General features: G+C 34.8%; 1 protein-coding gene and 1 pseudogene across 1 annotated transcript; both read left to right on the forward strand.

The window, feature by feature from the left end:
• Positions 1-14,569: 14,569 nt before the first annotated feature.
• Positions 14,570-53,887, forward strand: LOC137235767 (uncharacterized; annotated as a pseudogene).
• An 11,610-nt stretch (positions 53,888-65,497) lies between these two features.
• Positions 65,498-71,973, forward strand: LOC137235770 (circadian clock-controlled protein daywake-like). The gene is made up of 4 exons (XM_067758616.1): positions 65,498-65,701; positions 68,653-68,887; positions 71,399-71,647; positions 71,724-71,973. The coding sequence occupies exons 1-4, from the start codon at positions 65,599-65,601 to the stop codon at positions 71,923-71,925; spliced, it is 789 nt and encodes a 262-aa protein (XP_067614717.1). The 5' UTR covers positions 65,498-65,598; the 3' UTR covers positions 71,926-71,973.
• Positions 71,974-72,089: the final 116 nt, after the last annotated feature.

The following is a 72,089-nucleotide window of genomic DNA, read 5'->3' on the forward strand; positions in this document are numbered from 1 at the left end:
CTGAAATGCATTTCAGTATATATAAGCACAAGTATTCTATATTGTAAAATTGTTGCGTAAATATTTATATATTTTTTTAATATCCTCTTCAATGTTCATACATCCGCTGGGTTAGCCTTTAAAGTTCTATAAAAACAATTAAACTCCTTTCTCTGCTCTCAAGGCCCATAACATTCCAATTCACTTGATTTCAATTCAATGTATCCCCCCTGCATTCCATTGCTTTAGTTAAATATGTCTAAGTATATGTGTTTCACTATGCGCCGTCTTGCTTTTCCTATTGAGTCATTCATTCATTCACTCATTCTTTAAAGTATTCAATTGCTCACTATTTATTAAATTGTAAGGACTTCCAATTGAAAGAGTTCAAGTACCAACAGCTAAACTCCACACAAGTCACTGTAAGACGTTGAACTCAATTTATAAAGCTTCAATAAGGCTTTTAAATTGCTGTTGTGGGTATTTCATGCCAACATAAAGGTACCGCTTCAAATTGTTGTTGGTAGGAAGAGCTGGATTAATTCCAAGAGGAGCTTAAAAGGCATGACAGTATTACGCCTATGGATAGACATAAACTAAGTAGAAAAGATGTGAGCTACGTTCAGCGTGGTTGTGACAGCTAACTAGCTAAGAACGAAAACTGACACTGAAGATGGCATAAAGCCGAAACTTGTTTGTCTCCAAACCAAGTTTGGCAAGGAATAATGGGAAGTCGTTCTAGTATGCAACAGCTAATCGGCTTCATCAGTTCTATGATTCATATAAGGAGTATTGATCACTAAGATCAACAAGGAGCTAACTCAAAAATCCGAAATCAGATACTGAAGATGACATAAAGACGAAACCTGTTTGTGCCCAAACCAAGTTTGGCAAGGAATGACGGAAAATCGTTCTGGAATGCAACAGCTAATCTCCCTGTTGATCAGTTCTATGATTCATAGATCACTTTGATGAAGAAGGAGCTAAGTTATGAGTATCACCGGTTTCTTAATGCAATAGCTACCGAACTGTATACTCAGACACTGAAGATGACATAAAGCCGAAACCTGTTTGTCTCCAAACCAAGTTGGACGAGAATACACCAGCTAATTTCCCTGTTGATCAGTTCTGTGATTCATAGATCACTTTGATCAAGAAGGAGGTAACTCAAAAATCTAAAATTTTGAAGTTATGAGTATCACGCGGTTTCGTAATTCAATAGCTACCGAAATGTTCACTAAACAGCGAGAAAAGGCTTTGTAAAAAAGTAAAGATTATATTAACGAATATGCATTCGCGTTTTCTGAACATTGCAATTTTTTGATTTGATCGCTGTTTTGATATGGTGTGGTTACATGAGTTTTTTTGTATCAGACATGAAGAGGTGCGGCGCCTTGCCTACCGGGGTAAAAACAGCAGCAGCAACTAACACTGTTCACAGAAGAAAATGTTGGGGATGGACGGAAAGCACAGAGTACTCAGTCAAATCAGTTCCATTGAGCTTAAGAGAGCCAAGCTTTGGCAAACGTGCTCCACTGCTTTCAAATAATTCTTCCACAAAAAGGTAAATTTTTTTTTTAACAAACACAAAACAAAATTAAGAAAAGTTATCTATCTAGCTTTCTAGCATCGCCCAAACATTGTTTCGCGGAATATTTGAAGGCCGTGATTTTGCGCTTCAGAAGTGGGTGAGTTATTTGGGTGAGATAATTTAAGCTTTTGCAATGATATATAAGGGCAACGATACGTCATCCATCTGATGTTTTTGGGGATTATTGCCTATATATGAGTCGGTTTCCAGCGAAGAATTAAAGCACACCTGTTTTTCTGGATTGGTCTCCCTATGCATATGAATAAAAACGTGATTCAAGGTGTTGAAAAGCGCAATATAAAGCTTTATAGTTTCTCAGATTGCGCAACCTGATTGTCAACCTAATTTACACATAGGAATCCCTTTACAAATATGAATGTATCATATACTTTTTGAGCAGGCAAGGCTCCTGCGACATCTAGTTCATTATGAAGCTAAGGGATGAGAGAGTGAAATGGCCTGAAAGGTTCATTGAGGCCATATTAAATCGCTCCAAGGATGGGCAGGCTAGTACTTTAATGGTGCTTGATACCGGAGCCTAACGCATCTAAACCGCCAAAATGCAGTTTTAGTGCTTGGAGGTGACACAAATGCCTATCAAACGCCATGGCACAGCTTTGACGCAAATGATCGTTGTAAGTCACTCAATAACTACTTATTAGAGAAGAATCTGAGTATATGCAACAAGGAAAATTACCCCGTCTTTATTACAAGCAACCGAAAGAAGGTTACTTTGGTAACTGAAACGTATAGCAACTTTATTCTTTCTTGGAGAGTTTTAAATGAATAATGCTTCTCAGACCGCAAGCATATCAGCTTATCCATATTTGAGTCAACTCCAGAAATATACAAAATATTAAACGAACAAAATTGTGATACTATAGGAAGCTCATTGACAAGAGTTTAATGGGTAAGGTGCTGCACTAACCTAGATATGAAGCAAAGCTGAATGAGCTCTTTTTATCGTGAAGTGCGACTGTTAAGAAAAGCTAACCGTGACGGCCATGAAGAATCGTAGGCACTGTACACATTATCTGAGGGGCGCATCTTGGACAAACCTTTGCAGTGGTATTGAATCTGCATCTGCTGCTTCTCGGTTGGTGATGTTTTCTTGACCGAAAATGACTCTTTTTTGTGTCTAGGACATGGGTTTCAAAAAGTGATTGTCCTTCGCATATGCAATTGGAGCACAATTTTTCTATGGAATGCATGCTGATGAATAGTTCATGGACCATTTCCAGCACGGATATTATGAACCTGCTTCTAGATACACATTTTCCAGCATGCTAGAATGTGCCTGCTACTGGCATTATCGGACTGGCGCCCCCAGCACAGTAAATAAAAGAAATCACAACTAAGAGGATGCTATACTGGCCCTAACAAATTTGGGGGCCTATAAGTCAGCGGGGCCGGATGGTATATTCCCGGTCTAACTGCAACACACTGATGGCGGGGAAAGCCGCTCACTCAAAGTTATATAGGCTTTTAAGCCTATATTTTTTCTGCGTATACCTTTAGAAAGACTTCTGGAAGATTTTATCAGTTAATCGATCCCATGGCTTTTTTCAATAGCTCAACACGCATGACGTAATATCGACACAATTTTGAAATTATTTTCAGAACTTTTTCCCGGTAAAGAAAGGCTATTTTCAAGTTATTTATATTTCTTGGGAGCATTATTTGGTTTTTTTAAATTGTTTTTACTACAATTCTGAGTTATTTCGATACACCATAAATTTTGGATTTATTCTTATAATTTTGGAACTAGTTTAGGGATATTTATAGCAAATTCGCCTTATAAGATTATTCATGATTTTTAAGTGATTGTTTCAGTAGTATTTCGAGAGTATTTCGAAATTTTTTGAAGTATTTTGTGATTATTTCAATAACATTTGAGGATTTTGAAATAGTGGACCAGTTTTAAATTGTTCATCCATTTCAATCTAATTTATCACTAACTCGAGATTATTTCGGCCAAGTTTTTGGAATTCTGAGCCTATTTTTCATAATTTTGATATTGTTTCGAAATAATTTTGAAAAAATTTGAGGTACATACTGTTACGATTATTTGTTATTTCAACCCACCTGCCGCAATTTAATAAATGTTGCACAACACAAACAACAATGTAAACAGATCAGACAGCAAACAGCTACGCATTAGGGTTACCCGATTTTTATTTCGGATTCCCGGGAGAAACCTCAAATTTCAACCAAATTTCCGGGATTTTTAAAAATTTCCCCGGACATTTGAAAAATAAGAAACACCTATATATTTACATGGGTTGCTCATTCGACGAAATAATTTTTAGATAGAATTAAACATTTTAAACTCATTTATCTATAAGAAATATTTTTATGAAACAGGCTAACAATTAATACGTTTACTGTGTTTAAAGCGAATTCTATATTCTATGGAAACATTTTCCAAACGTTATTTTAAAACAAAACACTTGCCCATGCAAAATTAATATTTAGGTGTGGGAAATGTCAAACATTGACAATATTCAGAACCACAGTAGGAATGCATTTTTCTTCTTTACAGAGTTGCATGCAATATGCTAACGAGCTGAATACAATCGAAGCCGCAAATATGGCTATGTTTCGTAGCAGATTATAATTTATTAATTTTGATATTGTGAAAATGCCGGGTTAAAGCATTTCCCGGCGGGACACTTTAAAATTTGTGAAAAATACGGGATGTCCCGGCCAATACGGAAAATTTGGCAACGCTACTACGCATACATACACACAGTTACAAAAAGCGAATACGACATTACGCACACACATTCACAGCAGCAAAGAGCGTGTATGACAATACATAAACTATAGACTGAGATGCATATAGCTGAAACCTGGCTCATATCCTGTGAGAGGGGTGCTGACAAAACCAACTGAGTGCTATAGATGCAGCGCAGTTTGGAAAATGATCAACTAGTTTGATTCCAATACGACGTAAGTGAAGTACGCGAAAAATTTAAGATTTGTGAAGTTCTACTATAATAGTAGTGTTGTGCTGTAAATAAAAAACATTTTGTATTTGGAACATTTGTGTTAATTTATTTGACAGTTCAGTGACTCGAGCGTTAACAAAAGGCAAACAATGATCGAGAATGCTTTGAGTTCGCTATATATTTCTTACTTGGCTCTCACATTATATTTCTGTATTGTAATTGATTTTATTAAAAATCAATTAATATATATTACAAGATATTTGCTATGTTATTGTAATTTTACTTTTAAAGGCCAATAAATGTTAACAGATGTGTGAAAATTATTTGGTTTAATAAAACAAGCTTCTTAAAATGTTGTTAAATTCTTAGTGTCGACATCAATCACAATCACAGTTGTTAACAACAAAAACGGAAACAAGCAAAATACATATACTTGAATACAATAACATATTTACTACAACAATGACGGCAAGAAAATTGATATTTCCTGTTAAGGACTTCATTAGAAATGAGAAAGTGTTGAGATGCATTTATGTAAGCATGTGCATTAGGATGGGTCAAATTTGTTGTTAAAAAGGCACAACCAGTTTCTGAATCTATGGGTCATACTGAGTAATATTTACCATGGGATCATAGGTCTGAAATGAATTTCGAGCCTCCCTAATTTTGTTAGAAAATATTTTTTTTTTTAGAAATTTTTATTATTATTTTTGTTAGAAAATATTTTGAGCTATTTAAAAATTGAATTTTCAATATGGAAAAGTAAAAATTGAGAAAACACGGCTAATATTAATATTACTCAGTATGACCTATAGATTCAGAAACTGGATGTGCACCTGAAGTTTTTTTCCCCATACAATTTGAACCGCCCTAATGTACATATATAGCAGAGCAGGCCTTCATAAAGCACATCATGTTGTGGTTGGTATAGCAATTATGAGTTTCAAAAATAAATATAAACAACTTTAAAACAAAATTTGAAAGGCACTAGAACGGAAAAAGACTTCAGGAAAATTTTACAGACGCTTTTCAAGTAATTGTAGCATACTTAACAATGAAAAAACAGCATTTAGAAGTTATCGAGAAAATTTTACTGTAGCTTGGTCATTACTTTCATGAAACTTGAACCTAATTGTTAAGTGGGAACAGTTTTTTATTTAATGAATTACATTCAATGAAGTTATTTTAACTCGCTAGGTGGTATGAAAGAAAGAAAGAAAGCTGAAATATTGTTTGCTTGGAACAGTCTTTGTTACTGGGAACCGATTTTTATTAAATTAAGAACTTTTAGATTACAAATACGAATACAAATATGAATATGAATGCCAATATGGGTATCAATATGAATTTCATGTTGTTGTTAGTATAGTATATAGACATCAGGAAAATTTTACAGACATTTTTCAAGTAATTGTAGCGTACTTAACAATGAAAAAACGTTCTTTTGCAGTTATCAAGAATAATTTTCTGTTGCTTGGGCACTGTTTTCATGAAACATGAACCTAATTGTTAAGTGGGAACAGTTTTTGTATTGAATTTGATACAACGAAAGAACACTGAAATATTGTTTGCCTGAGAACAGTTTTTGTTACTGGGAACAGATCCTTATTACGTAAAAAGCTTTTGGGTTATGAATATGAATACAAATAGGAAAATGAATATGAATGTCAATAGGTATATAATTATGAATTTCAATACAGATATGAATGCGAATTTGAATATGAATATGAAAGCGAATATGAATATGAATACGCATATGAATATGAATATGGATATGAGTATGAATACGAAAATAAACCAAGGACTTTTCTTTTAATTATTTTAATTTTGTAACCTAAGAATTATCTATTCAAGCAAAAAAGCAACTGTTCTTTATTTTATTTTTTGATATGAAACCGAGTAACTGTAGTGGGTACAGTTTTATTTTAATTTGTTACGTTTTTGCTACACACCATCTCATGCGAAAGAAAAAAGTGTAAAATATCTGATATATAAAAAAGGTCTTTCATAAAACCTTTTTGTCTATAATTAAAAATAGAGCTGACCGAACTTGGAACAGTTGTCAAGAAAAATTTCCATGAATATTAGATTAAAATTAGCCAAAAAAAAGAAATGCAATACAACGATTGTTAAATTGAGCGGTTTCTAGAAGCTTGAGACAGTTTTTTCAATAATTTTTTATATAAACACGAATTTATTGAGGTGGGAACACATTTGTTGAAATAATCAAATAGCTGTGCACACATCGAAGGCCGATTCAAATAAGACCAGCGCTTTTCCTACAGCCCTCATTGCCCTACAACAATAATTACTTACACATGAAAGGCTTTATGTTAACACAATATCATTTAACTAAAAATATACTTGCAACTTACGCATGACCTGAGTTGTTGTAACCGTAATTTGTTTTGAGTGACATATAAGGATGTAACGTAAGGATATATGGATGTGATAAAGGTGATAAATGTCATATGCCAGCTTAAGCTGCTACCATCCAACTACAAAAACAAATTACGAAAGTGGATACAGTTCTACGTGTTAATGGATTTCTATATACACTTATGCTTGTGTTAGTGTAGAGAAACATATATAAGTACATGTGTGTAGATGTGTATACCAGAAGGAAGAATGTAGACATGTGAAGTTGAAATTATGTAGGTGTGAAAGTTATGGAAGTTTCAATTACAAGTTGTTTAATTTATTAACACGAGTTGAAAATTATATTTTATACAATAAGATGAACACGAGTTTATTTTTAATGTAGGGTACATATTCATAACGTAAGCTCAATTCACAAAATAACTACCAAACAAATTCTAAATTATGCAAAGGAGGAGCAAACAACTATTTTCTTCATATTCAATGCATGTAATTGTTTAAAAAAAAATATTACTCCGTTTATATTACACTGTTAAACTTGGCTATAACAATATCAAATTTTAATTAATAAAATAAAATAAATACATGGCATGATTTAAATTCGTGAAGATTAAGACCGAGCAGCAACAAAGCAAATAAATTTTCACCAACAAAGCTTATCAAGGCAGAAATACGTTCGGGGTGTTTTCGCAACCGCTGCCGAGGGCAGAAGTCCCGGATATAATACTCGGCAAAAGCCTGGTTTCAACATGGACGATCTCATCAGAACCCTTCCTTCCTGATCACCCGATCATAAGGTTTGATCTGGGTGCGATATCAAGGCAAGCCACACTTAAAAGGTGTCCCAGGAAAACAGACTGGACAGACACTCTTATAATGTTATAGAGGCAAACGTAGGAAGACTCAAGACAAATTGAAGAAGTACCAATTGCAGTGAGTAAGAAAGTATAAAGAAAGAGCCAACAAAATAATTTAAATGCCTTCAACTTCAGTTGCCGGATCTCTACAGCAAAGGGTAAGAAGGCAACTTCCTGGTGGTCGCATTATTTTAAGCATAGTGAGGAGGACTGGTAGCTGGGGAGGAATAACACAAAATCCAATAGAGTACAATAAAGAGATAAAAAAGTGAAAAGGAAAAGTTTAAGGATTTTCTGTGAGGGAATTTCCAGCACACCTGCAGAGATAGAGAGGCTTAACAAGGCCCTAGCTAAAGAGCACATTAATTTATCAGTTTAGCATCCAGACGGTAGCTATACCGGAACAGAGGAAGAGCAAGCAATAGCCCTTCTGGAAAGGTACCATCCCGATGTCTCTGCGCAATTACCGGAAACAAGAGAGGCAAGCGCTGACAAAACTGCCCCACAATAGCGATAGAGGCCATCTTCGATAGAGCAGTCAGCCAAACGAACCCTCCTGGATATCGCAAATGAGCGTTCAAAGCTATATCATCACGGAACTTGGAGGAAAAGAGAGAGGATCCCAATATCTCAAATCACGAGAGATGATATCCTCTGGCAGTTAGTATTTGAGAAAAGTTACAAAGTGGAATTGGAAGACAAGATTGCATAGAATGAAACGAAACTAAAGAGCATCCAACGTCTACACAAGATCGTATGTTACAAAGATGGCCCGAAGACGACAGAGAGAACTGGAGCTGGAGTTTTAAGATCACGAGCCAAAATAGCAATAGTGTGGGAGTGTACTCAAGCATATTTCAAGCGGAAGTATTCGTCATTAGTCAGTTCGCTGAGCTGAACCTTCTACGCGGATACTCCAATGAAACAATCACCATAGCCAGTGAGAGCCAGTACGTACTCAAGGCAATTTCGGCGTTCGAGATTAAGTCAGCACTGGTCCTTAAGTGCGTGGAAAAGCTAAATCAATTAGAAGCTCACAATGTCGTACTGTTGGCCCGCCTGGATTTCAGGCTACATGGGGAGTGAATGACAATGAGCAGGCGTACAGCCTGGCTTAGGGGGCAGCGTCTGCACGACCCATCGGTCCTGGGCTGTCTATGCCAGTCGACTACAAGAATTAAGGGGGACATTTATTGTTAGAAGAGAGGGAAAAGAGAGCAGAGCGGTGGCGCAAAGCGCCAGCTTTGATACAATCCAAGTTATTGTTAGGAGGTTATAGCATAATTCGGTACAGGGCAATAATAGGCCTCTCGAAAAATAACCTAAGAATTCTAGCAGCTATTATTACAGGACACTGTACACTTAACAGCCACATGCAGAAACTCGGCACATAATCGAATAACACATGGCGATTGTGTGATCGATCAGCGAAGACGGCTGAATATAATGCGGCACAATCTTAAGATGTAGCGTTAAGTTTTTGGAGTCACCCTGGGCAGAGCATATCCACTTTAAATCCCTCAAGTCAAGAGATCTATTAGGCTTCATCAAAGAAGCCCGCTTGGATGAGCTGCTGTGAATGTGATGGGGGTGCAATAGTCCAATGATCGTGGTTCAATCCTTTTAAACTATCCATCCATCTATATTCATATTCATAGTCATATTCGTATTCATCTTCATCTTTATCTTCGTCTGAATCTTTATCATATACTCTATCTTCAAATACAGCTTCATTTAATTTTTCATCTGGATCTTCATATTTATCTGCAGGTTGAGTGTTCTTATTCTAATCCTACTCTATTTTATTCTTCAACTATTGGAATTAGTAATATTGCTCCGATTGGTATTCGTGGCTGTTTTGCCAACTGCTTGCTGCCTTGTATCAATATAAAATTTCTTTTAAGTCAATAGTTGAATAAGTCAAACATTTATAAGCATAATTAAACAACAACTCTGAGATAAATGTTCAAAGCATACCCGCACACACACTGATGTGTATGGTGGGGTAAAGTTTATTAACATACGTAATTCTCTCAAAAGCCATGTAGGAAATTAAAAAAGAAGAAAAATAAGAATATAAATAATCGAGATACAATAAAGTAGACAAATTTAAGCCTAATCTGGGTCGATATTTTCAAACCCAAGTAACGGGTTTGTTGTTAATTATACCCGATATGAAGTAGTACAAAAAAAGTAGAGTTCTAATACATACTAAAAATCCTACCCCATATTAAACTTGCTTTAAGTTACAAAAAAAAAAAAAAAAACAATTAAGGAAGTCTAAGTTCGGGTGAAACTGAACATAACATTACATACCCAGCTGTACACTTGAAATGCTGTTGTTGTTTGCTTTGTCTGTATAATAGTGTTACAAGGCTGCGCAATAATTCTGAACTAATTTTTCTTCAAGTTATGGCTTCCGAAACAGAAAATTTCTTAGTCATAAAAGAGGCGGAGCCACGTTTATTTTTTTTAATTTGAAATTTTTCCTATTTATTGTTACAAGTCCACTTGGGAAATGAAATACCATTGACATAAAGCTCTTTTTGCAAAGATATAGATTATTTTATTCGTCCACGACCCTTTTAAAAATCTTTTATATAAAAGTGGGGGTGGTCCTTAACCGATTTCGTAAATTTTTCTTCAAAGCATTCCTTATAGTAAAGGCAACCTCTCTGCTGAATTTTGTTACGATAGGTTTAACGATTGTTGATTTATGATTAATATTATTTGTAAAATTGATTTTATCAAAAGCCAAATTTCAACATTCTAGGTTTATTATTTTACTAAATAATCAGGTTTTTTGTGTTTTCCAAAATGTTATATATAAAAAGTGGGCGTGGTTATCATCCGATTTCACTCATTTTCAATATCAACCTATTCTGGGTCCAGATAAGCTCGTGCACCAAAGTTGGTGAAGATATCCCAATATTTACTCAAGTTATCGTACTAACCGGCAAACGGACGGACGAACGGACATGACTCAATCAATTTTTTTTTTTCGATACTGATGATTTTGATATATATGGAAGTCTATATCTATCTCGATTCCTTTATACCTCTGCAACCAACCAACAAGCAAACAATCGCGGTTTTCAAGCAGAACATTTACATTTTGGCACGTATATTTCCCACTGGGTATACTTTTTGCGCATAGCTGCTCATTGCATCATTCGCAGTCAGTCCGCACAGATTTCGTATAAACAGTTGCATGCCATAAAATGTTGCAATTGAAATATATCCGTAAAGCACAACATGGAATTTTGATGAGGAAAGAGCACAGAGTAAAAAGTCAAAAATGGAGAGTCGGGAGATAATCTAAGAAAAAATTGATAAAATTGGATTCACAAAAGTTTATATGTGTAGACATGTGAAATATTTAAATAAACGTGATGTTGGTAGCTGAAGCAGATAGATAAACTCACTAAGTTGAGTAAAACGGAGCGATAATTGATAGAACAAAAGTCGGCTAAGTATGGGTTAGGACCTAGACCTAAAACAAACTGAAAGAGCCAATCCAAAATGAACTTAACAATAAAGACTGATATGATTAGAATCAAATCTGTAAGATCTATAAATTTATAATAAAAATTCAGCTCTCTACAAGGCACCAATCCAAGCCTCGGAATGCCAAGATTATGCTCAAGGTGTTATTATCGACATTGCCGTGGCTTTTAACAATGTCTCGAAATGAGCAATTATCGATCAACTATCGCGGAATCAGCCGCCTTAATATAGCATACAAGGTCCTGTCAAATGTATTGTGCGAAAGATTGGAGCACACCGTGAATCGGCTGATTGGACCTTATCAGCGCGGCTTCAGACCTGGTAAATATACAATCGACCAGATTTTCACAATGCGCCAAATCTTTGAAAAAACCCGCGAAAAAGGAATCGACACACATCATTTCTTCGTCGATTTTAAATCCGCTTCGACAGCACGAAAAAGAGCTGCCTATATGCCACTGTGTCTGAATTTGATTTCCCCTCAATTACATCTGGCCTTAACAAATTAAATTGGCTTAATGTAAAAATGCAGAACTATTCGTCGCAATGGGGTGTATGCAAATCCACAAAATCAGTGAACAGAGTCTGAACGCCAATGGGTGGGATACCTCCACGAAAGCTGTAGACGCTGGTCACCAGTCAACTGCCTTGGCTTTTCGACAGATTATTACTCGAACTCACGGCGTAAGCAGATGATGTTTCAGTAATCATAGACGGTAGAAGTCTACCAACCATCAGCTCTATAATGGATCAGATGCTTCGGTTCCCTAGTTGCACTAAGCCTTAGCTTAGAGGGAAGACCCCACAAGAAAAATGCGGCGACAAATAATTAGAAGTTGGCTCCGCCTACCACACCGAAGATCCTGTGTTCACGGCCCGGGTAAAGTAACATTTTAGAAACAGGGTTTTTCGAATTAGAAGACAATTTTTCTAAGTGGGATCGCCCCTCGGTAGTGTTTGGCAAGCACTCCGAGTGTATTTCTGCCATGAAAACCTCTCAGTGAAAACTCATCTTGCCTTGCGGATGTCGCTTGGAGTCGGCATAAAAACAAATGGGACCTACTGGTTGTCCTACTGTGGTCCCGCTAATTTGTTTGGTCTAAAATCTCTTCGGAGGTTATCGCGCCTTACATTTTTTTATACTAGATAGTAAGTTATCGTGGGATTACCATGTGGAAGAGAGACGAAAAAAGGCTAGGTGCATTAATGTAAGAGGATGCTAAGATACAAGTAGTGCTTAACGCCGAAAGTCTTTTATTATATAATTACAGCCCCTATCAAGCCCAAACTTTACAAGGGATCCTTGTTTTGTGGACACTTACAACAAAGGTACGTATACCAAAAAACTAGAGAAGGTATGCAGATTATCAATCATGAGCATAACGGGAGCCCTAAAAACTACCCCTAGCAGCAGTATTGCATGCTATTCTGCACATTCACCTGTGTACCTGGTGGCGCGGACCATAGCCTCAGCAAAAGCAACGAGACTCAATGCCTCGCGGCAGCTTGAGAGAAGACCATACGGCCATAGTAGTGTAGCGTCATCAAATATAGAATGAACAGACTACCTAATTCCCCACCTGTTGCGTCTCATAGAGCCACAATAGATGTGGAAAGTTGGTACAAGGGCGCTCAATTGAGGCAATAATCTCGCATAGCACAACATCTTAAAGTGTGTTTAAGTGTTAGCAATCCCTGGAAAAAAATCGGGATAGGAAGAAATTTTCATCTATATTAGGTCTCTGCGACTGTGTGAATACATGGAAAAGAAAAAGCGTGTGAGCTAGCTAAACGGGGTGCATCCCTCAAAGCTTGTACGGCCGACGTCCTAATCTGATTGGGCGAGATTAAAAGAAGTCGAGAGTAGCACATCATCTACCAAGCAGGAAAGGCGTGAAACTAAGCGCAGAGATGCTAAGTGTCAAAGACGAAAGGGTTTTCAGTTTGGTTGTTGAACAAATTTCTGGTAAGACAATGAGTTCATTCAGTCTATGTGAGAGCTTCACGGACCGGCAAGTTCAACTACACCTCACAGCTGGGTATATTATATTAAATCTTTGCTCTCATCTACATCTCTTTAACATTTTATGATCCTTATGTTTTGCACTTAAAATAAGCAAAACTGCTTTGAAATATTGGACAAGGAAACACTCAAAACGCCTACTAGACTTACGCTTCGCTAGAAATTAGCAACACGCTTTAGAAATTTGTTTGTATATGTGACCCGGCCTATGAAAAGGTGGCTTATGACTAAAAAAAGAAATTGCGAGAAACAGCTCTTAAAGATAAACAATGCATTTCTTCAGTTTCTTAGTAGTTTTTCTTTTGCATTATGAACAGTCATGCCCAAAAGGCAATCAATAAGGGCAAAAGAGCATAAATGAGATAAGTTCGTGTGTGCATATAAAGAGCGATGTTGTTTTCAATGCAAAGCACAAACCAGTTTCTGACCGAAAAAAAATCGTGTGAGTGCTCAGATTTAAAAGCAATGCTGAACGAGTAGGACGTGTGACGCCTGTGAATAATGTCTGTCGAAGAAGAATTTAGCGAGGTATTTCAAACATATTTCTGTGAAAACGAAGAGAATGATGATGATTCGATGATGCTGCTTTACAGTGCACTTGTGTATTACATATAACGAAGAAAAGGAATTGGTAAATAAATTTATTTCGCAAGATTGCTGTAAAAATGAATGCCAAAAAATTATACCGATAAAGATGATATAAACTGCAAGAAATAACTATATAGAATTATCAAAACATGAACTTTATTTGGTTATACTGAGCTGTATCGAATCAGCAATGATGTGCACGGACAAACTTAGAGATGCATACACAGAAATGATGAAATGGAGGAAACATGGAAGGCAAAAAGGCAAAGAGGGTGAAAGGCATAAATTGATGTTCAGTTTTTATCACTTACCTGTTTGCCGTTCATTTTTCCTTTTTGTGCATGCGTGTGGAAGAAAACGTTTTGAAAATTTACTTCGACATTTTCATACACATGTTGCCATAACACGGGTACATGGGTTAGCAAATAAACCATCTACACATGCGAGAGCGTTTCAACCATCTGACATCCAAAAAGCTGTTAAATTTATTGAGTATACAGACGATCTATTGGCTTTTCCACTGCCAGCACGTTTACCCAAATTCAAAGATTATCGCGTCATGAAGCTGCCATCTAAAGAGACAAAGGCTTCAGTATATCGTAAATACATTTCTTCACTCGGTAATGATTAACTTAAAATAAGTATTCGTTACTTCCGACGCATATGGGCTAAATACGTACCATATGTGACAGTTATGAAACCAGCAGATGATCTCTGTGATTACTGTCGTAGTAAGTACGCCATTGTTTACTTTTTTCAAAGTTCTATTTATTGTAATTAAAATTGTCGTTTTCTTCAACAGTGAAATCAATATCAATAACGCAAGCCAAAAACGTTCTTGAACTCGAACGTGAAGAAAAACTTCATCTTTTTCTTGATCACTTACAAAAAGCTCGAAATCAACGTGCATACTACCGAGAATGGTGTGACAATACTGATGATACTGCAAATGTCTTATCATTCGATTTTGCGCAAACGGTCCATTATCCAGTGTCTCCTCAACAACCAGGTACAGTCTACTTCAAAGCAACGAAAAAGTGCGCAGTCTTTGGAATTACAGACGAAAAAGGAAAAAATTCAGGTTAGGATTTCATCATACAAATTCAAATCACTTGTTTTGAAAGTATTTTGATTTTTTTTTTTTTCGACAGTATAATTACATGATAGATGAGGAACATGATATTGGAAAAGGTCCAAACACCGTTGTGAGCATCCTACATTATCATTTGGAAACGTGTTGTCAAAATGTCCAAAAAATTGTACTTTTCTGCGATAATTGTGTTGGACAAAATAAGAATAATGTTATGATATCATATCTGCAAAGGCGGCTGGTTCGAGGACTCAACACTACCATTTTATTAAATTTCCTATTAAAGGGACATACTAAGTTTGCTCGGTATTTTCAAGGCCAGTATGTCTTACAATCGTCACCAGGTGTCCATAATACAGCTGTTTCGTCAAAAAAAGTCGTTTGGTATGAACGGGATAGTTATTTTTAACCATTCTATAATTAAAACTATATAATTTTATAATTAAAACTAGCAGACCCGGCAGACGTTGTTCTGCTCTAAATTTGGTCTATCTGCATATATTTTAATAAGCTTTTTCCGTCTAACTCTGCCCTCACCCCTCTACACTTTTTCCTAATCCGGGTATCCGGGTCCATGTTAAGCCTATATCTCGAGACCCTAGTCACGCAGAGGTGTAAAACTTACTCTGTACTAAAGCACACATCAACAGCTTCAATTTGACACCCATAATGTAAAATCCCATTCTAGGTGTATCCGGGTCCACGTTTTGGCCTATATCTCGAGACCCTGTGCGCCGATCCTGAATTTTTGCTATAAGCCTCACGGAGCCCGAGACCTTTCCATCGAATGCAAAACCGTGGAAATCGGTTCTTGCGTTCTGAAGTTATAGCGTCAGGAAGGAAAACCCGACTTACTTTTATGATATAGATTAAAGAACGTAAACTTTGAGAAAAAGGTGTGAGTACTCGTGAAGCTAGATGCGTAAATATAAAGGTGTACGTTTAGAAAAAATAATGCTTTTAAGTTTACTAAAGATTATCCAGGGGTTGGGGTAAACGCCCAACAGAAGTAACTTTACCGAAAAACAAATAGTTTCGGGCTGTCTAAGCCGCCTTCATAAATATTTAGACGTCGTCAAAATATGCGTATGCGCAGCCGTGCGCGACGAAGTGAAAGACACCAAGGAGCGACCGCTGCCATCGACGTCAACGATATTTGGAAAAGGCAGTCTTGTACTACAAACGGGCAACCGCGGACGCGCTCCTTTGTATTTAATTTGAATGCTTGTAAATATATCTAATTTGGAGCACTTTAGTTGTGAATATTGAAAGTCAAAGTGGGCAGAAGTTTTGAAATTAATTTATAATTATTAAATAATTAGCACGATTAAAGTGAAACATTTATAACGTTTTTAGGAAAAATCATAACTCTTTCATTTTCGGATTTGAGTGTAGCGAAGAGAGACAAAGTGAGTATTCAAACTTTGTTCACGAGCGTTTTGATAAGAGCTTCGTGAGCTTCTTATCAGGAGCAACCGATACCTTGTACATGAAATCGATTTCATATTGACGTTTTGAAGGTATGTCTTTAAAAACAAACCGATGAGTCGACGTTAACAAATCGATAACATACGTATGACAAATTGTTAACAAGAAATCAGTAACAACTCAATACATTTTTAATAAAGAAATCGGTAATTTTCGATAACACGCCAATAACGAACTGTTTAAAATCAGATATGAAATCCATCAGTTTCCGAAAACATACTGATATCCTTTCAAAAGCAGACGAATAGCTAGTCGATTTAAAATCGATTAGCGTAATTCAATTTTAATTTCATTTAATTTATTTTTATTTCATTTATTTTATTCTTTTGTATTATTTTTTACTATTCAATTTTATTTCATTTTAATTTAAATAAAAAAAAAATAATAAATGTAAGGCGCGATAACCTCCGAAGAGATCTAAGGCCGAGCTTCTCTTCCAATTTGCGTCGTGCTGCTCTTGACTTTCCCCACAAATTGGCCGGACGGGACCTACATGTTTTATGCCACCTCCGCACGCCATATGCAAGGCAGATGAGTTTTCACTGAGAGCTTTTCATGGCAGAAATACACTCGGAGCGCTTGCCTGACACTGCCGAGGGGCCACCCGCTTAGAAAGATTTTCTTCTAATTGGAAAACTTTATTTCTAAAATTTTGATGTAATTTGCCCGGGGTGTAAACCCAGGGCATACGGTGTGGTAGGCGGAGCACGCTACCATCACACCACGGTCATTTTAATTTATCTTATTTTATTTTATTGTATTTTATTTTATTTAATTTCTTTTCATTTTATTTTATTTTACTTTGTTTTATTTTATTTTATTTTATTTTATTTTTTTATATTATTTTATTTTATTTAAATCTACTTTTTTCACTTAAATTTATTTTACTTTAATTTATTAAATTTTATTTAATTCTATTTAATTCAATTTTATTTTATTTTTTTTTTTAATTATTTTATTTTATTTTGTTTTGTTTCACTTTAATTTATTTTATTTTAAGTTTTTTCACTTTAGTTTTTTAAATCGTTTTTTTTTTATTTTAATTATTTTCCAATTTTTTTCTGTATATTTTTATTTAATTTTATTTTGTTTGTTTCACTTAATTTTTTTATTTTAATACATTTTTTTTATTACGTTTTATTTAATTTCATTTTATTTTTTCACTTTAATATATTTTATTTATTTTATTTTAATTAAATTTTTTTCACTTTAATTTATTTTACTAGCATGCATTAAGCGCGGGTTGCCTTTTTGATTTTGAATGTATGAAAACATTTGTTTGAAGCAATTTTTTATATATAATTTACTTTAATTTGTTAAATTTTATTTAATTCTGTTTAATAAAATTTTTTAATTTTTTTAGTTATTACTTTATTTTATTTTCTTTTGTTTTGATTCACAATTTATTTATGTTTATTTATAATTTTGCTTTTTCTATTTTAAATCGTTTTTTTTTTTTAAATTTTTTCTCTATAGTTTTAATATAATTTTGTTTTGTTTCACTTAAATTTTTTTATTTTAATTTATTTTATTTTATTTCGTTCCATGTTGTTTTATTTAATTGCATTTCACTTCATTTTCAATTTAATATATTTGTTTTAATAAATTTAATTTAATTTATTTTTTTTCCTGAGCAATTGTAATTTCCTATAAATCAAACAAAAGAATTTACAAATTTCTTACAACCAAGAATTCCGTATTTCCTGTTTACCTAACCGCGTGCTTTGTTTTTGTAAAGACTTAAATGATGAATTGTTCCTGGAATAAATTGTTCGTGGGATGAATTGTACGTTAAATTGTCGGTAGGACGAACTGTCCATGGGATGATTTGTCCGTGAGATGAGCATTTTATTTTAAAAACATTATTTTTCTAGTCGTGCACCTGTATGTTTGCATATCAAGCTTCCCGAGTACTAGGTACTCACGCTTTTTTTTTAATTTCCTCTATTATTAATTTTTAAGAAAATAATTTGTTCAGATTTGGGTAAGATTTTCTATGGCGAAATATCATACAACATTTTTCTTTATCTCTATACTTACTTTCATCGATTTTAGAAACTTGTATGTGTGTACCCGCCTTGCTGGACGGCCATAACCGTTTAAACGGTTAAGCGCCAATTAAGTAAGTAAGTCTGTATGTAGATGTTTACGAAGGCGATATTATGATATTAAAAAGTCTTTATTTATATTTGCCTCTTTGTTTGGGTATTGAATTCATTTGGCTTATTAAATTCCTACAACAACCATAAATTTCCAAGGAATTAACTTTGTCTGAGGCTTAATTAAAACGCGCATCAAATCTTTCTGGTGCTTTAAACTAGGAAAATGTTAAAATAAAACATACATCCTTTGTGTGTTTTATGGGATGAGAGTGTGTTGAAAGATAATTGTGCTAATTTGTTATTAACTATTAAACCCACTTCTGTGGAAAGCGATTTATAATAAAATTGTTGTTTAAGTTTATACGAATTTTTTTTTATGACATCAAGCACAAGGCGAGGTTCTGGGTGAATCTATACTATTATACCATTCACAGTCTCGACATATACAATAGCACACATTTGTTTACCCTGGATGACTGAAGTTGACTGGGTGGATATATACTTACGAACAGTTATAAATGACGGCAGAAAGGTTGAAATCTTCAGAAAGCCACTCCTTATTCAGTTGAATAAAAGTTCATATAAGCATGGACATTGCCGCCATCAGCTGATTTCGTTTTTGAAATAGTTGAGACAAAATATCCCAGAAATAATATGCACATGATAATGGGTTGCAAAAGATATTTACGCTCTTTCGTTTTGGAGTTTGTTTTGTTCTTGTTGTAACAAAGACATACCCTCCAAAAGTTAAGCTACTGACGAGGGCGTCTGAAAATGAATTAGTGCGTCGTATTTATTCCCTCAAACTGTAGCATAGCTCATTCCATTCATCCTCAATCAACTCTGCAGCTACTTGTACGACCTTCAAAAACAACTTTTCGTTACACTTCTCGTTGTTCGCAAGTATCTGACCAAGCAGTGTTTTGGTTATTTTCAATCAAAGTGCAACCGATACTTTAACCGCTGGATATTGAATTTCATTCAACGGACATGCAAACTTAGATAACTAGCTTGTAATCTACAAGCTACGTCGCCCATTAATTGGCCTCAGCAGCTGCTGTTTAAATTTATTTGCTCTTATTTTTTATTTTCTCCTTTTTTCGAACACAAAAATATTTGCAAGTAACTCGCACAATTTTTGGTAAATCTTGTTAAATAAAAAATAAATAAATGTAAGGCGCGATAACCTCCGAAGAGATCTAAGGCCGAGCTTCTCTTCCAATTTGCGTCGTGCTCCTATTGATTTTCCCTACAAATCGGCCGGACGGGACCTACATGTTTTATGCCGACTCCGAACGGCATCTGCAAGGCAGATGAGTTTTCACTGAGAGCTTTTCATGGCAGAAATACACCCGGAGCGCTTGCCAAACACTGCCGAGGGGCGACCCCGCTTAGAAAAATTTTCTTCTAATTGAAAAACCTTATTTCTAAAATTTTGATGTTGCTTTGCCCGAGGTGTGAACCCAGGGCATACGGTGTGGTAGGCGGAGCACGCTACCATCACACCACGGTGGCCACGGTCAGCGCGCTTTGCACACAGAGTATATTAACTTTGATTGGATAACGGTTGGTTGTACAGGTATAAAGGAATGGAGATAGATATAGACTTCCATATATCAAAATCATTAGTGTCGGAAAAATATTTTATTGACCCATGTCCGTCCGTCCGTCTGTCCGTTAACACGATAACTTGAGTAAATTTTGAGGTATCTTGATGAAATTTGGTACGTAGGTTCCTGAGCACTCCTCTCAGATCGCTATTTAAAATGACCGATAGCGGACTATAACCACGCCCACTTTTTCGATATCGAAAATTTCGAAAAACAGAAAAAGTGCGATAATTCATTACCAAAGACGGATAAAGCGATACAACTTGGTAGGTTGGTTGACTTTATGACGAAGAACAGAAAATTAGTAAAATGTTGGACAATGGCCGTGGCACCGCCCACTTTTAAAACAAGGTAATTTAAAGTTTTGCAAACTGTAATTTGGCAGCCGTTGAAGATATCATGTTGAAATTTGGTAGGAACGTTTCTCCTACTACTGTATGTGTGCTAAATAAAAATTAGCAAAATCGGATGAAGAACACGCCCACTTTAGAAACAAATTTAAAGTAAAGTTTTAACAATAAATTAAATATCTTTACAGTATATAAGTAGATTATGTCAAAATTCAACTCCAGTAATGATATGGTGCAACAAAATACAAAAATTAAAGAAAATTGCAAAATGGGCGTGGCTCCGCCCTTTTTCATTTAATTTGTCTAGAATACTTTTAATGCCATAAGTCGAACAAAAATTTACCAATCCTTGTAAAAATTGGTAAGGGCATAGCTTTTATGACGGTAACTGTTTTCTGTGAAAATGGGCGAAATCGGTTGAAGCCGCGCCCAGTTTTTCTACACAGTCGACCGTCTGTCCTTCCGCTCGGCCGTTAACACGATAACTTGGGCAAAAATGGATATGTCTTTTTATATGAGTTAACCGGGGATTGCCCGTTTCGCTTTAAATGTATGAAAACATTTATTTCAAGCAATTTTTAATTTTATAATTTATTTAATAATTTGGGAAAAATTTGAAAACCGCCTTACAAACAGGCATAACTTCAACACATAACTACATACGAATTATGTGATGTGTGGAAGATAATATATGCGAAAAGAAGGCAATTGGGAAAAACTTTACAACAACTAAGGCATGACGTAGCTGAGTGCGTTTATAACCATTTCAACTATCGTAGGAGTGCGGGTTCGACTCCCACTCCCGGGAGAAAAGGCTTTGAAGAGATTTACAAGGTATAATTGAAACAGCTGTCGCCTTGTCCGTCCTGATATATCTTTATTGAACTTAGTTCACGTACTTATCTGCACTCACTTTATCTTGGTATTAAAAATGGGCGAAGTCCGACTATAATCACGCCAAATTTCGAAAAATGAAAAAAATGCCAAAATTCTATACCAAATACGAAAAAAGGGATGAATCATGGTGATTGGATTGGGCGTTTGACGCGAAATCAAAAGCCCTTAGAATCTTGGCAGGAATACTGTTCGTGGTATGACATATATAAATAAATTAGCGGTACCCGACAGATGACGTTCTGGGTCACCCTGGTCCACATTTTGGTCGATATATCGAAAACGCCTTCACATATAAAACTAAGGGCCACTCCCTTTTAAAATACTCATCAGCACCTTTCATTTGATATCCATATCGTACAAACCCATTCTAGAGTCACCCCTGGTCCACCTTTATGGCGATATCTCGAGAAGGCGTCCACCTATAGAACTAAGGCCCACTGACCTTTAAAATACCCATTAACACCTTTCGTTTGATACACATATCGTACAAACCCATTCTAGAGTCACCCCTGGTCCACCTTTATGGCAATATCTCGAAAAGGCGTACACCTATAGAACTAAGGCCCACTGCCCTTTAAAATACCCATTAACACCTTTCATTTGATACACATATCGTACAAACCCATTCTAGAGTCACCCCTGATCCACCTTTATGGCGATATCTCGAGAAGGCGTCCACCTATAGAACTAAGGCCCACTGACCTTTAAAATACCCATTAACACCTTTCATTTGATACACATATCGTACAAACCCATTCTAGAGTCACCCCTGGTCCACCTTTATGGCGATATCTCGAGAAGGCGTCCACCTATAGAACTAAGGCCCACTGACCTTTAAAATACCCATTAACACCTTTCATTTGATACACATATCGTACAAACCCATTCTAGAGTCACCCCTGGTCCACCTTTATGGCGATATATCGAAAAGGCGTCCACCTATAGCACTAAGGCCCATTCCCTTTTAAATAATCATTAACACCTTTCATTTGATATCCATATCGTACAAACCCATTCTAGAGTCACCCCTGGCCTACCTTTGTGGCGATATTGCGAAAAGGCGTCTACTTATAGAACTAAGGATCAATCCCTTTTAAATAATCATTAACACCTTTCATTTGATATCCATATCGTACAAACACATTCTTTTCAATTATTTCTCTACACATTAATCTTAATCTGACCATTTTGTTTTTTCTTTGTTTTTTTTTTTTACTCAATTTTTTCCTAAGTCATTTACTTTGAGTATAGTTTTAATTAAATGTCTTTAAGATGTCTACTATATCTACATATATTTTATAACACTACTACTGTACTTTGTATAACATCATTAACTTAGGTTAACTTTAGTAATACTTGTATCCCTTTTTATTCCAAAATTTTATTCAATTTTGTTAAATACATATCCATGAGATTGTTTGTTGTACTATAAAAGGTATATTATCTTACAGTACTAATGCAATTTCTAATAAATGAAATGAAATGAAACACATTCTAGAGTCACCCCTGGTCCACCTTTATGGCGATATATCGAAAAGGCGTCCACCTATAGCACTAAGGCCCATTCCCTTTTAAATAATCATTAACACCTTTCATTTGATATCCATATCGTACAAACGCATTCTAGAGTCACCCCTGATCCACCTTTATGGCGATATATCGAAAAGGCGTCCACCTATAGCACTAAGGCCCATTCCCTTTTAAATAATCATTAACACCTTTCATTTGATATCCATATCGTACAAACACATTCTAGAGTCACCCCTGGTCTACCTTTGTGGCGATATCCCGAAATGGCGTCCACCTATAGAACTATGGCTACTCCATTTTAAAATGCTCTTTAATACCTTTCATTTCATACCCTTGTTATTCAAACACATTCCAGGGTTACCCTAGGTTCATTTTCCTACATGGTGATTTTCCCTTATTTTGTCTCCAAAGCTCCCAGCTTAGTATGTAATGTTCGGTTACACCCGAACTTAGCCTTCCTTGCTTGTTACTGCTAGCTTTGGCAAGTTGTAAAGCGAATGTAAGCTGGAACGACCTGTATGCCGACACACAATAACTTGCAGTGGGTTGCATGGCTTTCAACTTGCGTGTGTATTGTGCAGCGTGTGTATATGCGTGTTTCAAACCCTTCAAAAAATTATATTAGTAGTTTAAGATGAATCCTCGATGAGTCGCAAAGGAATATGCGACTATATTCAGTTGTGTTCTCTTCATATGGGTTAAAGTGATCCCTTTTTTTGATCATGTCCTATGGGGAAACCAATTGTATCTGTTTATGCCTTAACGAGTCGGACTGTTTATCTTTACACATCTAGGGGTACAGTTAATTTTTCTACTCTACTTATGCCCTTATTGGTACAGTTCGAGATGCACATTTTATACCCCTACGGGTAGTATCGGATAGATCCTCTTTGTATCGCTACTGTACTGTCAGACTCGTTCACTTTGTTTGCCTTTGTGACTGTCGGATACGTCCTCTTTCTACCCGTGCGAGAATTCCTTCCCACTTTATAATTTTCTTTAAACTCTAAGGCTCACTTTCAGGACGGCAAGTTTTTTTTTTTATCTCAAATCTTTAATTTCAAAAATTTCTATGAGTTTAACCCTTCATGTCATGCTTGAATCAAAATTTTATTGTTTCTTAAAATCGGGTTAAAACATTCTCGAATTGACTAGTACCAACTGTATCTAACCAAAAGGGACTTGAGGAGATCAATTATAACCACTGTAGACAAAAGTGATCAATCGCAGACCACCTTTTTAGGATTTAGTTGCACATTTTTTTGCAGGGGTGTAGTTTACCGCATTGTAAACTCATCTATTTTGAGAATTGCAATTCTCATTGCCGCAAGTCATTTAAAAACTCGTTGGTTGTAAAGTTTCGACAACCGTATACCATTGACTCATTACTCACACTTTTTGCTGAGGTGACAGTGATGTGTGGATACATGTCCTTGATGACGCATTCCTTTTGCAAGTCACACACACATGTGAAACCGAAATTATTTTGTTTAGAATTTTATGTTCCCAACTGAACGAATTGACAAACAAGCGATGAAGGGGACACGTTTAAAGGTTTTGACACGGTTTGTGTTATATGGACTTGTGTGTGTCGCGGTACGAGTAAAGTCGATACTTTTAAGTGAATATTATTATAAGCATCCGTTTTATAAAACAGATAGCGGATTTTTGGTACAGTGTGCTCGTTCACCTCTGCTAAACTATCCCGCCTCTCTTTGCACTGGACATTCATTGTCTCAACTGCTTCGTTACTTATAGGTTCCCTGGTGTGTGCCTTCGTGAGTCTGTAAAAAGGTCTATGGACCAAAGACCCTTTGGTACCGCTGGTTTGAAGTTTAGCTCGAAAATACTTTAAGTCTTATTGCAGCAAGTGTTGCCTATTTTTTTATTACAATGTATTCCCATTAAGGAACTAATTGCGTCAGCAAAGGGGTGCTCCTTTTCGAAACCTTTACAATTTTATTTTATTTTATTTTTTTTTTCCTGACTGACATAATTGATTCCTACATAGAGCGACTTCATTTAAGTTGACCTCCCTAATGTGATGAATCAAAGCCAATTCCATACCCGTTTCGAATAGTACTACAAATTACGGATTTTATTGAGTTGTCCCTGCTGGATCCACCGTATTCGATAAAGGAAGTATGTGACACCTTATGCAAGATGGGTCTTGTTCTCACATATGGTTGATCTTGGGCTACAGAGTATAGCCCCTGCAACATGAGAAACTTTGCCTTGAATGAAGGAAAGGGGTACCGACTGGAGAAGAAGGAAAATCATGTTAAAGGTAGGGGGACGTTTTGGGATGACGCCGGTGTGTGCAAGGCGTGACAACCCCAATAAAGGCATTTCCCTAGCACGGATAAAATATAGTTCTGTTCTTCTTTCGAAATTTCCGAATCCTGCGCTTTCACCGTTGCGCAAAATGAACATCGCCATGCTAAAAGCCTGATATTTCAATTAGTCTTAAATATCAATCAAAGCAGAATTTTTACTCGCCTGCTGAGGAAAACAAAAACGGAAAAAATTATGCAATTTTCATATCGCCACCAATAAACTAATAACTCTGTTTATATAGCTTGTCATTAAGCCACACAAAGAAGAGATGACAAGCGCAGGAAGCACATAAACCAAACACAATGAGGAGGCTATCAAACGCCCAGCTTGTAAGCTACAACGAATCCACACTATTAATAGCGATTTTCTAAAACAAAACGCCCCTAAGCAACTATTACAATAAAAGCGACTTACGCACTCAAAGCATAGAGAGCAATTGAACGACTGGACGGCTGCTGTTGGGTCGGCATATCGGTGTGGTCGGTGTTATGTTAACATGACTTTCCGATGCAAATTATGTGGTCAATATTGAAACTAATTGCACTGCATAGAGCTATAACGTCGCGTGATGGTTAAATAGCGTTGAAGCGACAGCAGCAACAACAACATTCGTGGTGTGGTAATTTGTGCAACAGCTGTTAGCTATTGGTTGACTTGTCCTCAACAGAGATTGTAGTTTTTGTAACAAAAGCAGTACAAATTGCAGTCATTTGCGCTTGAATGACATTCCCTTTATCTGTATGTCTGTTGGCTAAATTTAATTGCAAAACGACGCAGCGAATAGCTGGAAGAAGAGAGGAGGACGATGCTTATGAAACGGATTTATAGCGGAGAATGTGTCCTGGCGTTAAATGAGAACTCATTGGTTTACCTTTGCATACAAATTCAGATATATGTATAGGTTGTGCCATAAGTGATAGGAAAATCAAATGGATATATAGCCCAAGCTATGTTCTGCCATCTCATCTTTTTCAAGTTATGTAGGTCAGACGAAAAGCTCAAATTATAGAGAATCCCATGCCTCGCCTAATTAACGAACACTTGGTTAGAGCCTCAAGGATAGGCGAAATCGAGAGTAAAGGCCAGATATGACTTCTGGCTGGTGCTCAGTCATAACAGAGGAATATAGTATAACAGCTATTCTGGGCGTGTCTTCGAAAAAGAGGAATATATTTTTAGTTGTATTTCGGAAGGAAAATGTCCAACGTACCATAATTCGTTATTCCTGCGTTATTCCGCTTTTATGGACTGAGTGTAGTTTCTTTGAAGTTGCTGATTTGTCACCGTTTTTCTGGGCCGGTCAACATTTTTGGTACTTCATTTTCGACAGTGATTTCAAGGATTCTTTCTTAGAGCATGTGTTTGAAGAAAATGCGCTCAGCATCGTTCTCGTCTGCAACGCCGTTAACGCAATTGAGGTCTTCAGCGTTTTTCATTCTCTGCAGGTGTTTTAGTAGTATCGGTATCCAGAGAGAATTTGAGTAAAATAGTTTTTTGCCTCATTAAAGTTTCTGATGTTCTGGTTGTAGCATGAACATGTGTTATTAATTTCATTATCCACCTGCCTTTTTGCTCATTCTCTCATCGTCCTTGCCCCATCCCAACAGTTTCTTCCTTGTTCTCTATACCAACGATTTTCATGCGCTCTTGAACCGTCTGCTTTATTCTTTCCAGGACTTACAGGTCGTAGGGTATAGTTCCTGTAATAACTTGTACGGTTGGCTTTTCGCAAGTGTCTTCAACGCAATCCCTCATTTGGCAATAAGTCAGCGGCCAAACCCATAAGCCTCCCACAGCGTAGAGTATATTTTTAAGCCAACGGTAGAGATTTTGAAATGTGGAAAGCCTGAGTTAAGTGTTGAAATTTCAGGAGTATCGAAACTCAGGGAACCCAAAGAAGAAGCCAATGTAGCCTCCTTTGTCTTATCGAAGTAACAACACTCAGGTAAAGGTTGAGGATCCCAAAATGACAATCCTATTCTGATTAGTTGATAATATTCTGTAAAGTGCTGCAAGAGAAGAACAGCGTGAGATGAGTAACGTCAAAGGCATTTTTAATTTTAGTCCTTCCTCTTATTAAATGAATATGTTTCTAGTTGCGCCGTGGCTTCGCTGGGTTTTGATAAATTCTTCTACTCTGTTATAGTCAGATTTACTTTCTTATTTTATTGGCACCTAATCGTCAGTCGGCCAGTTGTTGAGCTAACTGGTGCTAATTGGGACTGCAATTGTAGGGAATTTGAATTTTTTTTCAACTCATCCTTCTAGCGGATTGGCAGCTTTGGTCCCTTCCTTTCCATAGGCACCTCCCGTCAAGTATACGTTCCGGTTTGTATCATTTGACTTGATTCGCATAAAATGGCCCAACAGCTGCTTTTTCATTCGCAACACCATGTTGTTGTTTGCATAAATCTCATACAGTTTGTGATATAGTTGTCTTCGGTACTTGCTAACCCGAAACGCAGAGGAATCGCATACTTTTCGAAAAACTTTTCCTTCGAATACATCGAAAACCGCCTTATTTCTCTTCTTGTAGAGATAAAGATGCTCACCAAAAGTTTTGGAGAGTGTTATCGATGTTGATGATCTTTTTCCAGAAATAATGTATAATATATTTGGTACGTTTGGCTTAGACGTACTATTACGGTTCTATGTCCTCGCGCCCTATTCTCTGAGAGACACTCGGGCTCGCCAGAACCTCGCCTGCTAATAATGTACATGATATATGTATTCATGTGTGTAATAGGATTCGCCTCGAGAAGCTAATGTTGATAATTGGGTTGGGGAACTCATAAAGCTTTACATTACGCTTAGTTACTCCTTGAATCCATCCAAGAACCGTGTCATATGATGTTGTTTTTACCCTAAATAGCATATATAGAGGGTACAGTAAGTGCTTTGTGAAGCTTGATCCAATGGCGGGGTAGTTATATACCGGATTTCATGATTTCCTGGTTCCATAAGAATCGAAGTCCCTTATTCCCTATCTTGAGATTATGTATCTCATACCAATGCGAGTTTCAGTGGATTTCATGCCCTAGTATCAAGGAAAGACATTTACAAACTCTTCACCTTTTGAGGAAATATACACTTTATGACTTCATAGGACGCAACATTTTTGTAAAGGATTTCTGAGTTAATAGAGAATATCGTATTCGACATTTGAAGTACCTGCTTCCATACTTATGGTCGACTTTGTTTTGAATAACATGTGTTCACACAAAGAGGTGGCCAACTCTCGACGATAGGTCAATTAATCAAGACACAATAGACAAGAGTAGAAGAGTGCTAGGTAATGCTACCCTATTGTTATAGATTTTGAAGAATCTTCTCTTTTTTGCTGCAGACATAAATTAATGTAATTTACCTGTTCGGTTAGCGGTCTGATGGCACAGTGTATCGCATATGGAGTGATGATATTAATATTAAGTTTAAAAAAGCTTAGAAGCTAAGGTCGCTTAGAACAAACCCGCGGCAAGCATGCCTATAGTAAGAGGCGGCTTAAATAACCCATATTTATAGCTTCTCCATTCCTACTGTCAACCCTACCTGGGGGATTAGAATATACTCGCAGCAGGTATGCCTGTCATGGATTCAATGGGCTGCCATGCTATGGAACTCCAAGTTTCTCATGGAACTAGTGGGTGGATAGCCTAGAGTGTTCAGTCTGGTCATATCTAATCGTTCTCGACATGATAGGACTTGAGCCTTGATGGTGCTTCTAACCGGAACGTATCGAAGCTATGTATATCCGGCAAAGGACCACTAACCCGAAGGGTTCGGGGGTTGTCTTTATCGCAGAAACAATATATACCTAAGAAGAACAATGAAGTAGACAAGACTCAAATTGAACAAACAAATAAATGTAAGACGCGATAACATCCGAAGGGATTTAAGGCGGAGCTTCTCTTCCAATTTGCGTCGTGTTCCTTTTTAATTTTTCCTATAAATTGGAGTGAGGGAACCTACTTGTTTTTTGCCGACTCCGAACGGCATCTGCAAGGCAGACGAGTTTTCACTTTGCGCCATTCATGGCAGAAATACACTCCTAGTGCTTGCCAAGGGGCTACCCCGCTTAGAAAAAATTTTTTCTAATTGAAAAAAATTGTTTCTAAAATTTTGATGTTGTCTTGCCCTGGGCGTGAACCCAGGATTTTCGGTGGGAATAGCGGAGCACGCTACCATCACACCACAGATCATTTGCCATAACTATGATGACGCGGATTTTGTCCCCCTATTGGGTAAGGCGGTTAGAATATAACCGCGGTGGGTATGCTTGTCGTAAGAGTAGACTAAAATGCCAGCGCAATATATAGCTTCTCCAAACCCAATTGTCAACCTCACCTATCCGTGGCGAATCCTGTTTCATTAACAGCCGAGGCCCTGGCGCCTCCGAACTCCTTGTGGATCTAGTGGGTGGGAGGGCGGTATGGCCTAGAAGATCGCATGTGGTCATAGCAAATCGTTCCCGAGATGGTCAGACTTGGTACCGGAACGTATCTGATCTGCATCCGGCAAATGACCATCAATATCGCTAACACTCCCCAAGGCCTTCGGGGAGTGTCCTTATCGCTACAACAGCAACAACAATATGCGGATTTGTTGAAGGCTAAGTTGAGGCGCACGCTGATTCACTTGCGAGCACTGGAACATCAAGAGCAAGTTCGTTCTTTATACTCAGAGTGCTTTGCACACAAAGTATATTAACTTTGATTGGGTAACGGTTGGTTGTACAGGTATAAAGGAATCGAGATATCCGTATATCAAAATCATCAGTATCGAAAAAAAATTTTAATAAGCCATGTGCGTCCGCCCGTCCGTCCGTCCGCCTGTCAGTTAACATGATAACTTGAGTAAATATTGAAATATCTTCACCAAATTTGGTACTCGAGCTTACTTGGACCCAGAATAGATTGGTGTTGAAAATGAGCGAAATCGGATGATAACCACGCCCACTTTTTATATATATAACATTTTGGAAAACACAAAACCTGATTGTTTATCAAATAATACACCTAGAATGTTGAAATTTGACGTGTGGACTGATATTGAGACTCTTGATAAAAATTTGAAAAATGGTCGTGGCACCGCCCACTTGTGATACAATCAATTTTATAAATATTACTAATCATAAATCTAAAATCGTTAAACCTATCGTAACAAAATTCAACAGAGGAGTTGCCTTTACTATAAGGAATGCTTTGAAGAAAAATTAACGAAATCGGTTAAAGACCACGCCCACTTTTTATAAAAGATTTCTAAAAGGGTCGTGGATGAATAAAATAAGCTATATCTTTGCAAAAAAGAGCTTTATATCAATGGTATTTCATTTCCCAAGTGGATTTGTAACAATAAATAGGAAAAACTTCAAATTTAAAAAAATAAGCGTGGCACCGCCCCTTTTATGACTAAGAAATTTTGTATGTTTCGGGAGCCATAACTCGAAGAAAAATTAACATAACAGAAAATATTTCTAGTAAAAATGGACGGGATCTGTTAAAGACCACGGCAACTTAGATATAAAACAAGGTTAAAAGTGTCGTAGACTAGAATAATAAGCTATAACTTAGAAAAAATTTTTTGAATCAATCATATTGCACTTATCAAGTTTTATTATAAGAGCAAATGGTGCGAAATTTTTTTTAAACGGGCGGTGTCACGTGTTAAGTAGAAAAGTAATTTATCTTAAATGAAATGCACAATTGAAGTTCACGTTGAGTATATAATGTTCGGTTTGGCGTGCTGCTTTATTAGAGTATAGTTTTAGGCGCAGGTTAAGTTAAGTCCACGTTATGCAGGCAATAAATTTTCAAAGTCCCACTGTACGCCTTCCACCTGCAGCATCAATTGCTGTATTTGCATTTCATTTAATTGGGTTAATTTAACAGTAAACACACTTAAAAAGCACAGATTCCACTGCTGGCAATTGGACGACTGCTGCTGCAGCAATGGCAAATAGGTGACAAAAGCGAATAATAACAACAAATTCCAATTTCCACCACATCGTAAACAATGGCCGCTTAAGTGTTAAATAGGCGATGTACCTGACTATAACAACAACAACTAATAATATGAATGCATTTGTTGACACCTTTTGTGAAATCCGTGCTATGCAATTTGTTGTTGGCACTGTGTTGATACTGACTTAATGAACGGTGTATTTGTGTTGGAAATTTGTGTGTAAGAGAGTATGTCTGCATTCAGTGAGCTTACGAATTACAAAAGCTTCTAAGACAAACTGTTCACGCATAAGAGCCTGTGAGTGACAGGTAAGAGGTATGAAAAATTACCAGCTGGATTTAAATTAATAAGTTATGTAATGTAAATGAAATTATGCTTAAGAGCCGCAGGATCAATTAGTTCTCATCAAAAAAAATACTAACAGCGATCTAGGGACTTACGTCGAAATGCATTATGCTGCCAATTGTAGTAAATCTACAAGACTTTGTCTGACGCAACTCTAGGAAACTACCATATTGCGCTAAAATAAAACACCTGAAGTGAGGAAAATGTTTTCTTACAAAATTTTTCTTAAATTGAGAAAAAATTAAAATTGAAGAGTAAGACTTTTTTAATTTTGTATAGAACTTTTCATTAATTTATATGATTTTTTAAAATTATTTTAATCGAGAATACACGATTGAATATTCCCCCAATATTTACATGTACGGATTAGCTCAGTGAAAAAGCGAACTCGACTGTACAGTTAAGTAAAATCAAATATAATAACAAAATAAAAAATAAATTAGAGTAGAAAAAAAAATATAATAAAAAATTATAAAATAAAACGAAATTACATAAAATAAAAAAATTTACTGAAATAAAACGAAATAAAAAATTTAATAAATTAAAAAAAATATATAATAAAAAATTATAAAATAAAATGAAATAAAACTTAATAAAAAAAAATTTATAAAAATAAAAAAATATAATAAAAAATTATTAAATAAAATGTAGTAACCTAAAATAAAAAAATGAACTGAAGTAAAACTTAATAAAAAAATTTATAAAATAGAAAAAAACTATAATAAAAAAAAATTATTAAATAAAATTAAATTACATAAAATAAAAAAATAAACTAAAATAACACTGCATAAAAACAAATTTAATAAAATTAAAAAAATATATATAATAAAAAATCTATATATATAAAAATGGATGTCCGTTTGCGTGAGGCTTATATAATCAAAATCTATCCGGTCGATTTTGTTCAAACTTGTTCAACTTTGTTGCGATCGACGTACAGGGTCTCGAGATATAGGCCAAAACGTGGACCCGGTTACCGGTTACCCCTAGAATGTGTTTATAGAATATGGATATAAAAAGAAAGCTCTTGATGAGTGCTTTAGTAGAGGGTAATTTTCATACCCCTGGGTGACTAGGGTCTCGAGATATAGGCCAAAACGTGGGCCCGTGAACGCCTAGACAGTGTTTTTAGATTATGGGTATCAAATTGAAGCTGTTGATGTGCTTTAGTATAGAGTAAGTTTTATGCCGCTGGGTGACTAGGGTCTCGAGATATAGGCCAAAAAGTGGACCCGGATACACCTAAAATGTATTTGTATTGTGGATATTAAATAAAAGCTGTTGCTGAGAGCTTGAAAGTAATTTTCATTGTGATATTCTATTTAGTCGCATCAACCTAGCAAAACTGATAAATATGCATGCGAAGCCGAAATTAAGACTTGAATTAATAATGCCCACATAACTATTTACATACGTCCTATTCGATTTGTCTGAAATTTGGTATATAAATTCGCCTATATTAGTATTTACGATGCTTTTTTTCGGGAAGTACACCAGAGACGGAATGGGACTGGAACAAAATATATGCCACCCTCTGGGACTAGCAATAAGAGATGAAGAAGAATGAGAAAAACTTGAGAGAAGAGAAAAGAGAGAAAGAGAAGGAGACTGAGAAAGAGACAGAATGAGACGAAGATGGAGGTAGACCAAATTTAAGCTGGAGACATTGGTGCTTTATCGGTAACCGTATCGGTAACCTTATAACAGCTGATTCGACCAACCTTATGAAAATCAATGCAATCGATTATTGGTGCCGCTAAGGTCGTAACCGTATCGTAGCCAACCAATTGGGTTTTGGTTTACCGTCGTAGCAATAAACAGCTGATTACGTTAGGAATACGGATACAGCGATACGACATACGGCACCAATGACTCCGGCTTTAGGGCAGAACAACGTCTGCCGGGTCTGCTAGTTATAAAATAAAATGAAATAAACCTTAATCAAAAAAATTTTATAAAATGAAAAAAATGTAATAAAAATTTAATTATAAAATGTAGAAACACAAAAAAAAAATATAAACTAAAATAAAATTTAATGAAAAAAAAAATAAAATTAAATAAAATTAAAAAAATAAAAAATAAAATTAAATTCAATAAATGAAAATCAAATAAGATAAGATAAAACCAAGAAAAAATAAGTAAGGAAATCTAAGTGCGGGTGAAACCGAACACTACATACCCAGCTGTACACTTGAAATGCTGTTGTTGTTTGTTTTGTGTGCTTAATAGTGTTACAAGGCTGCGCAATAATACATATACATATTGTAACGAATTTACTTGCAAATCCTCTTATTTGCAATCCTCTGCTAAGTTCGAATCACTAAACTGTTGAATAAATAACTCCAATATGTAATAATGCAAAATGGCCTTTATTAAAGTATTTCACAATAACACTCAAACTGTGCAACGAATAGCTTGCTTAATAACCAAACTGATTGATAGCTCAAATGAAACTCTATTATTCAAAATAATACTGCTTTTGCTCGCTAGATAGCATCTTAGTCGAAACTGCTTGACAACTCAAATCAAACTGAATTCCAGCGCCTTTACAATTGTCGCCTTCTATACTCTTGGATTTCAACGTTCGCATCTTCTAGGCGCTTCCAGAATCTACTAGTCCAGCAGCTCTCAAACTTCTCAGCTGTAACTACAATTGCACAATTTTATAGTTTTTCTCATTGCATACTTTAAGGAGTATCTCAGATATATGCATGTCTCTGCTGCTCGTATACGTACATGGTACATATGTGTAGACGCAATTATTGTTCGTTTATGTAGATACATAGTGATTGATCTATGGATGTGAATTCACGTCACTGCTTAGCATCGGCTTAGAGACGATAGCATCGCTCAGTGCTTCTAACATTCGTTACAATATGATTCTATTCTGAACTAACTTTTCTTCGACTTATGGCTCCTGAAACATAGAAAATAGCTTAGTCATAAAAGGGGTATTTCCACGCTTATTTTTTAAAATTTGAAGATCTTCCTATTTATTTTTATAAATCCACTTGGGAAATAATATACCATTGATATAAAGCTCTTTTTGCAAAGATATAGCTTATTTTATTTGCCCACGACCCTTTTAAAAATATTTTCGTTAATTTTATCCAAAGCATTCCATATAGTAAAGGCAACCTCTCGGCCGAATTTTGTTACGATAGGTTTAACGGTTTTGGTTTTAAGGTTTTTGATTTATGATTAATAATATTTGCAAGATTGATGGTATCACAAGTGTGCGGTGCCACGCCAATTTTAAAAAAAATTTTCAAATTTTTATCAGGAGTCTCAGTATCAGTCCATGCATCAAATTTCAACATTCTAGGTGTATTATTTACTAAATAATCAAGGTTTTTGTGTTTTCCAAAATGTTATATATATAAAAGGTGGGTGCGGTTATCATCCGATTTCGCTCATTTTCAATACCAATCTATTCTGGGCCCAGATAAGCTCGTACCATATTTGGTGAAGATATCTCAATATTTACTCAAGTTAGCGTGTTAACGGGCAGACGGACGGACGGACATGGCTCAATCAAATTTTTTTCGATATCGATGATTTTGATATATGGAAGTCTGTATCTATCTCTATTCATTTATACCTGCACAACCAACCTTTATCCAATCAAATTTATAATATATTGTGTACAAGCACAGCTGGGTATAAAAATTAAAATTAAATTGAACTAAATAAACCAAACAATAAAATAAAATATAATAAATAAAGTAAACTTAAATATCTGTATTTATTTAGCGAGTCATGCTCATATTTCTTTATAAAAGTGTTTTTGTTTGCAAACGGGATTGGTTAATAGGACATATTTTTGAATTCCCCTTTTCATCAGCCAGCTTCTCTGGTGCTGAGTATTGAACTCGAAATCTCCAACATTTATACTTTATACTATTGTAAAGGCAGGTGCCTTTGTCCACTCAGCTATATGAATGCCCCGCTTATCGCTTGGTATTAGTCACTACATATTGCCTTTTTGTTGCTATTCATACATAAACCATTAGGTACATACTAATACTATATGTTCTTATTCCTTACTGTGTGGAATTTTTATAGATGCGCTCTTAGTAACATTGGACTTTTAGCAGTGCTTTATTATATTGATATAAAATGAAAAGCGGAAGGACTACCAATAAAAGCCCTACAAAGTCCAGTGTTACTAGGCTCTTGAGAACGCGCCTGTAAGCATTTCACACAATTAGGATTAAAAACATATAGATTTAGTATGAAGAAATAAAATATAATAAATAAAATAAAATACATTGAAATAAAGGAAAATAAAAAAAATTTTATTAAACATAATAAAATCATATAAAAAAAAAAACTAAAAAAAATAAAATAAGATGAAATAAAATGAAGTGAAACTATTGTTTATTATCGAAAAGTTTTCGAATGGTCATAAACAATTTATCGATTTCTTGTCAAAAGTTACTTACCGAAAAGTTATCGATATGTTATCATAATGATATCATTTCGGAAACTTATAGATTTGTTTTCGAAAATTTATCGATTTCTTATTGGAGTTACCATTTTTGTGTTGGCATGTTACCGATTTTTTAAAAATTACTTTGCGATTTTTTGTGAAACACATATTTTCGATAGCAAACTGATATCAAATCGAAAATAATTCCCGATGATAAAACTTGTATTTGGTGCCCACACTTTTTTTTTCTTTTTTTAAGTTCCATTTAATGAGTAAGAATTTTTATTTTTATAATGAACATTTTATTAATTTGAGGGAAACTTTTCTTAAATTTTTTCAAACATTGGTTTATTAAAATTTTCTACATTTTTAATATTTTTTCTTTGTTTTTAGTGCACTCAATATTATAATAATATTCTAAACTACTATCGCTTTGTTATTATTAAAGAATTTGAAGCTCTTGTATTTGACCATAGTCATAACAAGACGTATGGAAATTGTATTTTAATCACTCATGTCTCTCCGAGGACAGCTTGAGCTTGAAGCAGTTAAGAAAGTGCTGAGTCAGCATAAATATGTTTGCGGTGGCATAAAACACACCTCCTGATTCTAAGAGCTTTCAAAAGCTTATTTGGCCTCTTTTTCTACTGTTTCAACAAAAAATCGTCCAGTTGAACTCAACCAGTTGAACTCAATTAAGCGAGCCTCAACATGATTGTGTGTCCTTTGTCTAGCAGCTTCCTGGCTAGCTACCAAATACGCAATACATATCGGTCATTGAACTTAGTTATGTACAGTTCAGCTCCATTGTGCTATCTATTTGCTAACCCAAAAAGCCATCTAAGTACGTGAGTAATAAATTTGGTTATTTGAAGCCTTTGAATAATAATAAATCAATAATTTACCTAAACACTTAGTGTTTGTTGTACGTACAAATGTGTGTATGCATCAGCGATATTAATAAAGGGGTATTTGCATAGATATTGCTTATGGAGAGCTTAGTAATTATGGTAATATCTAATATCAAAAAATAATAAACGAACATCCAACTAAATGTATATTCATATAAAAGCCAACAATCACAAGAGACTATTGCGAACCGTGGGTACACAGGAGACTGGTTGTTAATGATGTGTGATTCCGCATATTTAAAGAATCAATTCTACCCGGCAGGTACGCGAATAAAATACCCAACCAGCTTCTCTAACGCAATTGCCAACGTCACCTACTCGTGGCAAATTCTGTGTTTTTAGTAGCCGAGGTTTGCCAAATAACTGCCGTGGGGCAATTCCAGTTAGAAAAACTTTCTTCTAATTGACAAAACTTGTTTGTAAAGTTTGATTTTGCTTTGCCCAGGATATTCGGTGTGGTAGGCGGAGTACGCTACCACCCCACCATGGCGGCTGCTTTCTTATGATATTAAATAACTCACTCGATTATTGATTGTGTCTTTCGGAAGTAACTGGGGAACAATAAGAAAACGCCATCCATTAGCGTCAATTTTTGTGGATAATCTAGCCATATATTTGTCTCAGTGTAGATATAGAGAAGCATTTATCGATTATCTAATACTGTTTTGTGTTAAAAGATGTTTTTCTGGAATTCATTTTACACTGTGATAATTTAAAAAGATCTAGACAGTAATGCGTAAAATTACTAGGCTACGACACTTCGTCATACCCATGTCATTGCTTTAGTAACGGTTATCTAGTATATTAAACGGTAATGCAAAGATGAAATATTCCTGCTATACAGATCCTTCATTTTTACGCCAATCATCATCTATCAGAATAATTTCGCCGTCTTAAAAAACGTTGCTGTCAGATCAGCGTTAGCTTTAGTTTGGCTCAGGCGCAGACTTCTATTGGTCAAGGGAATTCCACGTTCCGGTCTTCAAATGGTAATTTTTACTAAGACGAAAATTCGGAGACCATCATCTGGCTGCAAAATTGTTAAAGTATTGCTATAATTATAACTGGGTTATCAAACTACGCATCGAACCTTCTTTTCCTGGGCGCATTGAATAAAAACGAACGAAAAAAAATTCCCGAGAGATTTTCGTGGCCTACACAGTGAAACAACAATAAAACGAATATTAGTCTGGCTTTTAGTAAAATAGTCCCATAATTATACTCAGCTGAGCAGAGCTCATAGAGTATGTTCATTTTGTTCGCATAACGGTACCCCGTAACGGCACAAACTAAATATATATAGAATTCTATATATAAACTTTTATATATCAAAAAGATCTGGGCGAAAAAAGAAATTTATTTAGATATGTCTGCCCGTCCGTCTGCCCGTAAACACGATAACTTGAGTACATTTGTAGGTATCTTAATGTAATTTTGTATGTAAGTTCCTGGGCACTCATCTCAGACCGCTATTTAAAATGAACGAAATCTGACTATAACCACGCCCACTTTTTCGATATCGAAAATTTGGAAAAACCGAAAAAGTGCGATAATTAATTACCAAAGACGGATAAAGCGATGAAACTTGGCAGGTGGGTTAACCTTATGACGCAGAATAGAAAATTTCTAAATTTTTGGACAATGAGCGTGGCATCGCCCACTTTTAAAAGAAGGTAATTTAAAAGTTTTACAACCTGTAATTTAGCAGCTGAGTATGTAAAGTTCGGTTATACTCGAGCTTAGCCTTCTTTACTTGTTTTTATTTTCTTTGATTTGACCAAAATATACTATTGTTTTTTGTAACCTTGCTTTTTTTAATTTTATTCTCCAAAGAACTTCCCGAACTTATCAGAATAGCATCTTTTGAAGAAAAATCGGATACCTATACCTCGACGTAGACGATTATTCTCGGATGAATACTTTTCTTTGTCAACCTTTAGTGAACCGACCTCCGCTTAAAAGGTGTCACAGTCAAGCTCATTTTTGCCGCTTCCATCTGGTTATCAACTTAATGACTCACGAATACTTTCATGCATCTGTTGTTCACGCGCAGACGTATTTATTAATAAACTGCATCAGATGAGCACCTCACACCACTGCCTTTTCAGGAAATGATCACGATGACGGCTTGAGTCTATTTAACGATCTCCGTCTGTCTGTTTGAACGCAAAATAGTCCTTCGCTTTTTGATATATCTTGTTTAAATTTGTAGAGCTGGTATATTTTGGTGTTGCAATAGACGTTTGATGGAATCGACCGGATCGGACCACAGTAGCATTCATATGAAACTGATACAACCATTAGTGCAACCGGTTGTGATGATACGGTTCCTCGTTTCTAAGCATCATCAGTGCTGTAAGATCGTTGAAATTTAAGAAAAACATATACATATATGTACAGTAAAGTCGGAAAGTATTAGATAAAAAAAGATGCTTATGTTGAAATAACCTCAGAATTATATTTTTCCAGTTTGAAAATGGTCAAGCGAAAGGAAATATCCGTCGAAATACAAACCAAAATCGTTATTTTGCAAAAAACAGCGAAAAACTATCGAGAAATGGCTAAACATTGGAAAATATCTCTGTGTTCGGTTCATGCGGCCATTAGAAGATATCGGGAAACTGGACAAAATACTAACAGAAAACGGTATGGTGGACGAAGAAAGATAAATCAAAGAATCGGCAACAAAATATACGCAATAAGGATAATCGACGGATATCTGCATAAATTCGTGCTGAAATCAATGAAAACTTGGATTCACTAATATTGCTCACGTCAGTCCAAGGCCGGCTTAAAGAAAAAGGTATAATTGGACACATTGCTGTCAGAAAGCCCCTTCTACGGCCAGTAAATAAACAGAAAAGACTGAAGTTCGCTCAAGAACATATTGACTGGACGATGGTCAGACGAATCAAAATTTGAACTTTTCGGTAGCCATAGGCGTCAATATCTCAATATCTGCGTTCGCCGTACTTCCGCTCATACCATATCTCTATATACTGAACTAATGTGAAGGTCCAGCGTCCCTTCCTCGCTTCTTTACACCATTTTTGTTACCTAACTTTTGTTCGTAACCTTGCGTTTCTTTTGGCATATTCAGATCGTCGCCCAATTCCAATGTTTAACAGGCGGGTCATTTCACTCGACAGCAGATCAATTGCTGCTCTCATATTAGGATTTCTGCAGCTTTATCTTAAATAAATACACAAATATAAAATAGGGGTTGGACTTCCATTAACATTGTTTGATATGCCTTGGCATGTTTGTCCCTTCATTTTCCCAGTTTTACTTGTTTTCTTATCTTTTATGAAGTTATTGAAGTTATTGTTGGCTTGGTAAATTTAAAAAGGTTTTTCAACCTTCCAGGTGAACAGGACTAGCACCGTTTTTTTCGGTTTGCCCCAGCTGTTTGTGTGTATTGTTGCTGCTGCAGCAGTACTTCACTCCATCCAAATTGTGCGATCACTCACAAATTGTCGCCAATATCTTTTGACGGGAGACCGAAGTAATTTCAACAGGGGTGGATATGGGTGCATGAGGTGTTGCTTCCACATCTCAATTGAAAAACTGGTTGTTGTCATATATGGTCACGTTGCAAGCGGGCTATGTATGCGGTATATCGGGGTTGATTCTGGATAAGTAAGAGTTCCAGCTATTACAGTATGAAGTTCGAAGTTGTGCCAGAATGACGCGCATTTCGATGGATGAGCAGATGGACTCCTGCAGCTGAAAGTTCAACTACAGTAGTTCCTCGAGGAACATTTTCATGTTCAAATAAATTGGCCTACTATTAGGGAGAAGTCTTTATATCACTTGTGAAATAGTTTATAGTTTACTGATTTGACTAAAATTTGTTCATATTATAACAATGAAAATCATTCAAATTCCCTCACTCATTTTATTTTGAGAATGTCCAAACCTTCCTTTGGGGATTTTGTTCAAATCTTAGAACGGCTGATTTTGGAGGCAGACAAAAGCAATGTTAACATCAGCACTGCGACAGAAGTATTCTTAGCTCAATCCTCAGTCTTAGACTTGTCTTGTTTTCCTGGACGAATTGAAGAAAAAGATAAAATGTGTGGAAATACCTTGGAATATTAAAAGGAGATGAACTCCTACAAGCCTTATTACTTAAATGATTTTGAGTTGATTGAGCGGATTTTGATCAAATATATTAGATGAGCCCACTGTTAAAACTTAAGCGAACTGGAATAAGATAAAGTGCATTTTTTTGTTCATTAAAAGGGCGCTGCCTTAGTTGCTGAAGAACACTTTGGAAATATTCAGTCTATGTGAGGTCTTATTAAACATTTTATTTGACAGTGCTACTTTAGTTAATATTTCCACATAGTGAGAAGGTTTTGATTTCCGTTCTTACTCTTATGCGCAGACAAGGCTTTAGCTTCTTCGGATGTGATAATTTTTTCAACAACTACGAAGTGTGAAAGATAAGCTTATATGCATTGATGAAGTGCATAAGTGATAATTGGGATATGAAATGAAGTTACAAAACGGGAAGACGGTGATGAGCTTATTAAAATGAGGGTAGGAGATGACCTAACAAAGTGCGCTGTCTAGCTAGTTTTTATACTCTGATTCGCACTTTCCGTGCTTTTTTAAACACAATTTCTCAGATCATGGGTGCTAGCACCTCTTGTAAATAAATGTAATCTCTCTATACTCTCTACACTCTTCATATCCAATAATAAAGCGAAAATTCAGCTGAGCGCAAGAGAAACAAACCTGCTTAAGGCGGTGACACAATAACATTTTTCATATAGATGCGTTTAACACAAGCTTATGCATTCCAATAACATCGCCACAATCAACCAAGATGTTGCGTTTGTAAATATGAAGGAACTTCAGACTTAGCAATTGAGGTTTATTACGCCTTGCCATTCACATATTTATATTTTTAAATATATTTCGCGAAGCACTGTTGTAAACATTCTCCCTATACAACAAAAATACCTGCTGACATATTTTGTGACGTATTCGATTGTTATATTGCAGTTTTTAATTGTGAAAAATGTTAGAAAATTTACCAACCAGTGGGAAAAATTATTTCACTTGCAGTGTGCCAACACCCTTAGCCAAAGCAAATGTCAAATTCTTCTTCTTATGATTTGCTTGGAACAAAATTGGGGAGTTGGCTACTTTTCAATATCAGATGGCGCTAGTGTCGCTCATTCTACCATTCTCCATAAAAATATATGCAATCTACTCATAATGCATACGCATGTGTTAAACTCATCTAAATGAAAATCTGCTTATGTGTCGGAGCTTCTAGTGTGCATGAGATACTTCATCATTTATCAGTGCAAGTTTACTAGGAAGCAATCAAGTTGTGTACGTTGAAAAGCGCAAGTTACTTTATTGTTCGGCTCTTTAAAAAAAAGTTTATATGAAAATGTATGTAAATATGTAGTTTAACTAGATATGATATTTTAGTGGATAATCGTAGATTGATACTAGAAGCTAAGTACACGTCGTTAATAAATGCAATAATCGCAATTAAACCGGTATTTTCAGCAAAAAAAAAAAAGAAATCACAGCACTTCATATTAGCAATAAATTACTTTTTTTTTTGTCTTGTATGACTGTCGCTACTTGCAAGTAATATGTAATTTTAATAATAAATTATGTTTTTTTTTTTTTTAATTTAACGGCGGCCACCGTGGTGTGATGGTAGCGTGCTCCGCCTACCACACCGAATACCCTGGGTTCACACCCCGGCCAAAGAAACAGCAAAATTTTAGAAATACGGTTTTTCAATTAGAAGAAAATTTTACTAAGCGAGGTCGCCCCTCGGCAGTGTTTTTCAAGCACTCCGAGTGTATTTCTGCCATGAAAAGCTCTCATTGAGAACTCATCTGCCTCGCAGATGCCGTTCGGAGTCGGCAGAAAACAAGTAAGTTCCGTCCCGCCAATTTGTAGGAAAAAATTTAAAATCTCTTCTGAGATAATCGCGCCTTACACTTTTATTTTAATTATAAATATATAGTAGGCCTATAATTTAACGATTAATTTGGAATACAAATTTATGTATGTACGTGTATAAATACTAGACACAGAGCATAGTACCCCAAACACAATCTGCATAATGTCACGCTATTTTTTTACACAATTTTTTTTTTTTTTTTTCTTGGCAAGATTATCCCACTTTTGTTGAAAATCTTCATACATCTTTTTTGTAAAAAATAATAGTAATCTAAATAAGTTTATCTCAAATATTTTGTATATATTAAAAAAATGTTTGTATTTTTTCAAGCTAGTTTTGTTTTTGTCTAAAAAAAATTTAATTCACATACTTTTGTTAATATAAAATTAAGATTCATATTTTTAATAAATATTTTTTCCTAAACAAATAAAATTATTAGCAACTTTTATTTTATTTTGTCAACCAAACTTTCATTATTAAACAATTTTGACTTTTTTTTAAATATTACCTTACTTCTTCTTAGTTAAAAGAAATATAAATTTTATTTTTGCCTTATAATTAATTCTTATTTGAAAGAATATTTTTATTTTTTTATATTTTTTTTTAGTATTTGTAATCATGTGTTTTTTTTTAACAAAACATTTTGGTATTTTATTTTGTTCCAAATTTTGTTAGAAAGTTTATTGGGGTTTATAACTAATTTAAGACTTAAATAATGAAACTTATTATTTTAGTTTGCTCGACATAATTTAAGTTTATTTTAATAAAAAATAAATAAATAATTTTTTTAACAAGAAATCTAATTATTTTGCGTTTTCACATATATAATAAATTATTTATTTAATAAAAATTACATTGTATTTTTATTTTATTAAATTTCGTTATATTTTTTTGTTTTACCTTTTAGTTTTTTTACCATTTTTTTATTACTTAATTTTTTATTTTTTTTGTTTTTTTTTTTTGGGAAACTAAATTGGGACGTTTAACTAATATAAGACAAAAATGATGACATTTTCTTTAAAGCTTAGGGTTTTTGACAGCCATTTAAGCTTAGATTAGGTTGAACTGGCCACATAGACTGGTTGAGTCCGTAGTGTTACTAGGAGTTTGTTTTAACGACCAAACTGAAAAACCCTATCAAAAACCAAGACCTATGTTATAAAATAACTCCGTCCTCTTGCTTAGATTCTAGGACGATAACTTATTTCTGTGAGAAAGGGTGAAATCGGTTGAAGCCACGCCCAGTTTTTATACACAGTCGACCGTCTGTCCTTCCGCTCGTCCGTTAACACGTTAGCTTGAGCAAAAATCGATGTATGTTTACTAAACTCAGTCCACGTACTTATTTGAACTCACTTTACATTGGTATAAAAAATGGCCGAAATCCGACTATGACCACGCCCACTTTTTCGATATCGAAAATTACGAAACATGAAAAAAATTCCACAACTCTATACCAAATACGAAAAAAGAAATGAACTATGGGAATTGGATTGGTTTACTGACGCAAAATATAACTTAGAAAAAAACTTTGTAAAATGGGGGTGACACCTACCATTTTAAGTAGAAGAAAATGAAAAAGTTCTGCAGGGCGAAATAAAAAACCCTTGAAATCTTGGCAGGAATTCTGTTCGTGGTATTAAATATATAATATATAATAACAATAACAGTTAAGTTAACATCTGTTGGATGATGTTCGGGATCACCCTGGTCCACATTTTGGTCGATATGTGGAAAACGCCTTCACATATACAACTACCACCACTCCCTTTTAAATCCGTCATTAATACTTTTAGTTTGATACCCATATCGTACAAACACATTCTAGAGTCACCCCAGGTCCACCTTTATGGCGATATCTCGAAAAGGCGTCCATCTATAGAACTAAGCCCCACGCCCTTTTAAAATACTCATTAACACCTTTCGTTTGATACCCATATCGTACAAACACATTTTAGAGTCACCCCTGGTCCACCTTTATGGCAATATCTCGAAAAGACGTCCACCTATAGAACTAAGGCCCATTCCCTTTTAAATAATCATTAACACCTTTCATTTGATATCCATATCGTACAAACACATTCTAGAGTCAACCCTGATCCACCTTTATGGCGATATCTCTAAATGGCGTCTATCTATAGAACTATGGCCCACCCCCTCTTAAAATACTCTTTAATACCTTCCATTTGATACACATGTCATACAAAAACATTCCAGGGTTACCCTAGGTTCATTTTTCTATGAGGTGATTTTCCCTTATGTTGTCACCATAGCTCTCAATTGAGTATGTAATGTTCGGTTACAAACCGAACTTAACCTTCCTTACTTGTTTTTATTATACATTTTTATAATACAATATATCTTATCGTTTTTTAGTTTTATTTTTTTTTTGTTTTCTTGTTCATTTTGTTTAAGTTTTTAATTGTGTATGTATTTTTTTCATATCATTACTTTAATATTTTTTAAATAAAAGTTATTTTGCAGTTTTAGTCACTAATAAACATTTCATATTATCGCTTACCTAAATTATTTATGTTTATAAAATAAATTTTTATTTTAATAAAAACTATTTTGAATTAAAATTTTTTAATATATTTTGGTTTTTTAATTTTTTCTAGTTTCTACTTAGGTATTTTTATATTTACTTGAAATATAAATTGGAGGTTTAACTAATTTAGGACTTAAAGAATAACAAATTCTCTTTTGCAAAATTTTTAATATACGAAATTCTTGTTTTCCAATTTTTTTTTTTTTTTATTTATTAATATCTCTAATTCTTGTTTTTATTTTCAATATTTTTAGTTTATTTTTTTATTAAAATAGTTTTGTTTAACAAAATTACCGGCATTATTGTTGTGCGAATATTTGTACAGTAATCGTTTCATACAGTAATGGAAGCTATAGAAAATTATAAGTAGTAAAAAATGTACGGTCACGATGAAGAGGCGGATGATGCTTAAGGTGTTTTTGGTATACAGAAGGCTCAAAAGGCTGCTGACATATTCCCAAGTTAAATTTAATTTTTATTAAAAAAGTAATGTTGAATTTGTCTGTATATAAAGTGCTTTTTGTTTCGGTAGTAAAACTTAGCACTTGAAATTATTCGCGTACTTCTCCTACACCGTTTTAAAATCAAACCGATTTACATCACTTGCACTGCGCCGCTTTTATGCTCTCACTTGCCTCGTTCGCCTTTTTCTCGCAGGGAGTAGACTTTTCGTGAATATCCCACTCGACTAGTTGCCTATTTACATTTATGCGCTCTTTGTTTCTATGTACATGTGTGTGTATCCTCTACCTATCTCTTAGCTGCAGTTTACATTTGTACGTATCTGTTTGCTGGCTCATCTGCTTACATTCTGTTGTGGTTGTGCAGCGATTATTTTCCAGCAGCATAGTGACGTGTCGAACAGCTAATATTCGCTTGGTTGTGGGGAGCTAATAAGATGCTGCTCTTATTAATTGGCGGGTTATCTTTAGTTTTTACAATGCAAGAGCAATGAAAAGAATCTTTTGATGCGTTTTTCTGCTTGTGGATGATAACTGACTGAAAAATCAGTGTTGATAGTTCTTCCCATTCCCACACTCTTCCAAACCCCCCAAAGAAAATTTAATCTCCATATGGACTGCTGGTCAAATTCAACTTATTTTAAGAAAGTCATTTTTTTCGGAAAATTTTAGGTTATTATTTTTAAAATTTTATGTTTAAAAGTCATTTTGGGCATATACTATAAATTAACTTATTACTGGGGTCATATTTAACCCGTGGAACTTCAATGATATGTCAGTTAACTAACTATGAAAAGCTTATGAAGTTTAATATTGACCTCATTAAAAATATGTGAAAGCTAAATAAAATAAACAGCATTCCCAAGCTTTCAATGGGACGGATACCATGATACAGTGGAATGTCTTCCTCTATCATTTAAAACACTGTTTTCTACTTTCAGCATCCATAAAATTTCTATTGGCTCCAACAACACCCTACCTTAGGGATTGCATCAGCTTACGTGACATAAAATATCGTTTCACAATATGTACGCTAAAAAAGCTGCACCTAGCTGATTGTCCAATCAATTATGATGAACATTTGACAAAATATGATTTTCCAGTATTGGAAAGTTTAGCACTCAGCTGGCAACCAAATATTCAATGGCGCAAATTATTTGGTAAATTAAAAGCGCTAAAAACCTCTACACTTGAAGGAATAGATAAAGACAACGCGAGTTCGGCGAACGCATATCGAGCTGGGCATGACCTTCAAGAGTTTCTGGCTACACTCGCGCAAGTAGAGAATATAAAAGAAATTAATTTTGGTGGAATACCCAATGAATTTGATATAAGTATCTTGAAGAATATGAAGAACAGAAAGCTGAGTTTTTCCATTCGCATAGATGTTGCTACTATCATCTACATTAGGGCGGGTCGATTTAAAAATCGCTCATTGCTCTGTGAAAATCGTATTCTAGGGATCAAAGTAAGAAACTTTGCCGAAGGAACCATACCTCTAAAACGAATTCTGATGTCCCCCCTTTGGGTCGAACTTTTGGGTAGGGGCAATTTCAACTCTACCTGCTGTGTCTTGTGGTGGCTTAAAAAAACAACACAAGCAATTTTACGATCTGCAATTGTGTCACAGTGATACCTTCATTTTTTAAGACGGTTGAATAAAAAATCCACACAACTATGTTTACGACATGCAAATGCATCACAGTGATGCCTTGGTTTTAAAAGGTGGTTGTAAAAACGCTAATTTCTAATAATTTTTTTTAATTTCTTTTCTATTACTAAGTTAATTTCGTTTTTTCATTTACATATTTTCTGACTTAATAAATTTCTAAAGAGAAAAATAAACTCCAAAAAGAAAAAACATAGGCATTTCAAAGTGGAATTTTTCAAAATTTGCCCCACGACCCAAAGGGGGGGACATCAGAATTCGTTTTAGAGGTATGGTTCCTTCGGCAAAGCTTCTTATTTTGATCCCTAGAATATGATTTTCACAGAGCAATGGGCGATTTTTTTGCCTTCCCACAAATCGACCCGGCCTAATCTACATAGATCATTTAATCTACATAGATCATTTAATCTACACAATTTATACGTAGTACGCTTGGAGCATTCAGATCTCGTCACAAATACAGATATACTACAACTCATAATGAGCTAATCAGCTTTATACAAGATAACGTTGGATTATTGTCATGGTATAACAAAGGAATTCATATTCGAAGCTGCTGAGTTCTTACGAGAACGCGATAAAAAGCAACCTCTAAAAGCACGGCTTAACCTAGAAATGTGTGGTTGTGCTGGTATCAACGAAGACATACAGGAGGTATTTCGAAGACAGCCGAATAATATATTTATTGGAAGTTATAATGATGTTTAAAAATCTCAATTTTCTAAGGATCCCTTGTATGTAAAAGCTGATTCTGCCATGAGCTTAATTTTACTCTTCAAATGGAAACATCCGACGTCTAGTTATCGAAATGAGTAAGTATAAAGACGCACTAAAACAAACGTTTTTAAAAACGATCTGAATTGAAGATATAGGTGAAAACACGGAGGAGACCGAACCCGGAACCGAATCCGGAACTGACCTCGAAACCGAACCAAAAGCGGACCAGAACCGAATCCGCAGCCGAACCGGAAGCGAAAAAGAATCGAACCCGAAACCGGACCGGAGCCGAACCTGGACCCGAACCGCAACCAACACCGAACGGTGATCGAATCCGGAACCGAACCCGAAACAGGATGGAAGCCCGTAAGCGAAGCCAGAATCGGAACTGGACCGATTTGTTAAGGGCATGCTTATTGATGAGTTACTGACAAGTTATCGATTTGTTATTAGAGTGTTATAAATAATTTATCGATAACAAAATCTTTCAATGATTTACTAGTTTTTAACAAAGATGTGATTGTTAACAAAAATGTGTCGATTTATTGAAAAACTAACCATATATATATATATTACAAAAACTTGTCGACAAACTAGAGAAACGTTATCGGTTAGTTATCAAGACGGTATAGCTTTGTAAACAAGAGGTTGTCAGTTTGTTACAGAAGTTTTAGCAATTTCTTATCCGTGTTTTATTGATTTGTTATTGAAAACGTATCGATTTGTTATCGAAGAGTTATAAATATGGTATCGCAAAGTTATAGATTTCTTATCAAAAGGTAATCGCTTTAATAATGAAAAGTTATCGATATTTTATCAGAGTGTTAGCAATTTCTGATAGGTGTTTTATTTATTTGTTTTTGAAAGTGTGTCGATTTGTCATCGAAGAGTTATCGATCTGGAATCGAAAAGTTATAGATTTCTTATAAAAAGGTAATTGATTTAATAATAACAGTTATCGATATTTTATCAGAGTGTTAGCAGTTTCTTATCGACGTGTTAGCGACGACTCATTGGTTTGTTATGAAACAGATATCGATAAAGCTTCACTATAAATTCGATCACGTATCTGTCACCCAGATACAAAAAGCCAAGAAGAAATCAATAAGAAAACTAGAAGGAACTTTTTAGACAAAGACGCTTTTTATGAGGTGGACTATCAATCAACATAGCCATGACGAAAATCTTAGTTGAAACAAGAAGAGCTCGATATTCGGGGAATTCCTCCGCTATGTCAATAAAGCAGTGTTGTACAATATGCAAATAAAGCTTTGATGGGTTCCACCAAATGGGTCCTTTATATGAACGAAAAAACTTGCGGTTCAGGGACCAGATAAGAGAGATGAGACGAACCAAAAGTTTTTAATGCCAAGCACCCCATCCGTGCACCAGACAGGCTAACACGCTCTCAAACTGCTCTCGGGAGGTTAGAAGAGCAAGATTTTTTTTCAAATAGAAGTTTTAATGGCTAAGTATTATTTATCGAAGTAATCACACTTCCATAAATAAAATCAATCTTTGAATACTTATGGCCTTAGCTTACTTTTTCCTTCCCTTTCAGTCTCATCATCGCTTATCCACCACCGAAATCTATCGAAAACTCATTCACGGACCTGCCGCTCAGCGATTCGCCTATGTTTACGAGGATTTCGAAAATGTCGCGAGAGTGTTACGTGTGGGAGTGCCTGCGCTCGCGATGTAAAGACTCTAGCTATTAGAGGCGGCAAACAAATTATAGTAACACTATGGACACATTCGGCCTACACTGAAAGAAATGGTGCTAGTAAAATCAATAAATCGGTTCTGTTATTCCTGACTTAACGGAGATTCGGTGAAATTGATCGAATTATGGTTAATTCGACTGAGTTCTTTGTCAAGCGAACAAATTAGTTTGGTCATTTCATCAGAAGAGAAATTGTCGCTCTTGAGTTAACAAAATTTTGAAAATTGGCAGATTCCTAATTAATCTAACTGATTTTTCTGTTAACACAACTGATCTTACCGGTCATTTCAACGACGATCAACTGTCAGTATATGAGCAAATTTCAAAGAGAATTTTACGCTCTTTGCGCTCTTTACTTTTTACTTATGACGATGATGCCACTTGTTAAAAAAACACCAAAATAAGAAAACCATCAAATCGAAAAAAACACACAAAATGGGAAAACAATAAAAACCTAGTTTTTCAGTTATCAATACAAAACAAAAAACCCCTTTTTGAATTTACTGTGCAAAAAATTATGAGATACCGGGACACCTATTTATCGGGTACAATTTTGCAACTTCTCGTCCAAGCGAAATGCAAAATTGCGCCCTCTTGTTTCAAAGCTTTGCTTGAACGAACAGGATTTTTCCAAAGTTTTTTCTTTTTATTTAATTTAATTTTTTATCAGTCTACAAATTAAACAATCGTACAGACCAAATATAAAGACACTTAATTTAAAGAAATAATGTACGATATATGTAAACAAGATATGCAATATTTCAAAATAAACAGTATTTAATTAAACGGTTGACAATTTCAAATTAAAAACCCGAAAGTAAGCAGAAGTTAAACATAGTAAATGAACTCTTGTAAGCATCTCAAAAAGACCTCAAGCAGAGCACTCATGATGGAGCTGTTTTCCCGGAAGGGGCACACAAGAATTCGGTTCAATTGACCCGTATTTCGGTTGATTTTACCAGTCTTTTTCTTTCAGTGTATGTAAGGTCTTTACATACAGGCCAGTGCAACTTAGCTTTACCTCTAGGTTCATGGTTTTTGGATCTATAACTAGACACGATTTCGTTTGAAGAAGAACTGTGTTCCAGATGTGGGGTAGTTAGGTTTTAGTCTTTTTTATTTGCTAAGATTAGAGGGAATTTCCATGGTCGCCTAGCTCTTCTGGCGATTTTCGTACTCTAGTCATGTTTCGGGGTTTATGGGTTTCGGTCCTTGAAACACATTTGGTTTTTATTAATGAATCTTAGCTCATATTCTTCGAATCTATATTTTAGTTAAAAACCTTATGTAGCCGAAATCGAAACTTGCTTTTACGTTCAGTTTGGTTTCTTTTTTGTTTTCCAACCTTTGGGGTTGATTTTTGGTCTACTATTTTTTGTTTTTATTATTTCTGTGTTGTGATCTGTAGGTTTGCCGTATCTTAAATTGGTTCTTTCGAGTTGGCAGTTTGGCAGGTTTTCAGCTCAAAAAAAAAAATCTCTTTGAAAAAGTTCGTCTGTTCAACAAATTTTTTAGATAAAACTGAACTCGACCTCGCAGAGTTTCGTACTCAAACACAACTTTTTTGTTGTAGTTAGTGTGTGTTAATATGGAGAATGTTTGAGCATCGATATCCGGCATGATATATGTATTTACTGCTCAAAAACTAGCTAAAAGTGATAATTCCCAACATCGGCGGCCCAGGCGAAGACACTCGTCAAGTAATATCAAACGTAACCAGCTCGATAATATTCTACGCAGCACCAGTATGGCATGGATATAAAATGGTCCACCAAAAAAATATAAAGCAGCCTACTGTATTACTGCTATACGAATAGCATGTGCTTATGGGGCGGTGTCCGACAATGCGATCCATGTTTTATCCAGGAAAATTCCAGTAGATATACCCTCAGATGAAATGGCCGATCTGTATAGTAAAGGAATCAGCCGACTATCTGAAGGTGCTAAGAAAAGCGCAAGATCACGAACAATATTTAGGTGTCAAGAACGGTGGGAAGAATTGAGAAAAGGGCGCTGGACCTTAATGCTAGTTCGGAATATACCGCAATGGTACGATAGAAAACACGGTGAACTAAATTACCCCCTCACACGGATACTGAGCGGGGATGGCCGCTTCAAAAAATATCTACATAAGCGTGGAATAGAGGGGGATCCTTTCTATCCACACTGTCCCTCCGAATCGGAAAGCGCAGAATATGTAATATGAATATAAAAAACGAAGGACCTGTCCTTAAACCAACAACCTTGTTCTTAAACGGACACCATTTTCTCGAAAAGACAGCGGCTGGTCTTAAAATTTGAAAAAAATGTTCTATTAATGAGAACGATGTTCTTAAATTAATTTCAAGAAACGGTACAATTCGTATGCACTACAATGTTAAATATTACATTTGGCACAAGCAATTGTAGTGGCCCAGCGGCTATGGTGTTGCGGTGGCACTCATGTGGCGCGAGTTCGATCACTGTCAAACACTGAAGTTTTTTAAAACAATTTTTTTATGTTCTATTTTTTTAACTGTTATTTTTCATTCAATTCCATTCACATATGCACAGGTAATTCTCAAGCTTGTTATGAAATGTTTTAAGTATATATTCATATTGCATTTTAGCCGATAACTTAACTTACCCATTATTAGTTTTACACGTCTAAGTGGCTTCATTTTTTTCTTTGTGTTTTATAACCTTCGGTGTTTGGCCTTTATTCTATAGTTTCTTGTCAATGGTATAGATATTATTATAAACCTTTGATTTTCAAAATTTTCTTAGGTTGATTATGCTATTTAATGCCGAGTCTCGTTTTTGTCAACCTTAAAACCCCTTTCAGTTATTTAACCAATCAATCAAACAATTTTCTCAACAGGTAAATATCTCGCAGAACTCATTAAGCGTCGAGGAACTTCAACTCAAATGTTGTGAAAATTTAAAACAATTTTATCTCGCCGACCTACTGAGTGTGCTACCACTAACGTCGCTCGATATACGCGGTACTTCAAATGCATTCGCATGCACACATCTCACCACCGAAATGTGGTTACATTGCGAAACGCTTAATTCGCTCAAAATGGACTGGCATAATGAGCAAACAACAACAACACTACAGATCCTACAGATATTAGAAGATATTGAAGTGCGAAAGTCTCAACTCTCGTTTACATGCGCAGCTTGCCAGCGATTCGATGTGGTTGCGATTGAGAACGCGAATCAAATTTCGCAATTAGAACGCTGCATATGTTTGAAGCAAGCGCGTTTACAGGAACAATTTTTTCGCACTCTCATTGCACACACGCATATCACATGTTTAACACTTGAAGCGCAATTGCTGAGTAGAAATCTCAATTTCTTACAACTCTTGCAGTGCGTCACACATCTCAGTGTGATTGCTAAAAAAACAGAGTTGAACCTTTTTCAAATTGCCCTTGATTTTTATCGCACAATTGCACAGCTCACCAATTTGAAATAATTGTATTTATTGCGATTTTCTTACTGTTTTGGTGGCGTTATTCACATTGTAGGGAGATGTGTAAGATTAAAAGAGATTCGACTGAAGGAATGTGTGGGTTTCTTCGATGTCGTCGCTTATGATTCTTTGAAGTTCTGCAGCGCAGGCGAACAACAGATCAGCTGCCATTGAGTTTATACATGCTTAATACAAGCAATAACTCGAGAGATACGCTCAGTGAGGTGCTTAGAAAATAATTTATGCTTTGAGTTGACATATTTTTAATCTAAATGCATATTGCAGGAGAGTTACAAAAATCCGGAAGATGAGGTAAACATTTCTTTGATTTAATTCCAGTTTATTCATGCGACATTATTTAAGGATTTTTTCTCTTATCATCAAAATAATAGGTCAACCGCTTCGAGGATATTCAGGATTATATAAGAGTATTTTTTGTTTAATCTCATTAGGAACTAAAATTACTAAAATTAGGAACAGCGAACCCCTAAATAAAAACAATTTTGGAGTCATTATTGAAGAGGGCATAGATTTTTGGTTGGAAGGAGGTCGGAGAGCAGACAATCATTAGATAAGAAATTCGAAAATGTACTGCCTTTTAAAAGTCTCATAGAAGTATTTAAATGGAGACCATCTGCCAAAATGGTACGGGACATTTTAAAATGTTGTGAAGCTAACAGTAGCCAATGCTTCCTCAGTTGGGTGGCCGAAGAAAATGCAAAGGGCATCAAAAATAAAACTAAACAAGTAAGGAAGGTTAAGTTCGGGTGTAACCGAACATTACATACTCTGTTGAGAGCTATGGTGACAACATAAGGGAAAATAACCATGTAGGAAAATGAACCGAGTGAAACCCTGGAATGTGTTTGTATGACATGTATATCAAATGAAAGGCATTAAATAGTATTTTATGAGGGAGTGGGCCATAGTTCTATAGGTGGACGCCATTTAGGGATATAGCCATAAAGGTGGATCAGGGTTGACTCTGGAATGCGTTTGTACGATATGGGTATCAAATGAAAGGTGTTAATGAGTATTTTAAGAGGGAGTGGGCCTTAGTTCTATAGGTGGACGCCTTTTCGAGATATCGCCGTAAAGATGGACCAGGGGTGACTCTAGAATGCGTTTGTACGATATGGGTATCAAATGAAAGGTGTTAATGAGCATTTTAAAAGGGAGTGGGCCTTAGTTCTATAGGTGGACGCCTTTTCGAGATATCGCCATAAAGGTGGGCCAGGGGTGACTCTAGAATTCGTTTGTGCAATATGGGTATCAAACGAAAGGAGTTAATGAGTATTTTAAGAGGGAGTGGGCCTTAGTTCTATAGGTGGACGCATTTTCGAGGTATCGCAATAAATGTGGACCAGGGGTGACTCCAGACTTTGTTTGTACGATATGGGTATCAAATGAAAGGTGTTAATGATTATTTTAAAAGGGCGTGGGGCTTAGTTCTATAGGTGGACCCCTTTTCGAGATATCGCCATAAAGGTGGACCAGGTGTGACTCTAGAATGCGTTTGTACGATATGGGTATAAAATGAAAGGTGTTAATGAGTATTTTAAGAGGGAGTGGGCCTTAGTTCTATAGGTGGACGCCTTTTCGAGATATCGCCATAAAGATGGACCAGGTGTGACTCTAGAATGCGTTTGTACGATATGGGTATCAAATGAAAGGTGTTAATGAGTATTTTAAAAGGGAGTTATCCTTAGTTCCATAGGTGGACGCCGTTTCGAGATATCGCCATAAAGGTGGGCCAGGGGTGACTCTAGAATTCGTTTGTGGTATCAAACGAAAGGAGTTAATGGGTATTTTAAGAGGGAGTGTGCCTTTCTGGACCAGGGGTGACTCTAGACTTTGTTTGTACGATATGGGTATCAAATGAAAGGTGTTAATGAGTATTTTTAAAAGGGAGTGGGCCTTCGTTTTATAGGTGTTCGCCTTTTCGAAATATCGCCATAAAGGTGGACCAGGGGTGACTCTAGAATGAGTTTGTACGATATGGGTATCAAATTAAAGGTACTAATGAAAGTTTTAAAAGGGAGTGGTGGTAGTTGTATATGTGAAGGCGTTTTCCAGATATCGACCAAAATGTGGACCAGGGTGACCCAGAACATCATCTGTTGGATACCGCTAATTTATTTATATATGTAATACCTGCCAAGATTTTAAGGGTTTTTTATTTCGCCCTGCAGAACTTTTTCATTTTCTTCTACTTAATATGGTAGGTGTCACAACCATTTTATAAAGTTTTTTCTAAAGTTATATTTCTCGTCAATAAAACAATCCAATTACCTTACCATGTTTCATCCCTTTTTTCGTATTTGGTATAGAATTATGGCATTTTTTTCAGTTGTCGTAATTTTCGATATCGAAAAAGTGGGCGTGGTCATTGTCGGATTTCGTTAATTTTTCATACCAAGATAAAGTGAGTTCAGATAAGTACGTGAACTGAGTTTAGTAAAGATATATCGATTTTTGCTCAAGTTATCGTGTTAAGGGCCATGCGGAAGGACAGACGGATGACTGTGTATAAAAACTGGGCGTGGCATCAACCGATTTCGCCCATTTTCACAGAAAACAGTTAGCACCATAAAATCTATACCCCTACCAAATTTCAAAAGGATTGGTTAATTTTTGTTCGACTTATGGCGTTAAAAGTATCCTAGACAAATTAAATGAAAAAGGGCGGAGCCACGCCCATTTTTAAATTTTCTTTTTTTTTTTTAATTTTTTTTTATATCATTACTGGAGTTGAATCTTGACACAATTTACTTATATACTGTAAAGATATTAAATTTTTTGATAAAATTTTACTTTAAAAAAATTTTTTTTTAAAAGTGGGCGTGGTCCTTCTCCGGTTTTGCTAATTTTTATTAAACGTACATATAGTAATAAGAGTAACGTTCCTGCCAATTCTCATCATGATATCTTCAACGACTGCCAAATTACAGCTTGCAAAATTTTAAATTACCTTCTTTTAAAAGTGGGCGGTGCCACGCCCATTGTCCAAAATTTTACTAATTTTCTATTTTGCGTCATAAGTTCAACTCATCTACCAAGTTTCGTCGCTTTATCGGTCTTTTGTAATGAATTATCGCACTTTTTCGGTTTTTCGAAATTTTCGATATCGAAAAAGTGGGCGTGGTTATAGTCCGATATCGTTCATTTTAAATAGAGATCTGAGATGAGTGCTCAGGAACCTACGTACCAAATTTCATCAAGATACCTCAAAATTTACTCAAGTTATCGTGTTAACGGACGGACGGACGGACGGACGGACGGACATGGCTCAATCAAATTTTTTTTCGATCCTGATTATTTTGATATATGGAAGTCTATATCTATCTCGATTCCTTTATATATGTACAACCAACCGTTATCCAATCAAACTTAATATTATACTCTGTGAGCTCTGTTCAACTGAGTATAAAAAGCTGCATCGCCTAGTTTTTATTGGCATAACAGATGCGATGAGAACCTTCTGCCTTAGTGAAGAGGTATTACCTATTTTAATAGAGAAAGAGATAAAACTTGCTACACTAAGGCTTCCAAAAAAGTATCTCTTAGCTAAAGACCGGAAACATATTAAGGCATATGAAAGTAATGAGAAAAATCATAGGAAATCCTGAATTTGTACTCCCTGATGCAATGGCACGCAGGCTCAGAATCTCACGGAATTTTGAGGTGTTCATTGTGAACAGAACTCTTTCGGAAATATGGAATTCATATGGTGACCCTGAATCGGACTTCTGGTGCATAGATGGGTCAAAATTGGATGGCGGAAAACGGAAGCTGGCTTCTATGAGCCGCACTTCAAGAGGTCGATACCTACGGGGTGTTAACTCACTATCTTTCAGGTAGAAATCCATACAATAAAAGCTTGCGGTAGATAATATTTTCGAAAAGGAGTATCCTCATTATGTCGGACAGCCTTACATGCCTTGCAGTCTTACTCAATATCCCTAAGCTAGTGGATGAACGAATTGGAATCTTGAATCATCTGGGATTCAAAAACAAGGTCCTAGGCATCAGGGCCAACCACGGTGCCATATCAGTATTCCATGGTCCAGAGCCTTTCTGTGGACTAACAAAAATATACACTAGGGAAGCCATAAGTAACTGGGTAACAACGTAGTTCGGACAAATGAAATGCCAGGGGAAAATACTCATACCCCCAGCTATGAGAGTATTAGCCAAATTCATAAATCTGAGTAGCATGAACTCTCACTGGTTAGTAGAATAGGCTACTGTAGTCTAAGATATCACCGAATACTGTTGAACGGCGGCCGCCGTGGTGAGGTGGTACCGTGCTCCGTCTACCACAATGAAGATTCTGGGTTCATTTTCCGGGTAAAGCAACACCAAATTTTTAGAAAAAAACAGGGTAGCCCCTCGGCAGTGATTCGATGTACTTCTGCCATGAAAAGCTTCTCAGCGAAATTCGTCCAACTTGCGAATGTCGTTTGTAGTCGACGTTAAACGTAAAGGCCCCGTCCCACCAATTCGTAGGAAAAATGTAAAAAAAGGGAAAAGGGTGGTAGTATCTACATATGTAGTACGTGGTCATTTGAATGTTTCGAAAATTTGTGTAAAAATATGTATGTACTACGATTTTGTGTCATATCTCCAGTAATTTTTCTTCTTTTTCTATTCTACCCATTGTTATAACAAAGCATTTCTATTGGTATGTCCTTTGATGATACTCATGCTGAAAATAAATATACAAAGCAATCAGTTAGGCATATATATGTGAAGCAAACACACAAAATACATACAATAAAGGATTGAATGAGTGAGAGCACAATGCCACATATACATACGTAAATACCCATACACCTTTACACGGTCGAATGCACAGATATTTGTCTGATTGGATTGTGTTATCCTTTTGTGCTTCTAATATGCGGCTAAAAAAATATACGGACATACAAATATAAAGGTGACACATTAGTATTTGACCATAAATAATAAGCAGTGAACGCAGCATAAATACCATCGTAATAGACTCACACAATGCCAAATTGCTTACAACTGCTAACATTGTTAAGTCCTTGAAAAGGTCCTGAAATGCTCAGTTGGTTTTATGTCAAAATACGTTAAGGCAAACAAAACGGTAACTCAATGAGAAGTTATTAGCATTGATATCCTGCTGAAAAGGGTTGCGTATAGAATAAGATATGCGGATACAAGATAAAAGAGAAAACGTTTGGATAATGTGATCAGATCGATTAATAAAAACAAATGTAAGGCGAGATAACCTCCGAAGAGATTTTAGGCTGAGCTTCTCTCCCAATATGCGTCGTGCTCCTTTTTAATTTTTCCTTCAAATTGGCGTGACGGGACCTACTTGTTTTATGCTGACTCCGCACGGCATCTGCGAGGCAGATGGGTTTTCACTGAGAGCTTTTCATGGCAAAAATACACTCGGAGTGCTTGCCAAATACTGCCGAAGGGCGACCATGCTTAGAAAAATTTTCTTCTAATTGAAAAACCTTATTTCTAAATTTTTGATTTTGCTTTGCCCGGGGTATGAACCCAGGACATTCTGTGTGGTAGGCGGAGTACGCTATCATCACACCACGGTGGCCAGATTGATTAATGCTTTTATGAAATATTTGCTACTTAAGAATTTAATTTTGTCTTTTGCATTGATTTATTTTTATTTAATATCAAATGAAGAACTTAGTTACAAACGATAATGAGATATAAGCACAAATCATATTGATTTATTGAGTGTTTTTCGACGCGAGTGCTAAGAAATTGGTAAAGACAAAAACTAGAAATATAGAAATAATACACTAAAAAGATAGGACTGCCGACTTCTTATTTAATTTCTGAAATTAATTACCCAAAATTAAGTTACATGTTAAAGCTGAAGATTGAAATCTTAAAATTAGGATAAAGAATAACGGCAAATCAGGAGAAAACAAATTAATACAGAAGACCAATGACTTAAAATTAATTAAAACATAAATTTAAATAATAGTTGTTTAATACTTTTCATTACAAAACCAAAAATAAATTATATAGACTATAGGCTTACCACTAAAAGTCGAAGAAAATAGACCAATTACTGAATGCAAATAAATAAATATTGAGAGAATGGTACATAGACTAAATGCCAAGGACAGGCACTGACTAAGAAGTTACTTCAGACTCCAAATTGATGAATAAATGCACAAGACTAAAGACTGAAGAGTTAATTCTTACGACTGAATACTAAAGCTAAAATACTGTGGACTAAAGCGTAAAGTTTAAAGACTAAAGCAAAGGCTAAACACTAAAGATTAAGACTTAAGCCAAAAAATTATTAACCTAATACTAAATACTAGACACTAAGGACTGAAGACTAATAAATGGAGAGTACAGAATAAATAATAAAGGCCAACTGAGTCAAAAAGGTCAAAGACTAAAGGCTAAAGACTAAAGATTCAAAACTAAAGACTAAATACACAATATTAAATCTAAAGATTTCATACTAAGAACTAAAGCCAGGGACTGAATACTTAATATTGACGACTAAGGAGTAAGGACTAAAAACTAAACACTAATAACCAAAATCGTAAAATAAAAGATTACAACTTATTAGACTAAAGACAAAAGACTTAATGCTAAGCACTAAGCACCTAAAGACTAAAACTAAAAACTTAAATGAAAACGAAAGCAGAAGAACTTTTTCTTTATGATTACTTACTTACTTACTTACTTAGTTGGAGCTTAGCCGTTTAAACTGTTACGCTTAGACTATAAATATTATGAGATAAAGGCGTTAAAAACACACTTCGGTACTATAAAAAACCTAAAAATTTAAAAAAATTTAAATCTAAAGTTAAGAAATAAAAAAAAGATTAAATATTGATAAAAAAAACTAGGACAAATACTTTAAATAAAAGATTGAATATTATAGACTTATATTTAAAAACTAAGCCCAAGCATATTTGTGGGAACTCGCTGGGAAGCAGTTGTACAAAAATCTTACAAAAATGTTTTTAAGATTCAGTTTCCAGGTAAACAATTTTGTAAATAGTTTTGTGACATTTCCTGGAGAATTGCTAGTTAGAATCATAAAAAAAATTGGAAATCTGGCTGAAATGTTCCAAGCACTCTGAACGCATTATAATCAATAACTGGAAAACTTAAGATTGGATAATGTGAATAAAGGATCGCAAAGGCAGAATGTGTCCATAGTGTTTCAAGAATTTGTATGATGACCAAACGGAAACAACCCAAATAGGTGCGATAGAATAACTCCGTCCTCTTGGCAAATACCAGAGTTTTCTAGGACCTAGCTTAATTTCTGCCTCGGGATCTGGCACCTCTGTCGCCCCTAGTAGATGGCGCCTTGACCTCGCCAGCGCAGGAAATTAACACAGAACGCACTGACGAGGCTGAAGTTATAAGCATGTGACGCTAGAAGGCAGTATCCAGTTAAAATGCCCACCGTGAGCCTAAGGTCTTCACTCATTATAGATATGAGCTAGTGCTTTTTTCAAAGCCCTTTCTGCTTGATGGAGCAAATGCAACTCCTGTATCTTTTTGATTTCTGTATTGAGACGTCTACTGTCGATTCATCGAGTGCTGCTGGAAAACATAAATAAAAAGTTTCCAAAAATTACCTGATGAAGTATGCTAGCAAACTATAAATCTTTGTGATGGTTTTATACTTAATAAACACGCACCAACATATATTCCTTAGATACACACATACCAAACCACGAAAGCAAATACGCACATATACATTTACAAGGTATTTATAAACACAACCACACATAGCCCTCGGCGTCGTCACTAGAATGTTAAGCATTTCACGGCTCATTAAAACTTTCACGAAATATTTTAATGATTGGTGTCAACTTAGTTGGAGATATATACATCCACATATTTACATAGGAATATTTTAATACCACGTAAGACTTACATGCACAGATTTTACACTTGCATAGCTCCAAAAAAACCTATACATACATATACCAAATTCAAAGCCAGTGCAAAAATATATTTCTGAGTGTCGCACAACAAATTCGCAGAAGGTCTAGGCATATGCCGCCATCATTCGTCTTGTGATACAAAGTAGCTGTGCGCACAAACTTTTAAATATATGCATAATCAAATATTTTATATTAATATATATTGGCCACCGTGGCGTGATGGTAGCATGCTCCGCCTATCACACCGTATGCCCTGGGTTCAACTCCCGGGCAAAGCAACATCAAAATTTTAGAAATAAGATTTTTCAATTAGAAGAAAATTTTTCTAAGCGGGGTCGCCCCTCGGCAGTGTCTGGCAAGAGCTCCGATTGTATTTCTGCCATGAAAAGCTCTCAGTGAAAACTCATCTGCCTTGCAGATGCCGTTCGGAGTCGGCATAAAACATGTAGGTCCCGTCCGGCCAATTTGTAGGGAAAAATCAAGAGAAGCACGACGCAAATTGGAAGAGAAGCTCGGCCTTAGATCTCTTCGGAGGTTATCGCGCCTTACATTTATTTTTTTTTTTTATATATTGTATATCCGTGTACGTATGAATTAAACAAGCTACTTTGCATAAAGCTCATTTATTGGTATTTATATAGAATGTTGGTAATTAAAATTGTGTAAATAATTATGCAGTGTAAATAATTTATAAGATTTATGACATTTGATATGTTTGAACAGTGCTAAGATATCTTGAAATAAACATATGTATGTATGTGTGCACTTATTCAAGAATGTATGCTTTACCTCAATGATATTTGCTTTTGGGAGGGTGTTATGTGAAAACTGGAAAATATTCAAATGTTATTAGTAAGAATGGCGTATGTATTTTTAAATACAGTTAAAAATGTGCTATTTGTGTTTTTTACAAAAACATAACTACATACTGATGGAAATTAATGTACGGCCAAAATAAAAACCGAATGCCTGCAAAAAGAGATTTAAGACTAAAATTGAGAGTCTTAAATTAGAAAACTAAAGTAAAAATAGCAATATGAGACTGTTTCGCTATTGAACGACACATAAATAGTATTGATATAATCGTGATGGCGGTAGCGTTGCTTATAATGCTTCAAGTTCCATTTCAAGAGCCTAAAAATATTTCCCACTATTTGGATTAACAAAATATATATATATTTAAAATGCAGAAAAAAAGTAAAAATTAAAACTAAAAATATTAAAATATATAGACCAAAATACAAAAGTTAAAATTAAAACATTATATAAATAAATGTAAGGCGCGATAACCTCCGAAGAGATTTTAGGCCGAGCCAAGGCCTAAAAGGCCAGTTTAAAAAATAAAAAACAAAAATTAAAAATTTAAAATGGAAATTTTAAATTTGAAAAAAAAGCAGAATTAAACTATAAAAGCGAAAAACTAAAAACTTGAAACAAAAAAAACCTAAAAATGGAAAGTATTAAAAAAAATATTAAAAACTGCAAGCTTAAAGATTTAAATTAATAACCAAAAACTAGGAGCTAAAAACAAAATATAAAAATCTAAAAATCGAAAGTCAACAATCAGATACACAAACAAAAAATAATTAACATAATTAAATATTAAATACAAAAAAAATTTATATATAAAAAATTTAAACCTAAAAATCTAAGCTTAAATTTATATAAAAATAAAACTCAAAATAATTAATTTAAACATTAAAATTAATATAAATATTAAAATAAAAATTTAAATAAAAATTAAAAGTAATATCAAAATTAAAATTAAAATTTAAGCTAAAACAAAATTGGAAATAAAATTTTATTTAAAACAGAAATAACAATAAAAATAAAATAATAATAATAAAATTAAAATCAAGATTCAAATTTAAATTAAAAATGTAATTAAAATGAAAGTAAAATAAAACGTTAAATTAAAATTAAAAAAACTTAAACTAAAATACAAATAAAATAAAAACTTAAATTAAAACGAAACTAAAATTGAAATTATAATTAAAATTAAGACTAAAATCTAAAATAAAATAAAAATTTAAATTGAAATTAAAGTAAAAGTTAAAACTAAAATTTTAGATTAAATTAAAATTAAGAATAAATATAAAATTCAAATTTAAATTAAATTTCAAATTAAAAATAAAATTGAAATTAATAGTAAAATCAAAATTAAAATTAAATTTTAACTAAGTTAAATTAAATTAGAATCAAAATTTAAATTTAAAAATAATTGTTTAAATTAAAAATTCCAATAAAATTTTAATTATAATTCAACTTATAAATAAAATCAAAATTAAAAATTTATTTAATATTTACATTAAAACTAAAAAAAAAATAGATTATTTAAATTGCCAATAAAATTTAAATTATAATTCAACTTATAAATAAAATCAAAATGAAAAATTAAATTAAAATTTACATTAAAATTAAAAAAAAAATTATTTTTATTTAAATTAGCAACAAAATTGGTATTATAATTCAAATTAAAAATAAAATTAAAGTTAAATTTAGTATTAAAATCAAAATTAAAATTATAATTCAAATCAGAATTAACATTAAATTTAAATTTTAATTAGAAATAAAAATAAAAATTACTATAAAATTTAAATTTAATTAAAAAATAGTTGTTATCATTCTAACTAAAGTCGACCGCCTTTTAGTCACTGTGTATTACTCCACTACTTATTGCATTCCATTACCAGCTTCACTTTACTTTCATTGCTACGAGGTTAGTAGGTGAAAAATTTCATGTAGAAAAACTGGTTTTGCGCAAGCAACATTGATGAGTCAACCAGAAAAGTACTTACAAGTCATATATTACTCACTTGCGGATGAAGGTACAAATTAAATAATCGTATTTGTAAAGCTAATTAAAACGAAAATAAAATACAATTGAAGTTACTGAGCAAGCTGTCATATTAAAATTGTAAAAATATAACAAAATCTCAAGTTAAGATGCCTGTGGCCGGAAACGAGCTTTGATTGAAAGCAGTGATTTAATTTCATACCCATATCGTACAAACACATTATAGAGTCACCCCTGGTCCACCTTTATGGCGATATCTCGAAAAGGCATCCACCTGTAGAACTAAGGGCCACTCCCTTTTAAAATAATATTTAATACCTTTCATTTGATACCATTGCCATAAAAACACATCCCAGGGTTACCCTAGGTTAATTTTTCTACATGGTGATTTTCCCTTATTTGACAAAGGATGAAGGAAAATCGTTCGAAAAAACGTCACCCTTGGTCTATAATTTGGTCGATATATCCCAAACGTATGTGATATGGAATTAAAAACCACTTATAGACCACATACAAAACCCTACGAAACCAACGCAACTAAGCTTTGAGCTCAGTATATAATGTTCGGTTACACCCGAACTTAGCCTTCCTTACTTGTTTTTTATAAAGCTTGGTACAACAGAAGATCAATGTTTTCATACAACAATTTATTAACTCCATATTTATTACTATTGCAATAGAAACAAATTGAATGAAAACAATCAATTTCTGAGAGAAAAAATTATCACAAATCGAATTTGTGATTCCACCTCATAGTCCCGACAATTTTTAGAAATCCGGACAACACAATACCGCGTGGATATAATGTAAGCGAAACCCCAGCAACTCCAAATTTCGACAACACACGATTACGAAAATTTTGTAGCCGATGTTTAATCGGCTAAGGGTTACTTTTTTGAAGCGCATCTGAAGGTCACCTACGCAGAAAGTTGTTTGGGCAGAAATAGTGTGGATTGCATAGCCATTGCGATTTCTTTATTTACACGTTGTCGGCATTTAATGTCGGATTTGGTCGTGTCGGGATTATGAATTGTCGCGATCTACTCGTTTTGGGATTATGAATTGTGCGCGATCTAGTTGTGTCGGGACTATGTGTTTCGTGGTTTTGTATTTCGGGATTTTGTAATTCGGGATTATGTTATACACTCCAAACTTATTTGCTAAGTTCAATATTGTTTTTGCCTCTAATTTGATTGGAATGCAATTTCAGCGTTTCGTTTGTATAAGTTTTTTATTAAAATATATTTATTATTATTTTATGCACTTGCAAAGTATTTACTTATGAGAATTCAAAGTTCACTTAACTAATTTATAAATGCAGGTTTTGCCATAAATACTTTGCCAGTTGATTTTGTAGCGCTCGTGTGCTAACAAGTACAGTTAAGCGGTGTTTTAGTGATTTAGTTTGTATTAAATCGAAAGTGAAGAAATGAGCTCAAATTTCTTTGTTCGCCATTCATTTCAACGCTCGCTTTTTATAGCGTTTATTGTTCTTTTTTCATTGCAATGGTGTGCGTTTGCCGCAGATTTTCGTAAGTAACGATTTCTGTTTATCGGGATGTTTTTTAAACTAGTTTTGTGAAACTTTTCCATAAGTTATCATTCAATTGGCACAAAAATTGATTGATTTGCTTAGAACTCGTATTATACCAAAAAAGGACGCTTGGATTAAGATGGTGCGTCAAAGTGTTAATGAAATGTTTCTTCTGAACCTAAGCTATTTTGTTGTGGCATCCACATACGTAAAGAAATCGATTGAGCTTCCGAGCTTATTCACAAAACATTAGATATAATGTGAGTATGTGTAAATGATAGTAGATATTGCAATAAACGGTTAAACAGAAATATCAGATATCCAGCCATCAGCGAAGAAATCTGTAAACATCTCCGACAGTAAGTGTTCGAAATTCCCACATATGCCCCTTGACCTAGCCTTACTTAATGATGGGTACATCGAGAAAGCGAGTGTCCTTCAAAAACGTTAGGATTACTCACTGTGTATCTACCTAGGTTATAAAATAGCTACCATTTAACTATTTCAATGACTTCAAGAGGGAAAGACGAGCCATAACTGATTTTTCCTGGATTACGCCGGCAGATTGAAGCCTGGTACCTTAATGGAAGCAACAATTTCCAGAACGTACGAGATCTATATCCGGCAGAGGACCATCAACATCGATAACACTCAAAACCTTCGCTAAAATAACAAAACAACATCAACCGATATTTAAGAAACTAAAAGGGGTTTCTCAGTGGGATATGTTTATTTTTGAATTTTTTCGGCCTTTCACAGTGATACGTTTTTATTTTCAAAAGATTGTCACTGAGACTTTTTAGTGTGATTTGTAGGCTTAATTTTTTTCAAAACTGTTACTTTGCAATCTTATTAGGTTTTGGTAATAGTAAATCTACATTTGCGGGTTATTCACGGATTATTTCCAGGACCATTTCAAAATCATTGCTGTATTGTTCGCGAATAATTTTGGAATAATGGCGGTACTTTTTTGCAGTGATGTCTGGATGATTCTAGGACTATTTCGAGATCATTAGGGATGGTGTTAGAGAAAATTTTGAGACTGTTTGGACGACTACTGCGTGATAATTTGGTAGGCGACTATTTTAGAAAAATTTCGGAATCATTTAGTAGGGTTTGGAAAAATGTATTTATGAATGAGAAAAGAGAATGGATTGTTATTGGTTTTAACGTCGATCTGTTATCGGCTTGTTATCGATAAAAACTGTTTTCAAAGAATTACCCTTTTATTATAGAATTATCGGGGAGTTATCGCTTTACTGATGAGTTGTACTTCAATACAATAGTTTTGGATGATTGCGCGAACGCAAAATCTACGGAAACATGTAGATTGCCTGCCGGATGATTGCTTTAGATCTTCCAGAAGGGCAGGCGAGGCGATAGACGTGTACACCAAGGGTTCCAAGCCAATAGAAGGTGTAGGGTCTGCTGTATACTGTGCTGATCCGAAAATATACAGATGCTACAAAATGACAGATCACGATAGCGAAGTAGTGGCTGTCAACAAAGTAGTAGAAACATTGGAAGAAAATAGCTTAAGCGGCAGCCACGAAAACTTTTATATTGTTAACCAAGCAGCTATTAAGGCAATAATCTCGTATGGCACGACAGGTGAAGAAAATCGAGATTGGGCGAAACATACATCTTTCTGGTGTACAAGGACATATGGGAATAGATGCAAATGAAAAAGCTGATGAGCAAACTGGAAAGGGAGCATCACCGAAGCTTGCACCGTAGACGACCCAATAAGGTTGGTCGAGGTTAAGTGAAGAAGAGAGTTGCAAGCAGGAAAAGCGAGGACCCAATCTCGGGTCCCCCCAGCGGGTTAGGGGGTCAGAATATACCCGCGTTAGGTATGCCTAGAGGTGACTAAAATACCAGATTCAAGGGGCTGTGTAGCGCAATCCTTCAGTTTTCCAGCGCATTATATAGCTTCTCCAAACCCAATTGTCAACCTCACCTATCAGCGGCGAATCCTGTTTCACTAACAGACGAGGCTCTAGCGATCCCAAGCTCCCTATGGAACTTTGGGGGGGGGGGGGGGGGGGGGGGGGGTTGGGAGGGATGGCCTGAAGGTTTAATATGGCCGCATTAATCGTTACCGAGATGGTCGCGCTAGCTCCTTAATGGTGCTGTGTTACCGGAGCGTACCGGATCTGTATCCGGCAAAGGACCATCACTTCAATAACACTCCCCAAAGCCTTCGGGGAGCAACTTTATCGCTACAACAACAACAAAAACAACCCAATCTCGGGGCTGGATAATGCCGAAAATTATGTGGACATTTTACAGCCTTAGACTTGCATATTTACCCTTATAATTAAAATGAGATTACAGTAGGCACATGACGGGTATTCTGACTACACTGCCTTCTGTGGTCACAAAATTTCAAATTAGGCCTACTTAGTTATAACAGATATAGCACGTGTGGTATTCAGGAACAAACCCTCCAGCACGTTTGGTGCGAGTGAACTGAGATCGCCAGGCTAAGAATCTAGCTATTTGGAGTGATACAGCTATCAGATCTAAAGGCATCCAGCGACACTGGCCCTAGAAAACTTGTTGTATTTTACAAGAGGTCGAAATTTGTATAACATAAGTCCTAGGTTTTGATATTGTTTTTCAGTTTGGTTGTTGAACAAACTTCTAGTAGGGCTGTGAACTCACTCAGTTTATGTGAAGTCCTCACGGTCGATCATTTACGTGTAACTTTATTTTTTAATAAAGCAATCACATATATCAACACTTATATTTATCTACAACAAGGAAACCCGAGAACAGAAGCATTCAGAAAAATGTCGCACGCCGCTCCCCTGGAGCTAAGAAAAGCAATCAAGCATACATAAAGCTTCGTCGTTTGAATTATTTGGCTTTTGTTGTTGATTTTTTAATACTTTTTCTTTTTGAAACTTTTGACAATATCGTTAATTTGTCTTTGGGACAACACAGCCGATCCCGTAACAAAATGTCACTTTGGCGATGAAAAATGTATGATTGAGCAGGCTACCAAATTGTTGAAGAAAGCCGCCACAGGAATACCTGAAAAAAATATACCCAGCCTGGAACCGTGGAAAGTGGCAAAAATTGAAACGCTGGGCGATAAGAGCAAAGCCCTTAATGTTGATTTGGTCATGTCTAATGTGGAATTTTACAACTATACGAAGGCAAGCTTAAGCGGAATCAAGTAAGTTTCTGAAACAAAAAATTGGAATATTTATGAGAAATTTATGCAAGTTGTTTGAGATTAATTAAATTATTAATGTAATTATATCATTTATCACCTTTTGATCTATTTCCATAACCTTAAACATATTATTTATATCATAATTTTATAATTTCTTTTCTTATGCTTTTTCTGTCTTTAATTTAAACTTTGTTCCCTTTTGTTATCAACTTGTTTATATTTCTTTTACAATTTTTTTTAACAAATTCTTCTTATTAAAATTTATTTGCATAAACTACAATGTGGATTAAAATCGTATAGTTTATGTGTACCTAATTTTGTATAAAAGGAATAGCAATGTCGGCAATACTTAGAGACAAGAGGTATGCGCCGTTACACCAATATGTTTGGTAGAGATTTGGAGTTCAAAACTCAACTTTCGAAAAGCTAGCTGAATAAGAAGTGAATTCAGAAACATGCCCCAGTAACCATCGCCGTGTGCGAATTTTGTAATTTTCTGAAATTTGTTTGTTTGTTTTTATACCTTTCATGAACATGAAATAGTATATTAACTTTGGTCCGATGTTTGTAACGTTGAGAAATATATAAGATAGACTCACCATTAAGTATACCGAATTGATCAGGGCGACGAACTGAGTTGATATAGCCATGTCCGTCTGTCCGTCCATCTGTCTGTTTGAACGCAAACTAGTCCCTCAAATTTGAGACATCTCATTGACATTGGCACAAGGATGTATTTTTGTATTATATTAGACATTTGTCGGATCCGGTAGGATCGGACCACTATAACATATATCTCCCACACAACCGATCGTTCAGATAAAGACGATTTTGGTCATTCCTGCCGCAATTTGGAAAGTATAAACGTGAAACTCGGTGATATATATTCTAATATATCATAGAAGATATCCTGAAAAAATCACATTGATCGGAGCTATATATAGTTATATCCCATACAACCGATCGTTCAGATAGAAGGATTGTTGGCAATTTCTCCCTTAATTTCCAATATAAAAACGTTAAACTTGGTGATATATATTCTAATATTTCATAGAAGATTTCCTGTAAAAATCATTTCGATCGGAGCTATATATAACATATATATCCCATACAACCGATCGTTCAGATAAGGGGGTTTTTACCATTTTTTTATATTTATCTTAAAATCGTTTAGGTATGTACATCTGTTCTCTATATATTTCTTATCTTATACAGCGCATTATTTGAAGATTACGAACGGGATAAGATTATTGTTCAGCCCCCATTCATGATAGGTATGAAGTCCTCGGCACAGCCGAAGACAGTCCCGTCCTTACTTGTTTTTGCTTATATTTATTTCTTTAAAAACTCTGTTAAGGTCTTTTTTTTAATCTTCTTTTAAAATTCATATCCTTATTTTTTTTTAATTTTGAAAAAATTTTATTTTTAACTTAAATACACTGAAAAAATATAATTTTATTAAAAAAAAAAAAAAAAAAAAATTGTATATTGTAAATTGGGTTTTCATGATTTTTAACTTTTTACTTTTTCTAAATTAATATTGATATATAAAACACCGCCGAATTTTGTGTATAAAATATTTAAAAAATAATAATTTTTTTTGTCTTATTTAAACTTATTTTTCCTGATATGCAGTTTTTCACTATGTGCCATATATTTTTTTATAAAAAATTAAAAAAATTTTCATGCTTTTTAACTTTGCTTTGTCTTATTTTTTTGTTAAGTTCTTTGCTGTTCTTATTTTTTACATTTTTTTAAATCAGTTTTAAATTAATATTGATATAGAAAACACCGCCGAGTTCTTTGAATAAAATATTAAAAAAAATTTATTAAAAATTTGTTGTTTTACTGATATTTAAATTCTGTTTTATATTTCACATAAGTTTTTTCGTCTTAATTTCTTTTAATGTAAAATTTGATTTGTTTTTTTTTTTGTTTAATTTAAACTTATTTTTCATGATCGCATTTTTTCACCATGTACGATATATTATTTTATAAAAATTAAAAAAAAAAATGTATATAAAAATAAAATTTTTATATTGTAAATTGGGTTTTCATACTTTTTAGCTATGATTGTTCTCAGTTTTTTTTTTTCTATTTCTTTGCTGTTCTTATTATTTACATTTTTTAAATCAGTTTTAAATTAATATTGATATATACACCGCCGACGAATTCTTTGAATAAAATATTTAAAAAAGGCAATAGAAAATTGCTTGTTTTATTGTTATTTAAATTTTTTTTTATAATTAAATTACATCTTTTTAGTCTTAATTGCGTTTAATTTAATGTTTCATTTCTTATTGTTTTATTTAAACATTGTTTATATAAAAAATTGTTTTATATAAAAAATTTAAAAAAAAATATGGTTTTGCTTTGACTGCATTTTCTGTGCATCACTTTTTGTTTAAGTTTTTCTTGCACTCCTATACTTAATATAAATAATTGAGAAAGTTAAATTTTTTGTTCAAATTATTAATGTTTTTTTTTCTTGTTTCAATATTGTTTCAATAGAGGCTTCACAAAAGATCTCAGCAAACCAATGAAAATTGTAACGCGTAATATTAATCCACGCATGACAATTAAGGCACATTACAAAATTAACGGTAATATACTTGTGCTACCAGTAATAGGCGAGGGTGAAATGACAATGGTATTGGATAATGTGAAATCACGTTTCACAACCACAATTAAAGCGCAGGAGCGTAATGGCAAGCATTATATGTCAGTGGATAATATTAAAATTGAAAGCTCTGTGGATAGGTGAGTTAATGGCAATTGAAATTGAAATCTGTCTGTTTGCCTCTCTCTTGCTCTCTGACTCTCTCTTTCTTTCCAGAGTTACAACTGAAATGACAAATCTTTTCAATGGCGACAAAACTCTTTCAGAGAGCATTCTAGAAGTAATGAATGAAAATTGGCGCGTGCTTAGTGATGAACTTACGCCGAGAATAAACGCAGCCTTGGCGCATAGCCTCGAAGAGTTATTGACGAATTTCTTTATTGACATACCTTATGAGGATTATTTTTTGACCGAATAAATTGAAGAGATTTTAATATAAACTATGCACGGAAAAAACTGTTTTTTTTTTTTTTTTAACTATTAGCCAGTATTTTCTAGGTTTGATACTAAGACAAATCCCCCCCTGCGGTTAAGTCTTACATGTGAGGGAATTTACTTTAAGGGAAGTTGACAATAAAGTCT

The sequence above is a fragment of the Eurosta solidaginis genome, unplaced genomic scaffold (genome assembly GCF_040869045.1).
Source record: "Eurosta solidaginis isolate ZX-2024a unplaced genomic scaffold, ASM4086904v1 ctg00001019.1, whole genome shotgun sequence".
Lineage (NCBI taxonomy): Eukaryota > Metazoa > Arthropoda > Insecta > Diptera > Tephritidae > Eurosta > Eurosta solidaginis.

Excerpts from the sequence above, each read along its gene's own strand:
- LOC137235770 (XM_067758616.1), top strand. The coding sequence starts at position 65,599 with ATGAGCTCAAATTTCTTTGTTCGCCATTCATTTCAACGCTCGCTTTTT. Across the intron at positions 68,888-71,398 it reads GCAAGCTTAAGCGGAATCAA|AGGCTTCACAAAAGATCTCA; the intron begins GTAAGTTTCTGA and ends TTGTTTCAATAG. Across the intron at positions 71,648-71,723 it reads ATTGAAAGCTCTGTGGATAG|AGTTACAACTGAAATGACAA; the intron begins GTGAGTTAATGG and ends CTTTCTTTCCAG.